The following is a 72089-nucleotide window of genomic DNA, read 5'->3' on the forward strand; positions in this document are numbered from 1 at the left end:
GTCCATCACCAGAAAAAAGGGTATTGAAAATACAGCACATACACACCATGGAATTTTATTGAACAGTGTAGAAAAATGATATATAAAATATTCAGGAAAATAGATGTATCTGAAAAAAGTATCTTGAGGTTTTTCTAGGCATCTTAAAAGCATTATGTCCAAAAGCAGACTCGGGGGCTTTCTTAAGCCAATGTGCCTTACACATCTCAATTAGTGAATTAACGGTAACTGCATTTGTTCTGTGGCTGAAGCCAAAACGTTGGGTTTTTCTTTTTCCTTCTTTACTTTATTTTCACTCTTTGTGCAGTGCAATCACATGTTATCCAGTCATCACACGTACATGAACACACATATAAACATGCACACGGTGCACACACTCACACACACAGACATACACACACATGTGCACATACACACATACATACGCACACGTACACACACACACACACTCAATCTGGCGGAAGCCACTACTATTTCTCTCACTGAAAGCACCACTACTCAACAAGCATATAGTAATTATAATATCTGGATTTTACCTCTCCCTCTCAGTAAAAGATTCTTTACGAAATCAGAGTAGGCTTGAGGAACCAAAGAGAGACATACAAAGATGTAATCTACATGGGAAGTAGAAAAAGACAAGATCTCCTGAGTAAATTGGGAGCATGGGGACCTTGGGAGAGGGTTGAGGGGAGGGGAGAAGCAGGGAGGGGAGCAAAAAAAATGTAGAGCTCAATAAAAATCAATCAATAAAATAAAATAGAAAAGAAAAAGAAATCAGACTAGGCAACTACTCTGTTCAAGACGGTAATGCCAAGTGGGGAGGGAGGGCAACTAGGGAGATGATGGTGCAGGACCGGGGTGGGGGAGGCTTGACAAGAAGCCCTCTGAAAGTTGGCATTACACCCAGCTGTGTGAGTGCAGGGCTTCACCTGGGGAGACAACTAGCTGCTCTCTGTTGAAGACCCACTCCATGGTAGCGGGTGGGGGTTGGGGATGGTAACAGGTGGGTGCCAGTTCCCTGCTAACAACTCCCACTCCACGGTAGCGGGTGGGTACCAGTGCCCGGCTAACAACTCCGATCTGGAAGGGTAGCGGGTGGGTACCAGTGCCCGGCTAACAACTCCCACCTGGAAGGGTAGCAGGCCCATGCAGGAAGTGCATTCAGATGGTTAACAATGTGGCCCAACAGCCAACTAAATACCTCTGCTGTCCCACAGACAAAAGCAGCTCCCAGCTTCAGTCTGAGAGGCCTCCGTCCAATACCAAGGGTGAAGGCAGAGACTCATGGCTGCCCAGACACAGAATAATGACCTTGAGGAATCCGTCCTAAACAAGTCACTGACACCACCCCCTCTAAAGCTTAGGGAACATTCCAAAAGAGGTGGCGGGAAGTATGTAAGATCCAGAATACGGGGTGATGGGTTGAAAAATGTCATTCTCTTCGTACAACCATTGCAGTCAATACTCACAAAAATTACATTCACCTGCACTGAGCCCAAGCACTAATCAGTCAAAGATGGGAGGAGTTCATGTGACCCTATCTTTTAACCCCAAACTGTTGGTTATTGGTGGATTCTGAGAGAAGGGGAAATTATAACTTTAGCTGTGGACTCCTGGATGAACTCACCTCACCAGCACACAGATCCACGTCCATGGTGACAATATGTCCCTGGTTAACCACAGTGGAACACAAAACAAAACCAATAGATATGAACATGAGAAAGATTTGTGTGGGGAGCACAAGGTGGAGGGGAGGAGAGAAGGAAGGTGGCGGGTGAGAGTGGTTAGTACGTATTGCGTGCATGCACAAAATTGTAAAATAAATAAATGCAAACTGAAATTAGAAGGAGACAGCCACGTCTAACATGAAAACAATAACTACTTCAAAGATGTTCACAATAAGAGAAATGTAAACTGAAATGGCAAAAAGATATATCTTAAACAGCTGGGCAGTGGTGGTGCACACCTTTAATCCCAGCGCTCCTGAGACAGAGGCAGCAGATCTACGTGAGGCACAGGCAGGCAGATCTATGTGAGTCCAAGGCCAGCCTGGTCTACAAGAGCTAGTTCCAGGACAGTCTCCAAAGCTACAGAGAAACCCTGTCTCGAAAATCAAAACAAAAACAAACAAATATATATATATATATTAGCAGAAATTTTAGAATAAAAAAAACTTGAACTTGTATTAACATTACTTAGAATGACTCAAACATTTATGAGACAATAAAACAATAGATAATTCTGGTATAAAATAAATGGTGTAAAGATATTATTGGTAATTTTCTGTATTTATCCTACATATGAACTTGAAACCAATCATCATTCAGAGATGAATATTCCAGTGTTTGTCTCTGAATGATGACTGGTTCCAAGTTCATGAGGTTGTCTCCAATTGGCTTCCACTTGCAAAGGAAAATTAGTTTTCTTCAATAAGTCTCACTATGCAGATTAACCACACATAAAGCAGGTCCCATGCCCAACAGCTGATAGAAAACACAAGATGAACTCACGGTGTTTTTGTAGACTTTAGTCTCGTATTGTTTTGTTTGGGCATTTTTGTCTTTCTGATCTTTTGCTTGTGCACTGTAGTTTCCAATTTTCTGTTTTTGTGAGTTTGTTATGTGTGTTTGTGTGTTTCTTTTGTTTCCTCTTAGTTTTTTCATTATTATTAGCATTATAGTTTTTGTTTGTTTTGTTTTGTTTGCTGTTTTGTTTGTTTAAAAAAAAAGAAAGAGAGAGTATGGAATTGGGTGGATGGGAGAATCTAGGAGTGGTGGGAAAAGAAGTATCTATGATCAGAATATATTGTATGAAAAACATTTTTATTAAAAATAATATTAACAATTCTTATGTGAGATTTGCTTCAAAATATTAATAAATAATAATTTTCTTCTTCCATGGTGCACATGGCTACTTTGTTCATTACTTTCAAGCTTTTGTTCTAATGATGATTTTTTTTGTGGGAGGGGATGTTTTACGAACACTCTGAAATTGTATAAAATGCATAGTTTTTATTATCTTTTCCTGCTTTATTTTGTTCTATATCACCAGTTACCATACTTTTGTACCTTACTTACAATTTATTTTTATTTTTCTGATATCCCTTCTTTATTATGTTCAGCTCCTAATTTCCCTTTATTAAGCTATTGCTCTTGCCTAAGTTCCTAGGATAGCAGCATAACATGACGCTCAATAAGTATTCATTTATATTTTAATTGCTTTAACTACATTCTCATAATGTACTCTCTCTACTATGAGTTTGCAATAAATTTCTGTGAGCAAGTCAAGACACTTTGAGATTAATAATTAGGGTGGAAACCCACAACTAATTAATAACTGCCCTGCCCAATAGCAGGAGATTGCCATGTAAGTCCGTGGTACAGCACGCTAGAGACCTTAGATTCCATCCCAGTGCAGAAAAAAATTGATTTATTCATTCACGCATGCACATATTCATTTCAATAATGTAGCCATCCACCAAAAGTCATCAGCCTTGTAATTTCTAACACAAGGAGGTCACCTTATCTGTAAAGGCTACATCATGAGAAGCTCAGAGGTGAAGTGTTGTCCTTGGTTCTTCTTTGGGTCATGATGAAAGCTGAACTCCTGACCAACCTTCATTAATCAGATGACATTTCAATTTTCTTTCCCTCAGCTTTGTATTCTCAACATAAATTACTTGGGAGAAAGAGGGTATCAGGCATGGCAGTGGACAGAAGGGTCCACCTTCTTGACCACACAACCAGACTGCAATTTAGTTTTCATTAACAATGATTCCACACATCTCCAGGTCTTCCTAGCCTCTATGTGGTTCTTCCTGTAATATCTACTACTACTACTAGCATGACCAGAAAAGGGGCCTTGACAGCATAGGAGATTCTCAGCATCCCACCTACCCTAAGATCAAATCACCAGCTAGAGAGTACAGTAGTGGGAAACACAAGAAGCTTGAAAATATGGCCATCACAGAAACCAGGGAAACCAGAGGATTCATGTGAATCCAAAAGACAACTCCCAACTTTTTCCAAAAAGCCCTTCAACTCTCTTTCTCAGTATGTCTAGAGAAACACTTTGGAAAGACAAAGAAGTATCAGAAGCCCAGGATGTCACCAGAAGATCACCAGTTAAGTTGCATTTAACAAACTCTCAAGGCCCTTGCTCCACATCAGCAGGATCATACAGGATCATAATGAATAAAATTTATACAACAGCAAAAGTGAAATAGAGACTACTTGTACATCTGAATAAAATATGAACAGAATCATTTGGAATTTGTCACCTGACATTTGCAACCTGGATTCATCAAGGAGATCTGGATGGCTCTTCTGCCTAGGTCCACGTTGCCAAAGAACCTCGGCTTACCTTGAAGCATGGAGCATAGGCCTGGCTTTCTCCCCATTCCTCATCCACCCATGTATGCATGCATTCTTCTTCCAGTCCTACAACGAATGAGAACATCTGAAAAAAAGAATCTGTTTAGAGACAGAAAAGCTGGCATCAAACCTCAGAGCCATTCATTGACACCTGCTTTGTGGCTTTGAGCTGCTCCTTAACCTCTTTAAATCTGTTTCTTCCTCGGTGAGGCAAGCAGGATAATAAGCCTTGAAATACATGCATTTGGATTAGTAAGAAAATGGATATGAAAAAGACCATGGCCATTTTTTTTAAGGTTTGAAGAATCGAACCCAAGACTTCATGTGTGTTATGTAAGAACTTAAGCATTTAACTACCCATCTATCCTAAACTTTAGAAATTCATTTATTTCATGCTGAGAAAGAATGTCTTCCCTGAGGACAATTGCAAGGTTACTCTCCGATGCCTTCTCTTGAAATGAGTCACTGCATCATTTAGGATCCCCTGATCCTTGGCAGAAGCACCTGCATAGAGAGACATTTCCTTACCCACCAAGCATGTGGGGGATACAACCAGGAAATGGTTGGACACTATTAGGCAGAGTTAGGGGCTCACATGAATGCTCAAAGAGTGTTTCTTTCCCCAGACTCTCAACTGGAAGATCTCAGTCATGCCCCAGTGTGTAAGGAAAATTTTTTTAAAGATTCCCTTATCAGTTATTTGTAGTATTCTACATATATCTCCCAGCTTGCTTGCCTCATCATTTTAATCTGTATATGTATCTAGTGAGAAATTGAAGCAATCAACCAGAAAATGGACACCTAATGTTTGTTATTGAGAGACCCGAAATTAGCCAGGAAGCTACTGACATTAGGGAAAAAAATGGGGAAACAGCTCATCTCTCCACCTCATTTTGCTAGAATTAGACACGTGAGTATATATACTTTTACCTCATTATAAGATGAAAGTTTGTTTTGCAAATTAAGCATGAGAATGAGGAGTCTGTAGGTCTCTAAGGTTGGAAGTGGAATCAGTGAGCTCAAAGACATGATAAGTGAACTGAGAGATTTATACATACACTTCAGTGTACATAAAAAGTCTCAACCTCCCTTGTGCCAATCTAAGCATTTATCTATAAACTCAGGAAATCAGAATTTAAAAATTCATTGGCATAAAAGTTGGATGTGTGTATACAAATGTGCATGGGTGTTTTCCTCCAAGGTGAAATCAAGTTCAAAAACACGACTCTTCTTGGGAAGCAAAGAAGAAAGCAGGCCTAAAAGCTCCTCTCTGGGTGCTTGTCTGGGGAGAAGATAATTAGACTTTTCTCTCTGATAAGATATGCAAATCATTAGGAGCAATTATCCAATGTCGAGGCAGTGCAGCTGTAGGTCCCCTTTCGCTCAGAGCCTGCACCTTAGGGAGGGCAGGGTTCTCGAGGACTGATGAAACAGGAGGAGGTAGAGACATAAACATCCGAGGGCAAATTTAATACAGAAAATGTTGACAAATTCTATGACGGTGGGAGGTCTTCTTAACTGACATTTTCTTAATTTTGGAGATGGGAAACTAGAAGCTCATCGAGTTCAAACAACGTCTTCAAAGTTGCTTTGTGAGTACATGGCACTGAGGAACTTTATTTAACTTTATTTTTTACTTTTTGATTGGGTACAATTAAATCAGAGCAGTGTGTGGTGGTTGTAATTGGCTCCCATAATCCCATCGGGAGTGGTACTAGCAGGAGGTGTGGCTTTGTTGGATAGGATATGGCCTTGTTGGAGGAAGTGTGCCACTGTGGGGGTGGGCTCTGAGTGGGCTTCCTGTGTTCAGGATACTGGGGAGTGTGCCAGTCGACTTCCAGTTGCCTGTGAGATGTAAGACTCTCAGCTATTTCTCCAGCACCATGTCTGCCTGCACGCTGCCATGCTCCCTGCCATGCCAATAATGGACTGAAGCTCTGAAACCGTAAGGGAGCCACCCCAATAAATGATTTCCTTTATTAGAGTTGCCGTGGGCATGTTATCTCTTCACAGCAATAGAAACTCTAATGAAGACACAGTGTAATAAGGTATTTATTGGGTAGTTTCCCACTGCTTCACTGGTCCATTCCATGGATAAGATTCAGTCTCTGGAGTTAATTTTAAGTAGTTTCCAGGGTTGACAAGATGGCTCAGTGGGTAAAGGTGCTACCACATAATCTTGGTGACCTGATTTCAAGTACAGGAATCCAGGTAAACATGGAAAAAGGAAAACATTCCACGAAAGATGTTCCATGACCTCCACACGTCTGTGCACACACACACACACACACACACACACAATCATGCTAACAAATACACACACGTACTGATTAATTTAAATTGTATGCATAATGTACCCTAAATGTTTTATTTATTATGTAATACAGGAAAATAGAATTTGATATTCTTGCCCGCCTTCCATATTCAAATATAACATACAATGTAAAGATGTTCTTGTTTCATTGACAAATGTGTATTGGAGAGATTTCCATTGGACAGCTACGTGGTATCTCATTCTGCCATTGGCCACACCTCCATAAAGGTGAGCAGAAGTTCATGTACTCAACCGCTAATGAAGAAAATGTAAGTCATTTCCAGGTCTTTGCTAATACAATGGGCATTCTTACTGATAAACAAAGAGTTATGTGGAATTCAGTCTTCACTTAAATGCTGCACATTTGGGAAAAGTGGACAAGCTTTTAAATTCTCTAGGCCTTTATGATATCAATTCCAGAGGGAAAAGGTGAGATATTCCCTGCTTTCCTAGTCTTTGTGTGAGTTAAGTTACTTACAGTCTTCAATAGTCCAACCAGATATAAAACTACCTCACGTGAACACACCTCTCACAACAATGCTGAGAGGTGGATGAGATTTTATTTTCTCATTTTGTGGGTGACGAATGTGAGACACAAAGCTTTCAGGGGTCACCCAACCCAAGAGAAGCATGACAATGCAAGAAGGGAGAGTCATCATGGTGGGTTTTGACAGAAGTATCTTCAAAATTCACAAAAGCACAGAGTTGTTTGAGCATATTGCTGGAGCTCCTCCTGGCTCCTCAGAAGAGCTTGTAAGCAAGTTCTTTCTGAAGGAAGGACTTTGGGATGTTGTTTCTGTCTGAAGATGTTGGTGATGAGAAAACAGTAAATCGTGCAAAATAGGAAAAGACAGACATGTAGAAGACTGGACCACCTGTGAGAGGCTCAAGGCAAGAACAGATCTGAGCTGCTTGACTGAAGAACAAGCTAGTAAAGAATGAAGCTTCTTTCTGGTTTGGGGTACCTCACTCAATATGATGTTTTCTAGATCCATCCATTTGTCTGCAAATTTCAGGATGTCATCACTTTTTTCTACTGTGTACTGCTCCATTGTGTAAATGTACCACATTTTCCTTATCCATTCTTTGGTCGAGGGGCATTAGGTTGTTTCCAGGTTCTGTCTATGACAAACAATGCTGCTATGAACATAGTTGAGCACACATCCTTATGGTACAATTGAGCATCCTTTGGATATATCCCAAAATGTACTCATTCATAAGTGGCTTTTAGACATAAAGCAAAGAAAGCCAGCCTACAATTTACAATACTCTTTCTGATGTTATTTCTGGAAAGGCAGGCAGAACTCTGGGCAAGATATCCTGGAGATTTTTACATACCAACAAGGTTAAATTTTGCCTTTTTACCTTTCGTTCCTGGTCATCAAATTCGATAATTTCCTCAATCTTTTCAAATCTGCTTACCACTGCCTTTTGTAATATCTGGATCTCCTGTCCATTGTTCTGCTCTAATGCCCTCATTGAGGATTCCAAGGTATGAAGTCTGTCCAGTAGAGATAATGTCTCATCCTTGCACATAATCTTTATAGCATACATATTACCTTCCTGTAGAGATATTCTATCAGTCAATCTGTCATACCCCTTTGACAGAGTCCAATTAATACATTCAACAGTGAGAATTCTCCCAAATAATGTTTCATCACCCACTGTCATTGATTGGGTTTTATGTGCCAAGTCGGCTGTATCCTTCTCCAGAATGCTAGATCTTCCTTTAAATAAATTACCATCAGCCTGTACCATTTCTAAAAGTACCTCAGTTGACTAAATTTTGTTAATTAAATTGGTAGTATCCTTCTTCAGATTTATAACCTCTTTTCTGAGAAGCCTGGCATCAATCTGTAAGGACTATACGATTTCTAAAAATGTCTCATTCTTAGCCCTATTGTTAAACCATATTTTTAAGAAAAAAATATTGAGGACAAGACTAATACCCAGAATCAAAAATAGTGATGTAGAAGGGACATCATATAAGTCTTGTAAAACCTCATACATGGTGTCAGTAAAGAGGCTATTGAAACTTTGGATGGTTAGGTTGTCTGACATATTGCTCTTTTAAATTATCAAGTTATAAATCTTACCTATGGTTGATTTTGGACTGCAGTAGGTGCAATAACTGTTACCTGCCAGTAGGTGTCACGAGCCACCTACAAAACAAACCTAGCTGGGTTTAGCAGGACACCTGGAGTCACGTGACTGGTCTGAATCTGATTTCAGCATGAAATGCTGAAAGATATTCTTAGATCAAAAAATAATTATTTAATAGAACCACAGACCGTGTACACCTCAGTGAGCCATGCACAGGAATAACAACATAATGGAAGTCACTTGGGTAAATCCATATCTTGTCTGAGTTTCCACGCAGTGCAGGCTGGTGAGGCACAAGCAATGGTGTAAGCTCATGTGAACTTGAAGCTGCTCCAAGGTGTGTAATGGGATAATATAAAGAACTGTGGCTGATCCATAGCAAGAAAAACCGCTATGTGAGGATTCTATATAAACTCCAGGCTCCACACACAGGCCGTGGCCTGCTGAGGAAGGGCTTGCACCAAGCAGGGCACACCCCAAGCCAGTAGTGTGCATCAGAGCTGGGGGGTTCTAAAACCAAATGTTCAGGCACCAGATGAAAATGGAAATCATAAAACAATCCCACACCAGTTCAGAATTATGAATGATAAAAGGCTTATTAATTTAAGGGAAAAACTTTGAAATCACTGTCCTAGATAACAGTCCTCTGCATGAACAGGAACAAAGGCTAGCAGCTGGAAGCAAGAGCCAGAAGCAAGAGAGCAGGCTCACGTTTAAAGTTGCTGTTACAGTATAAGGGACCATGTCCAAGTGGGCTGGTATCTTAAAGGCTATTGGCTGAAGGAGCAGAATGTGTTCCCACAGCACTTCCAGTCTTTCTGAGATGCTTCATGAATAAAAGCCTACAACTTTAAATGTGTATCTGCAAATTATAAAGTCTTTATAGATATGATCTGCCTGTGTCAGTGTACAACAGAGCTACCATTTGCCTTATTCAGATTATTACTATTTTAGTCACCATGTCAATACTACTATAGACCAATACTTGAATATTTTGCAGCAGTTAAAGCATGGGATGAGGAAATGATAGGCTGCAAATCTACAATGTCCAGGGTTTTAAACTTAAGAGTTTAGCATCCTTTTGGTGGACAGAGGTGGTGCATGTCTTTAATCCCAGCATTAAGGAAGCAAAGACTATAGATCTCTCAGTTTAAGGCCAGCCTGGTTTACAGAGTGAGTCCCAGGACAGTCATGACTTCAGAGTGAAACACTGCTTATAAAACCAAAAAAGAAAGAAAACCTCTTTTTTCCTGGATCCTAATTGAAGAGTTACTAATACAAGATGTCTTGATCGTGCAGATCTAGTTTAAATACTAGAGAAGGAGAAAAGATTACTTTCCCTAGGCATATTACTGAGAATGGCCTGAAATTGAGTCCTTTTGTAGGGGTACACACAGAACTCAGAGGTATTTGTTGGTACCATGTGCACTGGGCTGGCTAGGAAAATGGGAGGACCCCTGTTTTGTCTCCAGAGGCTAGGGCGGCTCAAAGGCTGTGTGCTCACATTGCCTTGGTATACGTCACAGGAAATTCAGACAAAGTGCTCCACTGGGGTAGTTTCCTCCTAGAGTTTGGGTTCTTGTTTTGCTTTTGGCCCTCACCTTTCCCTTCATCCTTGTAGAGCTGGTTCAGGTTCACCCATGTGACTACTAATTGTTTTCCCACCTTTTTTTCAATTTGTAGTTCTCATTTTTTTTCAAGGCTTTCTTTCATTTCTGTCTTCTCCAGCAGGCTTAAATTAGTTATTTCACTCATGGTGTCCTGGTGAAAGGGGGATGGGTGCATGGGGGCTTTGGAATGTTAGGTATTTTTTCTTGGATGGTCTGTTCTTGGGTGGTATGTGAGTGATCTTTCCGAGAACCAGGTGTTGCCTTAGGGTAAAATAAAATTTAGGTCTCTATTGAACTTGTCAAGGCTGGGTCCTACAGTGACTATTTTGTTGATCTTGTATTGGTTGGTGAGAATGTAAAGTAGTATAGGTATTATGGAAAACAACAGAGAGATTTCTCAAGAATTAAAAATAGGAGGACAGGAGAGATGGCTCAGGGCAAAGAGTGAATGCATAGTGTTCTTACCAACTTCAATGCCCAGCACCCACACTGGGTGACTCACAAACAGCTGTAACTCTAGCTACAGAGTGACTGACATCCTTGTTGGACTGTAATTTGCACTCATATGCACAGACACACATATGCACACATTATTTTAAAAATATGTAAGCAAATCTTTAAAAAATAGTACTACTAGATGATCTAGCAATCTCACAATTTGTATGTATATTCAAAGAAAGTAAAACTGGGATGTTAAGTAAGTCTGCACTTCATATTCATCCAAGAGTCAAACTATGGAAGCAGCATAAGTATCAGGTGAGTAAAGACACTGTCATCTATGAGAATTTCATTTACTCATTAAATAAAAATGAGAAAGCAATTCCTAGGCATATCTCACTCAGTCCCTCTAAAATGCATGATAAATAACTCATCTACTCCTTTAGCCTGCAAGACTGTGTGTCTATTTCAAAATAGCCAGTTTGGTTCCTCTTTCAGCACAATACAGTCACACCCCTTATACAAAATAAGATATACCAGACTAGAACCTTGTATCTGCAGATTAGCACCCGGAATCTTGCCAGCACAAACACTGAACTGAGAAAGCTCCTTGGCTCTCAACATGCTTGACCTGGACTCCTGGCCTCACACTCCTCACAGTGTCCTGCTGCTGGCCCTACTGCTGGGACTCTCAGGTGAGCATATCTTAGGAGTACAATCATATCTCCTGTGTGAAAGGGAAAATATTGACTCAGGACCCCCAAGTTCAAGTTCTCAGACCCAGTTCTCGGGACAAAGATTTATTACTACAGAGGGACAAATAAAGAGCAGAAGGAGGGAGAACATGAGCAAGGAAGTCAGGACTGAGAGGGGTATGTCCACCCACTGAGACAATGGGACTGATCTAATGGGAGTTCACCAAGGCCAGCTGGACTGGGTCTGATGGAGCATGTGATCAAACCAGACTCTCTGAATGTGGCTGACAATGAGGGCTGACTGAGAAGCCAAGGACAATGGCACTAGGTTTTGATTCTACTGCATGGACTGGCTTTGTGGGAGCCTAGTCTGTTTGAATGTTCACCTTCCTAGACCTAGATGGAGGGGGGAGGACCTTGGACTTCCCACAGGGCAGGGAACCCTGACTGCTCTTAGGACTGGAGAGGGAGGAGGAGTGGGAGGGAAATGGGAGGAGGTGGAAATTTTTAATAAATAAATATAGATAGATAGATAGATAGATAGATAGATAGATAGATAATGACAGAAGACAGAGGAAGAGGGATAAGGGGAAGAGAACCAGAGAAGGGGAACTGGGATATTTGTCCTGGAAAGAGAGGAGACAAATTTGGCACACAGGAAAATGTAATTTTATAAAGGAAAAATGGGAAAACCCATGTTAGAAAGAGGTGCTTAAGTTTAATTGGGCATGTTAATTATGTGAGCTCAAGAAGGGTTTTGATTGCTGGATTTTAATACATTGATAGCAGAACATTGGCAGTCAGCCTCAGGAAAAGGGATTGTCCAAATACTGGAACAGACCTTAGGGGACTAGCTTCAGAAATGTAATCTGATGGTTTTTAGCAAGGCAGAAAGAACTGGGGAGAAAGTCAATGTCTGTTAGAGCCACATGCTCCAGTGGGCTAGTGTCCCCTTCACTATGAATAGAACTGAAGGGTTCTAGGTAAACAACAGACTGCCACAGGAGAGAAGCTCAGAACATTGTTCATTTTCTAGAGGCAGTGTCTGGAGTACTGCTCTGTGAGTTCATGGGTTGCCACGGGTGACCAGAAACATTTAATCTGGAAATCATTAAAAATTAATGATTAAATTTTTCTTTTCTTTTTCTTTTTTTTTATTATTTTTATTATTGAGAAAAGGAGAAAAAAAAACAAGTTTCCACCTCCTCCCAGCCTCCCATTTCCCTCCCCCTCCTCCCCCCCTACGCCCCCTCCTCCCACCCTTCTCCCCCTCCCCCCACTCCTTTCCCCCTCCCTCTCCAGTCCAAAGAGCAGTCAGGGTTTTCTGCCCTGTGGTAAGACCTAGGACCTCCCACCTCCGTCCATATCTAGGAAGGTGAACATCCAAACTGGCTGGGCTCCCACAAAGCCATCACATTACGTAGGATCAAACCCCCGTGCCATTGTCCTTTGCGTCTCATCAGCCCTCATAGTTCGCCATGTTCAGAGAGTCCAGTTTTATCCCATGCTTTTTCAGTCACAGTCCAGCTGGTCTTGGTGAGCTCTCAATAGATCAGCTCCACTGTCTCAGTGGGTGGGTGCATCCCTCGTGGTCCCGACTTCTTTGCTCATGTTCTCCCTCCTTCTGCTCCTCATTGGGACTTTGGGAGCTCAGTCCAGTGCTCCAGTGTGGGTCTCTGTCTCTATCTCCATCCATCACCAGATGAAGGTTCTATGATGATATGCAAGATATTCGTCAGTATTGCTCAAGGATAGGGTCATTTCAGGTTCCCTATTCTCAACTGCCCAAGGAACTAACTGGGGACCTCAGCTTGGGCACCTGGGAGCCCCTCTAGGGTCAGGTCTCTTGCCAACCCTAAAGTGGTTCCCTTAACTAAGAATTGTGGTTCCGTGCTCCCCTGTCCAACCTTCCTTTATCCCAATCCTCCTGCTTTCCCAAGGCCCGACCTCCTTCCCTTCTAACTTTTCTCTCCCCATCTCCCCTTACCCCCAACCCACCGCACCCCAAGATCCCAATTTTCTCCCCGGCAATTTTGTCTACTTCCCTTAGCCAAGAGGATAACTATATGTTTTTCCTTGGGTTCCCCTTCTTACTTAGCTTCTTTAGATTCACCTATTGTAGACTCCGTGACCCTTATTTATGGCTAGAAACCAATTATGAGTGAGTACATCCCATGTTCATCTTTTTGGGTCTGGGATACCTCACTCAGGATAGTGTTTTCTATTTCCATCAATTTACATGCAAAATTCGAGAAGTCATTGTTTTTTACCGCTGAGTAGTACTCTAATGTGTAGATATTCCATACTTTCTTCATCCATTCTTCCATTGAAGGGCATCTAGGTTGTTTCCAGGTTCTGGCTATTACAAATAATACTGCTATGAACATAGTTGAACAAATGCTTTTGTCATATGATAGGGCATTTCTTGGGTATATACCCAAGAGTGGTATTGCTGGGTCCAGGGGTAGGTTGATCCCGAATTTCCTAAGAAACCGAAACACTGACTTCCATAGTGGTTGCACAAGATTGCATTCCCACCAGCAATGGATGAGGGTACCCCTTCCTCCACAACCTCTCCAGCAAAGGTTATCGTTGGTGTTTTTGACTTTTGCCATTCTGACAGGTGTAAGATGATATCTCAAAGTTGTTTTGATTTGCATTTCCCTGATTGCTAAGGAAGTTGAGCATGACCTTAAGTGTCTTTTGGCCATTTGAACTTCTTCTGTTGAGAATTCTCTGTTCAGATCAGTGCCCCATTTTTTAATTGGGTTAATTAGCATTTTAAAGTCTAGTTTCTTGAGTTCTCCATAAATTTTGGAGATCAGACCTTTGTCTGTTGCGGGGTTGGTGAAGATCTTCTCCCAGTCAGTAGGTTGCCTTTGTGTCTTAGTGACAGTGTCCTTTGCTTTGCAGAAGCTTCTCAGTTTTAGTAGGTCCCATTTATTCAATGTTGCCCTTAATGTCTGTGCTTCTGGGGTTATACATAGGAAGCGATCTCCTGTGCCCATCTGTTGTAGGGTATTTCCCACTTTCTCTTCTATCCTTTTCAGTGTGTTCGGGCTGATATTGAGGTCTTTAATCCATTTGGACTTGAGTTTTGTGCACGGTGAAAGATGTGGGTCTATTTTCATTCTTCTACAGGTTGACATCCAGTTGTGCCAGCACCATTTGTTGAAGATGCTTTCTTTCTTCCATTGTATACTTTTAGCTCCTTTATCAAAAATGAGGTGTTCATAGGTTTGTGGGTTAAAATCCGGGTCTTCTATACGATTCCATTGGTCGACTTCTCTGTTTTTATGCCAGTACCACACTGTTTTCATTACTGTAACTCTGTAATAGAGTTCGAAGTCAGGGATGGTAATGCCTCCAGAAGATCCTTTATTGTATAGGATTGTTTTGGCTATCCTGGGTTTTTTGTTTTTCCATATAAAGTTGATTATTGTCCTCTCCAGATCTGTGAAGAATTTTGATGGGATCTTGATGGGGATTGCATTGAATCTATAAATTGCCTTAGGTAGAATTGCCATTTTTACTATGTTGATCCTCCCAATCCAAGAGCAAGGTAGATCCATCCATTTTTTGGTATCCTCTTTAATTTCTTTCTTCAATGCCTTAAAGTTCTTGTCAAATAGATCTTTCACTTCCTTGGTTAGATTTACCCCAAGATATTTAGTGCTGTTTGTGGCTATCGTGAATGGTGAAGCTTCTCTGATTTCCCTCTCTGCTTCCCTATCCTTTGTGTATAAGAGGGCGACTGATTTTTTGGAGTTGATCTTGTATCCTGCCACATTACTAAAGCTGTTTATCAGCTGTAAAAGTTCTTTGGTGGAGTTTTGGGGGTTGCTTAAGTACACTATCATATCATCTGCGAATAACGAAAGTTTAACTTCTTCCTTTCCAATTCAAATCCCCTTGATCCCATTATGTTGTCTTATTGCTATTGCTAGAACTTCAAGCACTATATTGAAGAGGTATGGCGAGAGTGGACATCCTTGTCGTGTTCCTGAGTTAAGCGGAATGGCTTTGAGTTTCTCTCCGTTTAATTTGATGTTAGCTGTCGGCTTGCTGTATATAGCTTTTATTATATTTAGGTATGACGCTTGTATCCCTAATCTCTCCAAGACTTTTAACATAAATGGATGTTGAATTTTGTCGAATGCTTTTTCAGCATCTAATGAGATGATCATATGGTTATTTTCCTTCAGTTTATTTATATGCTGGATTACATTGATAGATTTTCGTATGTTGAACCAGCCCTGCATCTCAGGAATGAAGCCTACTTGATCATAATGGATAATTTTCCTGATGTGTTCTTGGATTCGGTTTGCCAGTATTTTGTTGAGGATTTTTGCGTCGATGTTCATGAGTGAGATTGGCCTGTAATTCTCTTTCCTGGTTGAGTCTTTGTGTGGTTTTGGTATCAGAGTACCTGTAGCTTCATAAAAGGAATTAGGTAATGACCCGTCTGTTTCTATATTGTGTAATACATTAAGGAGTATAGGTATTAGCTCTTCTTGGAAGTTCTGGTAGAATTCCGCATTGAAACCATCTGGTCCTGGGCTTTTTTTGGTAGGGAGGTTTTTGATAACAGCTTCTAATTCTTCGCGACCAACAGGTCTGTTTAGATTGTTCACCTGGTCCTGGTGTAACTTTGGTATATGGTATTTAATTAAAAAAGTGTCCATTTCTTTTACATTTTCCAGTTTCGTGTTATACAGGCTTTTGTAATAAGATCTGATGATTCTCTGAATTTCCTCTGTGTCTGTGGTTATGTCCCCCTTTTCATTTCTGATCTTATTAATTTGCGTATTCTCTCTCTGCCGTTTGATTAGTTTGGATAGGGGTTTATCAATCTTGTTGATTTTCTCCAGGAACCAGCTTTTTGTTTCATTGATTCTTTGGATTGTTTTCTGTGTTTCTATTTTGTTGATTTCAGCCCTCAGTTTGATTATTTCTAATCTTCTACTCCTTCTAGGTGAGTCTGCTTCTTTTTTTTTCTAGAGCTTTCAGGTGGGCTGTTAAGTCTTCAATATGAGCTTTCTCTGTTTTCTTTAAGTGGGCACTTAGTGCTATGAACTTTCCTCTTAGGACTGCTTTCATAGTGTCCCATAAGTTCGAGTATGTTGTTTCTTTATTTTCATTGAATTCAAGGAAGACTTTAATTTCTTTCTTTATTTCTTCCTTAATCCAGGTATGGTTCAGTAGTTGACTGTTCAGTTTCCATGAGTTTGTAGGCTTTCTGGGGGTAGCATTGTTGTTGAATTCTAACTTTAATCCATGGTGATCTGATAAGACGCAGGTGGTTACTAATATTTTTTTGTAACTGTGTAAGTTAGCTTTGCTACCGAGTATGTGGTCAATTTTCGAGAAGGTTCCATGAGCTGCAGAGAAGAAGGTATATTCTTTCCTCTTTGGGTGGAATAATCTATAGATGTCTGTTAAGTCCATTTGCTTCATTACCTCCATTAATTCTCTAATTTCTCTGTTAGGTTTCTGTTTGATTGACCTGTCCATTGGTGAGAGAGGAGTGTTGAAGTCTCCTACTATTAGTGTGTGTGGTTTGATGGCCGCCTTGAGTTTTAGTAATGTTTCTTTTACATACGTGGGCGCTTTTATATTAGATATTCAGGATTGAGACTTCTTCCTGATGAATTGTTCCTGTTATGAGTATAAAATGTCCCTCTCCATCTCTTCTGATTGATTTAAGTTTGAAGTCAACTTTGTTAGAAATTAGTATGGCCACACCTGCTTGTTTCTTAGGTCCATTTGCTTGATAAGCCTTTTCCCAGCCCTTTACTCTGAGTAGGTGCCTGTCTTTCTGGTTGAGGTGTGTTTCTTGTAGACAGCAGAACGTTGGATCCTGTTTTCATATCCAATCCCTTAGCCTGTGCCTTTTTATAGGTGAGTTGAGCCCATTGACATTAAGTGATATTAATGACCAGTGGTTGTTAACTCCGGTCACTTTTTTAGTAGTAGGGTTTGTGTGTTTCCCTTCTTTGAGTTGCGCTGGTGAAAGGTCTCTAGATGACTGAGTTATTGTGGGCATTGTTGGACTCCTTGGTTAGTGATTTTCCTTCTATAATTTTCTGTAAGGCTGGATTTGTGGCTACGTATTGTTTGAATTTGTTTTTATCCTGGAAAATTTTGTTTTCTCCATTTATAGTGAACGAAAGCTTGGCTGGATATAGTAGTCTGGGCTTGCATCCATGATCTCTTAGTTTTTGCAGTACATCTATCCAGGACCTTCTGGCTTTCATGGTTTCCATAGAGAAGTCAGGTGTAAGTCTGATAGGTTTACCTTTATAAGTAACTTGGCCTTTTTCCTTTGCGGCTCTTAATATTCTTTCTTTATTCTGTGTATTTTGTGTTTTGATTATTATATGGCAAGGGGATGTTTTTTTTTTGATCCAGCCTATTTGGTGTTCTGTATGCTTCTTGAACCTTCATAGGTACCTCTTTCTTCAGGTTGGGAAAGTTTTCTTCTATAATTTTATTAAGTATATTTTCTGTACCGTTGAGCTGCACTTCTTCTCCTTCTTCTACTCCAATTATTCTTAGGTTTGGTCTTTTTATTGTGTCCCAAATTTCCTGAATGTTTTGTGATGAGAATTTGTTGGCTTTGCTGTTTTCTTTGATCAGTGTGTTTATTTTTTCTATGGTATCTTCAGTGTCTGATATTCTCTCTTCTATCTCTTGTAATCTGTTGTTAGTACTTGTTTCTGCCATTCCTGTTCGTTTACCCAGATTTTCCATCTCCATTCTTCCCTCAGTTTGTGCTTTCTTCATTGCTTCCATTTCATTCTTCATGTCTTGAACCGCTTCCCTAACCTGTTTGATTGCTTTTTCTTGTTTCTCTTGGTTTTCTTGCGTGTCTTTGAGCGATTTATTCATTTCCTCTACCTTTTTGTTTGTAATCTCTAATTGTTTATGGCAGTTTTTCACCTCCTGTTTAAGGTCCTCTATTATTTTCATATAGTTCACTTTTGAGTCGATTTCTTCTATTTCTTCAGGAGTAGGGTGTACAATTCTTCTTATTTCGGGATCCCTGGTTTCTGGTGGTGTCATGTTGCCTTTCAGATTGTTGGAGGAATTCTTGTATTGGCGCCTTCCCATCTCTTCCTTCAAATGGAGCCAGGAGAGGCCTGGTCTCTTGGTCCAGACTTTGCTGTGATTGACTCTCAGGGTATATCTCTTCAGTGTAGAAGCAGGAACCGTTCCCGTCCAGATGGGATTCCTCCTCAACCGTCCTGATGGGATTCCTCAGCAACTAAACAGGGCCGCTGGTAGCCCAATGATCCAGGGCCAACAGGATGAATGGAGCAAGGGGGGGGGGATGGTATCCAGGAGCGCGCAGGAAGCCTGGCGCCTGAGCTGAAGGTGCCCGGCTCCCTTACAGGGGACCCTGAGGCCTGCCCGGCTGGCAGGCACTCACCGCTCTGGGTGGGTCGCCTTAGTTTTGATTAAATTTTTCTAATATTAGAGCTGACAAATTTATTTTAGTAGAATCCCATTTAAATCCATGTAACTCTGAGTCCCATCAGAGACAGCATGTCAGTTCCAAAGCAGTGGATGGCCTGTCTCCACACTCAGCACTCTCCGCTCCCTTCCTGAGTCAAGGGCAGTGACATGGCTAGAGGGAAGTGTCTCTGGCAGTACTCAGCCATCATCATCCTTCTCACTAAGTTTCCTCATTCTGTCTTCCAGTTCCTTCCTCATCTAGAGGGAAGTGTCTCTGGCAGTGCTCAGCCATCATCCTTCTCACTAAGTTTCCTTATTCTGTCCCCCAGTTCCTTCCTCATGTGACCACAAACTTCTCACTGAGTGCTCCTGTCTTACTAGTGCCAGGGCATTGTACCACAGACTGGTAATCAATACAATAGTCATTCATTTTCTCATAGTTCTGGAGGCTGGAAACGCAGGGTCAAGATGCCCACTAAGATACTTTCTTCCATGATGCCTCTCCTATTGTGAATCGTACCTTCTCCTTCTCTCCACACAGGATCTCACTTCATACTGTCTCTGTGGATCTTTTGTTTCTTGAAATGAAAGCAGTCGCATTGGGTTAAGATCCACCTTAATTGACTTTTATTCCTTCAAAGACCCTGGTTAAAATACAGTCACATTATGAGGTACTGGGCTATGGCTTTGATATGTAGAGTGTAAGCAATTCATCTATACCAGGTACTCACACATCCCTGATCTTGTTGATATTCTCCAGAGAGCTTTGTTTCCCTTCTTCATCTCATGGTAAGGATTATTGACACTGTGAGTGGTCCCTGCTGATGATTCTCAAAGATTGTTTGTCCTCAGTTCCTTCTTTGTCTGTTAGAAAAACCTGATGACTTCAGGTCAGGGCTTATCAGCCCTCAGGCTCCCCACTTTGGTTAGGGGAGCTATTGTGTCATCTGATAATAGAAGTCAAACTTTTAATCTGTCCTCACTGTACTCTCGCTGCAGCTGATACTAGCAATGATTGATGAGACCTTCTGGAGATGTTAGCACTTTCTGAAACTTTTGTTTTTTATTTTCTCAAATTAATATATAATTACATCTTTTTTCCTAGTCCCATTCTCTAATTCATTGACTGTTTCTTTAACTGTTCTCTCTCTCCCTCACTCTCTTTATATGCATATCTCCTCTGTATCTCTGTTTTTGTCTCTCTTTCAAACACACACACACACACACAAACACACATTTTCCCAAATATATAAAAACAATTTGCTCAGTCCATATACTGTTACTGGAACAAGGACAACACCAATACACACGATAACATTAAAGGAGAATATTTTTCTCTGACAGACATTGTGTGCCCTTGCTCTGTATTTATATTCACATTTCGGCCTTGCTTGCATTATTGCTGTCTCTATACCATGATCATCTGTTTTCCTACAGTCTTCAATGCAACAGAAAAGCTAGTAGATTGAAATTTCTAAACTGGGATATTTAGTGCGACTTTGGCTTTTATTGGCTAATTTATCTTAGGAATTTACTTAAGTATTGTGAAGTTGTCTAGTACAAATGTCATACTTGGAGTATGAAATATACCCAAAAATTTGTGTATTAAAGCCTTTGTTCCCAGCTGATGGAACTACTGTGAGAGATGATTGGGTGTTAGAAGGTAAGGTGGACATGAGCAATATTGTCCCATTACACACTATCTTCATGAGGAGGTTCTGCTTCCCCTGAGACCACAGCAATGGAGCCAGTCAGCACTGTGATCCCTGAACTCTCTGAACATGGAGTCTGATGTGATATTATTTCTTTGCACCCTCCAGTATTTTTCAAATCAATAGAAATATAATTTAGCAAGCCATAACTATCACCTACCTAGAGGTAGATGCAGCTCCGTAATCTGGACCAAACTCTGTTGAGGGAGATGCGGGTCTTTTCCCACAGCCCGGCTCCTGGCTGCCTGGCTAGCTTATACCCCGAAATAACAACACACAAACTGTATTCATTTAAACACTGCTTGGCCCATTTCTATTAATGTGTGTAGCACCCCAAGGTGTGCTTACCGGGAAGATTCTAGCCTACGTCCATCCTGGGTTGGAGCTTCATCGCATCTGCCCGGGAGAGGGGAGCATGGCATCTGAGCTCACTTCCTCTTCCTCCTAGCATTCTGTTCTGTTTACTCCACCCACCTATGTTCTAACCTATCAGGGCCAAGCAGTTTCTTCATTAGCCAATGACCTTCCTCCATCAAAACTCCATGACACTATGCAGATACCCAGTATCAGTGAACAATCCATGACCCAGAAAATCAGCTGAGGAATTACCTTTCAATATCATGAGCGTAAGCACTCACCATGTAGAATGTACTCCACTGTTCTGCCTCATGTGGGCCTACATGTCAGGTTAAGGCTCTTGTCACACTGCCACAGCACAGAAGAAGCAGCAGAGGCACAAACAACCCTGATGGCAATGTCTAGAGCTGTGGTTTGAATTCAAGCTGATTGACTGAGGTCATAGGATTAGCAATCACTCCTCCCAGAGACTTTCTTCTATCCCATAAGCTTTAGCTGGTGAAATGAGGACAGGGTCTATGGGTCTCTGCTCCTGTGCTCTTCAGCTTTCTCCTTACATGCAAACAGTTTTTATTTGAAAATGTCATTCACATGGGAAAGGTTTCTATTTCTACATAAATTAGCAATTTCAAATGGGTGTGAGTCACATGGGAAGATGCTCATTGAGCAAATCACACATACGGGAGAATTTGTTGAGTCCTGACTATGAAGTAGAGACTGTTGACAAAACGGATTCACTATCCTTCACTTTTACTATTGTGTAAAGTGCTCTTTTCTCTTCTTTGCTGAAACGATTTTCTTCTGCGTCCCATGGCACTTGAGAGGCTTGAGTGAAGCTGTTGTTGCTGTTCCCCTGGATATATTGAATACTGAGGCTGCACCCCCTATGGTAGTGTTCTGGGATTTCTGTGGACTCATGGATGAGGGTGTAAAGGACTGTCTACCTTCCACGACTCTAACTGGATGAAGTCAGAAACTCTTCCCTTGCTTAGATAGTACACAGTTACTGCAGCCTGGACTCTAGAGATGGGACAGAGAAGAAGGATGGAGTTTCTCCCAAGCAAACCTGTTATGCAGACTCCAGTTCCCCCTAAATCAGCTAAAGCCAAGAAGGACGGATGCTTCTACTAGATGTGATCATCTTCATCCATGCAAACAAAATTTGATGAAATTCTCAAATCCACTCTTCAAAGCAGATCTCACAGATGTCAGGATAATTAGTTCAGTTTTCTGTTCTCTCCTCCCAGAAACACAAGGTCCTAATCACTCACTTGATGACTTGCTTCTCTCTCTCTCTCTCTCTCTCTCTCTCTCTCTCTCTCTTATTGGTTGCCTCAAGGAGCAGTTGGCTACTGCTTTAGTTCTTTGTGAAAGATGAGGTGGGTCCTAGGCACATGATATTGAGTTTTAAATCTCCCCATATTTACCATTTTATTTTTATAGAATCAAATTACTTTGTAAGCATCAAAGACATTATTTCATCTTAGTTTCTATTAATTATGTTAGAGCATCACTGCTAATAAGAAATGTTACAGAGGAATGGCTACTACTCGTGTGTCATGTTTAAGTAAGTAAGTCTATTGGAAAAGCAAGCCATACATACTGCTTCTATACTTTTTGTTTAATCTCTGTCTCTATATTATAGGTCCAATTCCTCAATAAAATTTGAAGTTACAACTTTGTTTTTAAATACAATATTAAATCAGTCCACAAAGTTTTGAGAGTTGCTACATTTTCAAATTCTGGACTTAACCTTATCTTAATACAAAAACTAATTAGGTCTTTTTAATCTTTATGATTTTTCTAAATTTTTTCTTAAAAAATTTGGTCTAGGGATTTAGGATTTCCAGTTCAACAAATTATGGAACTTTGAGAAAATTATTTATATAATTTTACACATAGCTATGCCAAAATGTAAATTATTATATAGGCTCACATGGTCTACCCCATTCCCATTATTTTTTCTCATATTTCACTTTTAATCAGTAAGTATTCTAAGACTATCAACATGCTTGCTAGATTTGTTATTACTCATTATACAACTTTTAATTTCACAAAGTTGCCCTTTGCTTTTGGCTTCATTTATCAAGGGAAGCAGATTTTCCAAATCAGACATTCTTGTTTGAGACCTAGCAGTGCCTCCCATCCTTCTTAGCAGCTCCAGGTGTATGTCTTTCCCTAAGGCTATTAATGAGAACCACAAGGTAGAAGATTAGTCACCATCGTCAAAAAGCCTAGTATAAGTTGGGAGCTTGGGATGCTTTATGAAATTTTAAAATTCAGAGTACAGTCAGAGTTGTATGGTCTTCTGAACTAGGCCTTATTCTCTGGGATTCTTTATTTCAACACAAGGGAAACCCATTAGCATTTCCTGAAGGACAGGTATTGATATCTCCAATCAGGTATCATTGTATAATCTCAAATTTTTAACTACAAAGCCTGTTTTCTCTCTTGTGTTGGTCCCATAGTTTTGCATTGTGTGGAATCCTGGGTTTTATTTAAATTCTGGATGTGTTTTCTCTTTTAGAACTGTGACTACACACACTGTCTCATGGCCACCTGGATGCTAACACTTCTGATAAGAGCTGTGATCCTATCATTTAGCAGAACGAGATGAGTCACGCTCCATCCAGGCAGCACTCAGCATTCTCTTTCTACTCTGCTTTTGTCTGTTGGATTCTTGTGTCTGCTGTGTGTGTCTCTGAGTTTCTCTCACACTGAATTAGATCAGTTGTTGGAGTTATAGGTCTTATATTTTAATAAACCAGGAAAGTTTTAGACAACAGTTGTTTTCCAATAATCTTGTCACTGCACTCCAAATTCTTCAACTTCTTCTCTTTATTGTACCTCTGCCACTGCAGCGCTGCCTGAGTAATGTTATAGTACACATTTTCATGGTTTTAGATATTTTTTGTAACCTGCTAAATCCTCTGTGGACTCTGTCCATTGGACTAATAAATTTTATACCCCTCATGAGTTGACTCCTCAATATCATTTGGTTCCTTCTCATAGTTTCTCTCAGTTTGGTGTTATATTTTGCTATTCAGACTCTTCACTTTCTTCAGTACTTTTCCTTACTTCCCTTTTGCTCTTTTCATATCTCAAATGAATGTTGCACAGTCTTGGTCCAGTAGTATAAGACAGTGTAGTACAATGCAGTTCTACAAGATCACCAAAGTCCAGGCAAGAAGGGGCAGAAGTGTCAGCTATGGGACTTAGAGTAACTGGGTAAATAGGGTGTTGTGATGGGAAAACAGGCGACAAGAGAGAGTGTCTCCAGGTGACAACATCATCTGCAAGGGAACAAACACGGCCTCCTGGAGGGTGGGACACTGTGACCCCTTGGTAGCTGCCATGTCACACCAAACTAGAACTTCTGACCTCCAAAGCGTGAAATAAAACGTTTCTGTTGTGTCAAAGCATTACCTTTGTAGGAATCTGTTATGTCATCCTTGAAGTTAATATAATGTTGGGACCAAAGGGAGATGGTTTGGGGGTTATGACCACTTGCTATTCTTCCATGGGACCCAGATTTAAGTCTGAGCACCCACATGGTGACTTATAACTATGTATAACTTCAGTTCCCTCTTCTAGATTCCTTGACCACTAGACATGTGTTTGGTGCATAGACAAACGTGGAAGAAAAATACCAATACACATAAGATTGATTAATTAATGTGATAATAATACATATTTTAAAACTGGTAACTTAAACCGGGGTTTTCTTTCTCTAATTAATGTGCATGTTATTACATTTTGGGAAATATCTATGACATTATCTCTCCACCTGGTAAAGCAACACCCCTGACTTGGGGCCTGACCTAAAATCTGGTAATCAAATGTACATCTCACTAACTATACCTCACACTTAACATTTACGTCCCACTGGTCTCAAAGAGTCATGTAATCACATCCAATGCTATTATATAAGAAGTGCAACATGCCATGTGCACAGAAAATGAAAACCAAGCTGATACTGGCATGAAAATCTCAAACAGAATTGGGGCTTTATGAAAATACTGCCAAAGACTCTGTTTCTGTGACTCATTTCCTCATCTGTTACATTTGTTTGCTAAGAGACCCAAGTGAGGGGAACTGTGATCACCTCATGCTGAGGTCTAGTTTATGACAGTATTTGATGACAAACTAGAGGAACCTGTGGGTTCCCATCATCACTAACTGACGTTTCCTGCAGGAGCAGCTACAGAGGACCTGAAGGTGATTCAGCCCGAGAAAGCAGTTTCGGTCAGTGCTGGAGAGTCAGCCACTCTGAACTGCACTGTGACCACTCTGCATCCTCTGGGGCCCATGAAGTGGTTCAGGGGCACAGGACAGAGTCGACAACTAATGTATAGTTTCACAGGAGAGAAGTTTCCCAGAGTCACAAGTGTTACAGATACTTCAAAGAGAAACAACCTAGACTTTTCCATCCACATCAGTAATGTCACAACTGATGATGCTGGTACCTACTACTGTGTGAAGTTCCAGAAAGCAGACTCTGACAAGGAGTTTCTGTCTGGGGGAGGCACAGTGCTGTATGTCCTTGGTAAGTACTGCATTGTCCTTGTCCCTCTGTAACGGCGTAAATGAATGCAGACAGAGTGTAAAAATATATATATAGCTTTAATGTAGAAATAGACTTACAGAACCACCGTTCCCGCGGAGACCAGGAAAGCAGAAGCCAGAAGCGACAAGCTTGGAGCTTGCTCGCCAAATTTATAGGCAGACATTAGCCCGAGGCGAACACGCCCCTTAAGGGGCGGGACTTATCCCTACATCTCCCCTTTTTGTCTAAATAAGACAGAACTAAACCAAATACAACTACATACAATAACAACAAATAATAAATACAACAAACAATATTGAGAACAAAAGCTTTGCTAAACATTCTATCTCAAGAAGTCCAAATAATGTAAAGAGTAACTACAATTATATAATCTTCAACTCAGTCAAAGATCTGAGAAGGGAATAAACACTACTCAACAAACAAGATATATCCAAAATGTGCAACAATTGACAGAGACAACTGACTACCTGGGCAATCACCCAAAGTCTCGTTTGCAACGTTGAGTCAACCAATTTTGGCTAAGGCCTAACATAACTGACATACCATTATTAAAGGCAAGGAACTTTGCAAAACTATCTTACCCTGTCTTGGCAAGATATGACAGTCCTGTTTTATCCATTGATGCACACTCTGTATCTGTGTCAGTGGTTGAGGTATGGGCATTTCTTTGCCCAAAGGCCAGTTCTGCCAAATAGAAAGGCTCCAGGTGGAGTGTTTTTGGTGCTCAACATTCTCTCGGGAATAGAGTGGTGTTGCCAGGAGCAATTGTGTCTCACTATCACGATACTCTGGGTTAGATTAAAGGCCATTTTCTACAGCTCTTTGAAGAGGTTGAAGATTATCTATCTATACTGAGTATAATCTCTATATATCTAAAGAACCTGATTAGTCTAATTATAAATGACAAACTTAGATGACAATTAGTCTATATAATTCTCAATATCTATCTAACTTAAAGAATAAGACAATAAATGACTGTGAAACAAATGAGGACAATGGCCTCCAAATATAAACAATGTACAAATATACATTGCAGTAGGTAAATATATATCAATACACAAATATTATATAAGTATCTTAATCAGAGGTAGAAATGTAAACTGCAATATGGTAAATATATACAATATATATATCAATACAATATATGTCAATACATAAAAATGTTTTAAACAGAGGTAGAAACATGCATGCGTACAATAGTCAATCTATACCAATATATTTGTCTATTATCCCATCATCCCTCTTTTTTTTTTTTCAAAATGATCCCTGAGCTTATAAAATTCCTCCCCCAACCCTCAATCATATACTAATTATAATCAACCCCTAAATGATGTCCCTAAACCCAAGGGCAAACTTTACTGGGAGAGGGGACGTCGTTCTCTAGAATTACTTCCAGCTGTCATAGGGGCGACGTTCTTTCTGGGGGATCCTGTGAAAGTAAAATGATGGTTAAATTTCAAGATAATGTCTTTTAAAATTGCAAATAGTCTCTGAGTATTTTGTGCAGGTCTGGCCAAAATGTTGTATAAGATGTGCACCATTTCAGCTAACCAAGTTGGAACTGTCTTGTGCAGCTGGTACCAAAAGCAGGTCTTGTAGTAGCACTATCAGTATCATGACGTCATATCAACCAGGTGGAGTTGTTGTTATGGGGCCCCATCTTCTTCCTGGAAACTTCAAATGTCACTTCAGGAAAAACTCATTGTTCATTATGAAAAACTTAAACATTAATCATATAGACATATATAGACATATATATATTCAATGAAAGACATGATAGATATATTCAATGAAAAGTATGATAGATATGAAGAAAAGCAAAGATGTTTTCTAAACTCATATTTCTTTCTGTCCCATATCATGGCTCTTGACATGAGACAGAAACTCCAGAAACTCTGGGTTTTTCTCTTACTAACAGGCTTGGAATTGGAGAGGGACTGAGCCAGAGTCCAACTTCAAAACCAGCTTTATAAATTTAGAAATATGGTTTAATATTACTTACACAACCCATTCAGTTGTCTTGATATTTCCTATTGGGCAGGTATTTTTCCATCTGTCAGTATCCAAACATCCAGGGTCCCTTGAATTTCTCAAAGATGAGTGTTTTCCTGTGGAGATAAGAACAGAACCCTGCCCCCATTCTATATGTTTTTCTTACCACCTGTATGAATATCATCGTTGTGGATGAGTTGTCATTTCTCCTTTCCAAGAGGTTTCTCCTCTTCAAATCGAAACTTTATTAATTTTGATGGTATCCACAATTTTTCTTCTCCTGTGGAAACAAGAGCAAAACCCCTTCCCCAACGTAGCACATCTCCTGGCTTCCACTGAGAGGTCAGCACATCTTTGAAATAAATCGGTTGATTTAGTTCAGCAGACTTTTCCATTATCCAATGTCTTTCTGCTGCTGTCGTTCCTTTCTCATTAGCGTTAAGAAAATTCAAGGTTAATAAAGCATTATGTAATCTATTTCTGGGGGTATTTTCAGTCCCTTTCTGTTTGTTCAGCATATCCTTTATAGTACGATTTGATCTTTCTATAACTGCCTGACCTGTAGGATTATTTGGTATACCTGTAATGTGTTTTATATTATAATAATCAAAAAAGCGTTTCATTTTCTTAGATACATATGCTGGACCATTATCTGTCTTTATTTGCGCAGGTATACCCATGATGGCCATAACTTCCAATAAATGTGTGATTACTGAATCAGCCTTTTCTGAGCTCAGGGCAGTAGCCCATTGAAAACCTGAATACGTGTCTATGGTGTGGTGTACATATTTTAATTTGCCAAATTCTGCAAAGTGGAACACATCCATCTGCCAGATTTCATTCCTTTGGGTGCCCTTTGGATTAGCCCCTGCAGGCAGTGGCGTTTGGTTATAGAAAGAGCAAGTAGGGCATTTCTTTACAATCTCCTTAGCTTGTTGCCATGTAATTGAAAACTCTTTCTTCAATCCTTTGCTATTAACATGATGTTTTTTATGAAATTCAGAGGCTTGTAGCACACTACCAATCAATAATTGATCAATTTCTGCATTACCTTGTGCTAGAGGACCTGGCAGACCCGTATGGGATCGGATGTGTGTTATATACATAGGGCAAAGCCTGTTCCTGATCAAATCTTGAACCTGGAGGAACAATGAGGTTAGTTCAGTATCATCAGGTATAAATTCAGCAGTTTCAATATGTAAAATAACTCTTTCTGCATATTGTGAATCTGTAACTATATTAATAGGTTCTTTAAAATCCCTGAGCACCATAAGAATGGCATATAATTCTGCCTTCTGGACAGAAGTATACGGACTTTGTTCCACCTTATCCAAGTCTTCTGATTTGTAACCTGCCTTCCCTGATTTATTGGCATCAGTATAGAATGTACGGGCTCCAGTTATTGGAGCATCACGGACGATTCGAGGAAGAATCCAAGAAGTTCTCTTTATGAAGTTAAGCCGCTTGCTTTTTGGATAGTTGTTATTAATGTCTCCCAAAAAATTAGCACAAGCTCTTTGCCATGGTTCATTATCTTCCCATAATTTCTTTAGTTCATCAGCAGTGAAAGGCACTATAATTTCTGCTGGGTCTATGCCTGCTAGTTGACGAAGTCTCAGCTTGCCTTTTATAATTAACTCAGAGACTTTTTCCACATAAGTTTTCAGTTTCTTACTTGGTTTATGTGGTAAAAAGATCCATTCCAAAATAATATCATCTCTCTGCATTAAAATTCCTGTAGGAGAAATTTTTGATGGTAGTATGACGAGAATACAATCGAGCTCTGGATTCACCCTGTCCACATGTGCCTGTTGTAATTTTTCCTCAATCATTGTCAGTTCCTTTTCTGCTTCAGCTGTTAATTCTCTGGGACTGTTTAAATCTTTATCACCATCCAAGGTTTTGTTCAAATGAATTATTAGATCAGGTGTTATTCCAATAGCTGGTCGTAGACTGGAAATATCTCCTAACAGTCTTTGAAAGTCATTAAGAGTCCGTAGGCGATCTCTCCTAATTTGTGCTTTTTGTGTCTTAATTTTTTGCAGACCTATTTTATAACCTAAATAATTAACAGAATCTCCCTTCTGAATCTTTTCAGGAGCGATTTGCAATCCCCATTTAGGTAAAAGTATCTTTATTTCTTCAAACAGTCTGTTCAAGGTATCCATGTTTGAATCGGATAACAAGATGTCGTCCATGTAATGGTATACTATAGATTTGGGAAATTTCTTGCGTATTATTTGCAATGGTTGGTTCACAAAATATTGGCACAGGGAGGGGCTATTTAACATACCCTGGGGGAGGACGGTCCAGTGGTACCTCCTCGAAGGTTGAGAATTGTTATAAGTAGGCACTGTGAAGGCAAATTTTTCTCTATCTTCTTTTTGCAAAGGTATAGTGAAAAAACAATCCTTTAAATCAATAACTATGAGAGGCCATCCTTTTGGTAATAAAGAGGGCAAAGGAATTCCAGATTGCAGAGGGCCCATAGGTTGAATAACCTTGTTGATGGCCCTGAGATCTGTCACCATTCTCCATTTACCTGTTTTTTTCTTAACCACAAATACAGGAGAATTCCAAGGGCTGGTAGATTCTTCTATATGTCCAGCATCTAATTGTTCTTGTACCAGCTGTTCTAAAGCCTGTAACTTTTCCTCAGCTAAAGGCCATTGCTTTGTCCATATTGGTTTCTCAGTCAACCATTTTAGAGGCAAGGCTGTTGGTATCTCTGAAGGGACATCAATTGCTTGTTCTTGTACAGCCCGAATGGCCGGTTTTCTCCGTTTGTAATATCTTTTAATATTATTCTCAGAAATATAGGCTCTAGATTTAGCAGGAATGTTAATTTCGGTATTCCATTGTTGTAATAGGTCACGACCCCATAAATTCATTGCGATATTGGCTACATATGGCTTTAATTTTCCTATTTGTCCCTCTGGCCCTATACATTCAACCCATCTCGTGCTCTGCCTTACTCGAGATAGGGTTCCAATTCCCAGGAGCTGAACATTTACATTCTGAAGAGGCCAACACGGATGCCAAGATTCTGGGGTAATGATACTTACATCAGCACCTGTGTCCAGTAGGCCAGTAATAAAAATGCCATTTACACACACTCTCAGTTTAGGTCTTTGATCATTTATAGAAGTTTGCCAAAACACACGTAACTTATCTTTCTGATCATTATTGCTTGTAACAGTAGGCATGGGGCTTCCTAATTGTCCTGATGAGGCACGTTCTCTGCAGAAACTGGATATGACTGAACCATGTTTGCCATGGGGGCCTGTGAGGCCCCCCCTCTCACGTTTCCCGACTGTATCAGGTTGCCTTGTCTATCTCTTGTAGACCTGCATTCATTCGTCCAATGTCTGCCCTTTCCACATCTTCTACATAAACCTGAAGGCTGAGTCCTCCTATTTCTGTTATTTCTAGAAGTTGCATTATTATTATTATTATTATTTCTGAAAGATGCATTATTGTTATTATTATTATTATTATTATTTCTGTAAATCCGTTGTCTACAATTCCTTTTCATATGACCCATTTTGCCACAATTAAAACATTTGGTATTCTGGTGTCTCCTTTTACCATTGGAAATTTCTTCTTCTACCCATGCTTCAGTGCCATAATCAAATGTATCAACATTGAGTGTATGCAAGACCCATTCTTCCAACGGCGCTGATCTGAGCTTTAAAGGACCCAAAATCCTTTTGCATTCCACATTTGCATTTTCATAAGCCAAAGACTCAATCATTATACGTCTTGCTTCTGGGTCAGATATCCCTATTTGTACAGCCTTAGTTAATCTTTGTAAAAAGTCACTAAAGGGTTCTCTCTGACCCTGTTTAACTCTGACAAATGATTCCATTCTCTGTCCTGGGTCTTGTACCCTGTCCCAAGCCCTTAAGGCTGCTGTAGTACACATGGAGAGTGTGTTTTCATCCAAATTAGCTTGTTCCTGAGGATCGGAAAAGGGCCCTTCACCTAGAATTTGATCTAGGGAAATGTCAATTCCCTTCGCTTTTTCCTGCTGTTCTAAGAGTCTAGCCTCTTGCCTGAATAAGCATTTCCATTTCAATTGCGGTCCACTCTCGAGTACCGCAGAGCTCAGCTGGAGCCAGTCTGAGGGGGTTGCTCTGCTTGTTGTGGCCCAAGATTTTAGCATCTCTTTAACAAAAGAGGCTTGCATCCCAAAAGTCATGACAGCCTGTTTTATTTCCTTGAGATCATTCATACGCACAGGCTCCCATGTATCCTCCTTGATGACCCTAGGGTTTTTGGAACCAATCACCTTCTCTGTTGTTATTACTGGAAAGGCAGGTAGAGCTGTAGGTAGAGCTTTGTGGAAATTGTCCCGGAGAGACTTACCCACAGATGTAGTTAAAATTTTCCTTTCTACCCTTTGCTCTTCTTCATCAGAATTTAGAAATTCCTCAATCTTTTCAATTCTATTCACCATTGCCTTCTGCAATGTCTGAATCTCCTGTCCAGAATTATGTTCCAAAGCCTTCATTGAGGATTCTAATGTATGAAGTTTGTCCGTTAGAGATAACATCTCATCTTTGGACATAATTTTTATGGCATAAACCGTGCCTTCTTGTATTGACAATCTTTCCGTCAATCTGTCATAAGCTTTAGACAAAATCCGATTGTCACATTCAGCAGTTTTGATTCTCTCAGTTAATGTTTCATTTCCTACAGAAAGGGACTGAATCTTATGGTCCAGATCAGCTGTTCCCTCTTCCATAGTAATGAATTTCTCCTTAACATCAGCCTGAAGAACTTCAACCTGATTCTTGAGAAGATTGTTATCAGCCTGGAGAACTTCAAACCGATTCTCGAAAAGATTGTTATCAGTCTGGAGAACTTCAACCTGATTCTTGAGAAGATTGTTATCAGCCTGGAGAACTTCAGACTGATTCTTGAGAAGATTGTTGTCATTCTCAATTGTTTTTAAGCGTTCAATCTCTACCTTAAGAATCCTGGATTCGTCTCGTAAAGACTTTATCATATTTCTATTATCAAACCATTTGGTGCCAATGAAAACTACGAATCCCAGAAGGATCCATATATGTGGGGTGATAGACACCTCTTGTAAAATCTCCCACATGGTACAATTAAAAAAATCATTAAATTCTTGAACAGTAATGTGTTCAGACATTTTATTTATAAAAGAAAATTTTTTTTACCTGCAATGATCGGTTCCTGCCAGTGGTGGTCTCTGTGTTTTTGGAGCCTGTCCTAGAACTAGCTCTTGTAGACCAGGCTGGCCTTGAACTCACAGAGATCCGCCTGTCTCTGCCTCCCAAGTGCTGGGATTGAAGGCGTGCACTACCAAGGCCTGGCAGGCCTCAAACTCACAGAGATCTGCCTGCCTCTGCTTCCCAAGTGCTGGGATTAAAGGCGTGCTCTACCACTGCCTGGCCGGCCTCAAACTTGTGATCCTCCTGCCTCTGCCTCCTTCAGCAAATCCTACCGGTGTGGGCCACCACAACCGGCCAAGTCACTTTGTAACAGACCAAATCTGACGCTGTGGCAGCTTTTGTTGCAAAACCACAATTACTTGAGCTTCTGCTAATTCAGGCAGTGGGGTTCCGCTGCAAAACTTAGCCAAGGCAGGCAGAATGGGCCTGTGTTGCTGAGTGTGTCTCGGACTCGGCACTGGGGCCGGAGTCACGAACTGAAAAACAGCACCGGGGAGGGTGCTGTGTTAGCTAGCGGGCTACCCGCTTGAGTCGAGGGCAAAATAGCCCGATGTTGGACGCCAAAATGTAACGGCGTAAATGAATGCAGACAGAGTGTAAAAATATATATATAGCTTTAATGTAGAAATAGACTTACAGAACCACCGTTCCCGCGGAGACCAGGAAAGCAGAAGCCAGAAGCGACAAGCTCGGAGCTTGCTCGCCAAATTTATAGGCAGACATTAGCCCGAGGCGAATACGCCCCTTAAGGGGCAGGACTTATCCCTACATCCCTCATATCTCCAACAGGTCAAAATGTGTCCAAGATGCTGTGATCACAATGAAGAATCAAGCCTGTGACCCTAATGCTCATAGGGTGACTTTACCCAACTGTAGGCCAAGGAAACTGAGGAGAGGACATGCTATGGGCTAGCAGTGCCATTTCTGGTAAATTGGGGTAAACCCATACCCTTGTCTGCCTCACAATACCTACGCTTCTCGATCTGTCCCTATCTAGTGGCTACATAAAGACAGCTGGTGCCTGTTCAGGGACAGCGACAAACCTGGCCTACTGCCTCCAGAGTGTCTTACCTCACCCAATTAAGTCTTCTCTTTCTGCCAGACAACCTGGACTTAGTGTATGCTAGGTTCCATTCTAGATGTCAAACAGATAGCAAGAAGCAGGCAAGCATGAGCTCTTTCCCCAAGAGGAAAATAAAATCAAGGCAAAAAGGGACACACCCAGGGCACAGTATGGTTGTCTTACTTGTTCTTTGTCCACAGCACACTGAGTTTGGTATGTGCCCACATTCACTGTGGAATTTCTCACCCCTGGTTTACATCTTTGTCTTGGGTCTCTCTGGAAACATTTTGAATCCTACTTGCACAGGCACTGAAGGTTCTAGGCAATGTAGAGTTAAGTCCTGGAGTTGATCTCCATGTAGACGATCTCCAATCACCAGCATAGGCATCAGGGCATTCACTTTGAACTTCCTGACAGAAGCCTGAAGTCTTATTTCTTAGTCTTGATTCTGGCAATTTTATAGCATGAAGATCATTCAGTCCATCCCTGTTGGAGATGTGAACCCAGTTTTCCAGTGCCCTGTCCATGATTACATAGCCAGCTGATGCTGGGATCTGTCCTTGAACGTACATCTGACTCCAGGCCAGATTCTTACAGTCTAAACAAGGAATGCCATCTCCATATAGCAGCCTGGTACATATGAGAGGCTGAGTCAGAATATTTCAAACTCAACTATAATTTCCATTTATCATCGGTTCCCCAAGATTTCAAGATGTTCCTCACATCAGATGCTAATAGTAGTGGTAGAAAAGTTACACCAATGTGGCCATACTATCACTCCATATTAAAGTGAGAACTGTTCCCTGTGTAAACAAAGCTTCACAGTCCAGCAGCTAGAGACAAACTAATAAAGATCCCAGATCATGAATGCTTCATTTGTCTCAATTCATTGCCACTAAAGCAGTGCTACAGTGAAGGAACTTATATACCAACAGTCCAGGCAACAAGGTCATGCCCTCTGAAGGAGACCTGCTGCATTTGAAGGTGAATTAGTTCATAAGGATGCTACCATTTTCCTACCTGGGTATGGTATAGGAAGTGTTCCCACAACCCGCCAATAGAGAGAGACAAGAGGAATGACTATCCTGAAACTATAGATGCCATAAATAAAGACACTAATGTTCTAGGTAATGCAATGCCTGGACAACCACAACCAGCAAGTGGCTCAGTCAATGTACAATCCACAGGCTTCCACTGAGACTAGACTTATCTGACATGTCATTGTCCCTCAGGACTCCCTTGATGAGAAAGTGGATGAAAAGAGGGAAATGAAATAGCAGAGTGTGCTATGTGTTGCATGTCTGTTATGTCGTTTTCTACCTAAACATGTACTATAGGGGACAGGTCACTTCTTCCCGAGGTTCAAAGAGGTCTCATGAGTGTTGAGCAGGTGAGAAAGAGTCAAGTTTGACTAAATTACCCTGCCTCATAGAGTAACACAGCACACATGGCATTCCTCCTACATAGCTTATTCTTTCTGAACAGCAGAAGCATAGTACATACCTGCCTCTTGTGTCCAGTCTTGAAAATGTGGTCTATCCATGAAATAAGGAGAAAAGCAGGTTGTATAGGAGTCACTTGGAAAAGAGCCTCCTTTCTGGAGTTATCTGGAACCGGGATTTTGGCTAGAATTCCTCATGTAGGATTCTTAGAGATGAAGAATTCCTCAAGTAGGATTTTTAGAGACGAAGAGGTAGAGACAGAATTACAGAAATGGGAACAGTTACTTTGTTGTGGTAAATGAAAGTGAGACACAGAAATGACCTCTGAGACACAGCAGGTCCTCATCTGTGGCATGGTGATGATCACAGATCCTTTAGAGGGAGATGCCGGGCCCACTGTATATCACACGGCAAAGCAGCACCCCAGAATCCAAGTGGCATCATCATTGTACAACTTGGATAACTTACTGGATTTGAATGGCAGTTTACCCTTCTGTAGAACATGGATACCTACACCCACTTTTCCAGGGTTCTATGACTACCCCGAAACTTACTGAGAAACTAGCATCAGGAGGAAATGTCATCACTTTCTGGATGACAACAGCCATGTTCCCTGGTCAATGTTATGGACACATTCTAGATGGTGATATCAGTGACATCCCAAGGCAGCTAGAGTGCATTGGTCTGCAAGGGAGAGGACTGAGACAGTGTCTGCATAGGCATCCCAATATGCATCCCAGCACTCTCCTCTCTCATGTGTGCCCAGGGCAACTCTCCATGGGGCGGGGGGGGGGGGGCTCACTTAACAGACTCTCCCAACTAGCACAGTATAGAGACTTGCTATACTGAAGGAGTGAAGTCAACACTCCACAGACGGGACTCACTTGGCAGACTCTCCCAACTAGCACAGTATATAGGCCTGCTATACTGAAGGAGTGAAGTCATATAACACACTAAGAGAAACTCCTGACTTGTAGGAAATGTTTTGTCAATGTGAGCTTTATTACTCAGAAGTCATGTGACCTTGAATTCTTACTTTCCCTCTCCAGGCCTTAGTTACCAATTAATTTGGGGGTAGGAGGTTAGTGATTCTCAACTTGGCTTCACTTTTCTTGTTGGGAGCTGTGAATTCCCAGCTCCTGAAACAACTTGTTTTCCCCTGATCTGAGTGCCTACAGCTGCTCTAGGCACCAGACCCTCAGGAGTTCCTGATGGCAGGAAAATGGTTTCTGGTGCGTTTGGCTGGGGAGTGGCTATCTCTATATAAGCTGCCCCTGAACACAATAAAGGGGGCATTCTTGGGGCATTCTGGCCTCAAGGATGACCCGTGTCTCTGTCTCTCATCTCTCTGTCTGTCTTTGTGTGTCTCAATCTCCAGCCCCTTGTCCGGCTCGGGAATGGTATGGCGGCGCATAGAGAGTAGACAGGCATGGTGCATCACAATTTGTCTTTGGAATAATGTGGGAAACAGATAAATCTAAGATCCACGTTTCTTTATTTAGCCCGATATGGGACCATCTGAAATATTAAGTGTCTCCAGAATGTTCTAATATGCAGCTTGGGTTTAAAATTTCCTCAGATACATTTTTAAAAACAACAGGAGATATTTGTGATTAGTCCCTTAATGGACCTGTTACATCACCAAGCTGAGGCAGAACCATCCCTCATGCTTCAGAATAGCAGTACCCACCACACTGCTCACAATACCCTAAAGCCCACGTAACGTGCCTGGGATATTTCTCAGGGAGGAGATCCAACCAGGGAAGAATGCTGTTCAACTCTAATCTCAGGGCACAACTCTCATATATTGCACAGGACTACAGAAGAACAATTTCTGAGGTCTGACATTTCTCTCTTTCACTGAGAACTCTACCTTAATGACACAGTATGTTGCTGAGTTGTGTCCTTCAACTATCTCATGGCCGTCTGCTCTATATAACTAATCCTTCTGGAGGAAGTACTTGCAGTCCTGAATGTGCTGTAAAAGCCACTGGCCAACTTAGTAAGAAGATCCCTAAGAAAGAGGAGGATGTCAGGGTACAGAACAGTGTTTCTCAGCCTATGGTTCACAAACCATCTGCTGGTTAAAAAGAACTTTTACAACATTCTCATATCAGATATTTGCATTATGATTTACAAAAGTAGTAAAATTACAGTTATGAAGCAGTAACAAAAATAATTTTATGGTTGATGGTCACCACCGCATGAGGAACTGTGTTAAAAGTTGCAGGGTTAGAAAGGTTGAGAATTACTAGTATAGAGGCTCTGCTCCTTACATAGGTTTTTCAGAGTAGAGGCAGGAACAATCTAGAGGCATGCCATTTTATGTCTTTATGGATTTTGCTACAGCTTACAGTGTCAAAGAGTAAATATATGATCTCACATCTAGTAACAGCTGCCTTGATACGTAGGATTTGCAAACATATACTTACGCAAAGGATTCTATTTTCATTTTCATTTTTATGGTGATATTTTTGTTCAGTTTTTATGGAAGGGGACATTGATGCTCATTAGATAAAGATTGAGATTCAAATTAATCACCTATTGGGGTGAGATGAGTTTTGTCATTTGGCCTGTGTAAATTGTCCACCCATATGCAATTTGGTATTAATCCCACCAAAGGGTTGGTCACTGGAAACTGAACAATGTCAAGATGGGCAGAAACTCATGATAAATAGTGACTGGTCCCTCAAACCTAGAGGGACATCAGGCATGCTCATGCTTAGGTAGATTGACTTTAAAGACACTTGATTACATTCCTGGTTTGATGCACATTTGAGGAACCACATATGTAGAAATACAAATGTGTATGATATTTCCAAATGCAGCCTGTTACGCATACTAACCTCAGCACAGGACATCTGCACAGCACACTGCCTTCCTTCCACTAGTTCACTCAAATGTATGTTTTCAACCAGGGAGTGTTACTGTCTGTTCAACAAGCTTCTGTTTGTCTGTGTCTTTTATGATTAACAATGAGGACATGAACCACCTTTAGCTTTTTCTGCAGATGGTAATCACTGTTTTCAACCTCAAACTAAGTCTGACTGAAGCCCATTTAGAGATACAGACTAGTGAGCTCTCAATGTTAAATTCAGGCTTGGCACAGATGAGATCTATTAGTGTGTAGATAAAAGAAGTAAAAAACAAATGACTGGGAGAAGTAGGAAGGGTTCCAGCTTTGTGGCCCCTCTGTCATGTTATTTCCTCAGTTACTACAAATATAAATCTAAAAATATTTTCCCTAAATTTCCAGAGTAAGCCGGCAGAACAGATGATGGAGAATATAAAATACATTGATAATTGCCTTCCTTTGTCCAGACTGAGAATTCCATCAGGCTTTGCCCTTCCTCATTTACTGGTGGGGATCTTTGCTAAACTATGGAGACCAAAGAACACAGGACACAACAGAAGGACAAATCCTGTCCAAAAAACAAACAAACAAAAAAAAACAAAGAAAAAAGGATAAATAGTTAATGTCTGTGTCTACATCACCATGGAGTAGAGCAGGTTCTTAGTATGGCTGAAGCTCTGGTATTGATCCCAGGCACCACAACAAACAATGACAATGGGGATAATGTATATGAAGGTTCCTCACAATGTTATGTCAACAGTGGTGGCCATCACAATCACACCCTCGTCTATATGCTCCTTTGCAGCTAAACCGTCTCCTCCTGTGGTCTTGGGCCCTGCAGCCAGAGTTGCTCCTGGGCAGACAGTAAACTACACATGCAAGTCCCATGGTTTCTACCCTCGGAACATCACATTGAAGTGGTTCAAAGACAGAAACGAGCTCTCTCACTTCCAAACTACTGTGGACCCCAAAGGAGAAAGCATCTCCTACAGTATCTCCAGCACAACCCATGTCGTGCTGAGTGCTGGGGATGCCCACTCTCAGATCACCTGTGAGGTGGCCCATGTCACCTTGCAAGGAGACCAGCTTCGTGAAACTGCCAAATTATCTGACATCGTTCTAGGTAAATGACTCTGAAACGAGCTCACGCTCTCATTCTTTTAGAATAGTTTGGTCCATAGTTCCCAGGAAGCATTCATGCATACCACACAGGAGAATCATAGACTGCAACCATCACATAACAGAAACTGTATTTATTTTAATTTCGGTTGTACTGATTAGGAGCCACATACTAATTCCTGGCATTTTCATCCATTTTACTTTTGTTACTGCTTTCTCAGTGCACCTGGGAGTTGTGCTAATTTACTTCACTTATTGTGACACCCTGTGCACCTGTGTGACAGGAGCTATGTTTGGGGGCTCTCCTCTGGCACAAATAATCAACCTGTCCCCATGATGAACTTGCAATGAGAATGGTTCCTCCATACTTCAGCTTCTCTTCTAGGGTCTTTCTCTACTTAGGCTTTGAAGTTTCAGCTTTTGATTATATTGTTTCAGTTTCACCCACCCTGGAGATCGGTGAGCAGCCATCAGTGATATGGAATATGATAGGTGTCACCTGCCAGGTGAATAAGTTCTATCCTTCGAAGCTTCGGTTGACCTGGATAGAGAATGGAAATATATCCCAGATAGAAGACCCTTCTACATTCACTGTAAACAAGGATGGAACCAACAGCTGGACCAGCTGGCACATAGTGAATGTGTCTGCTTATGAAGAGGACATAATACTCACCTGCCAAGTTCAGCATGATCAACAGCCACAGGAAATAACAACTCACACTGTGATGGTCAGTGCACATCAGAGGGAACAAGGTATTAGCATCATGTCTGGTAAGGTCTCTACCCAAACTTCTTGGCTGTTTGTAAATTTTTCCTGTTTTTTGAATATCAAAGGTAGCATTTTGATTATTGCATGATAATCCTAATATCTACAAACTAAGTAGAAATTAAAGTGAGTTATCATTGCCAACTTCTCATGGGTCTCATGCATTTTTCCATTTATGTGCTAACATTCACAGATATTAAATAAGTGAGACAGGAAGGCATCATCTTACTCTAGAATCTTACCTGTTGACTTTTTTCCCTAACATTTGTTATATCATGTTCATCTTTTTCTTCCTTTTCAGTACCTTCCCTGTCTCCATTCCATTTTACACCTTCCTATGAATATCTGGCTCCTCGCTCAGTGTCCTATGCTATCTCTTGAATGTAATTCCAACAGATCTCCTGTCAGAATTCCAAGGAAATATTCTATGGTGAATGTAGGAAGGCAGACATTTCCAGAACACTGTGGATATCAAACCAGGTATGAAACGGGAGGTGTAGCTGAGAAATCCACGAGATCATAGAGCAGGTGTAACAGGAGCAATGGGCTGCTTGTCATCCCTGCTGCCCTGCTAGCTTACACCTGAAATAATCACACAGAAAGTATATTAATTTAAACACTGCCTGGCCCATTATCTCTAGCCTCTTATTGACTAACTCTCACATCTTGATTTAACCCATTTCTAGTAATCTGTATATTACCATGAGGTCGTGACTTACCAGGAAAGATTCAGCATGTCTGATTCTGGCAGTTCCATGGCGGTTCTCTCGCTCTGCTTTCTTTCTCCCAGAATTCAGTTCTGTCTTCACCTTCCTAAATTCTGCCCTATCAAAAGGCCAAGGCACTTTCTTTATTCAACCAATGAAAGCAACACATAGACAGAAGGACCTCCTACACCATGCATAGACAAGAAAAGACACAGCAACTCCTCAGAGAGCTGAGTCATGGGATGGCCACTGAGAATTCTTTCAGGATGAAGAGGAGGGAAGAGGCAATAGAATTCATAATTAAAATCTGCTGCATTAAGTTGGGTATCTGCTTCTTCCTACGGCCCCATCAAAACCATTTCATTCTTGTTTGTGTTATCTTTGTTATTGTTTGTTTGTTTGTGTTTTCAGGAAATGTTATAGTTTTATTTTAAACTCAGGTAAAAAAATGTGTTGTTTATTTTGTAATTCCAGGATACATAAGGAAACTCAATTCAAGAACTCAAACATCATACCCACAGTCAAAAGCAGAAAAACAAATGTAACCATAATTATCTGCTGTGTGATACTCACCTACCTTTCTTCACTCTTCTTACATGGTGTAGAACCCTATGTCTAATGAAATGGTGCCACACACACACACACACACACACACACACTCATAGTGGTCTTTACCATCTCAACTAACAATCAAGATAATCTGCCACAGATAACACTAACAGGTCAGCCATATCTATACAATTCCTTAGCAGAAATGTTCTTCCTAAGAAAGTTTAGCTTGAGGTAGTAGACATTTACAACTACCTATTATAGAGAGTGTCACAGGAAACCTGGGCTAGTAATACTCACACATATGATTCTTTTATTTACATCTTGCTAGTATTAATATTATAGGCAATGGTTACTAAAGTGTTTGTTGTTGCTGTTGTTGTTATTGTTGTTGTTGTAGTAGCTGTTGTGCTAGGTATTGAACCTAGGAACCCAACTAACCTTACATGTTAGGCAATTACTATAACCAATGTACAACCCAGTCAGCCTATTTCTATTCCTAAAACTAAATTTTAACCTTTGATTAATTTCTAAATTACAAACACCACTTCCTGAACAAGAGAAAAAATTTAGAAGGCATCTACACTGGGGTGGATATGGGTTGTATAATGGCTGAGGCACCAAACCATGACATCTATTCTCATAGACTCATTTATAGAGTCTTGATCCTTCATCTGCATGTTTTCAGCAAGTGCTTTGATCAGGCTGTTTGCCAATTCACCAGGCTCCATTATGACACAAATCTGGATTTCTTTCAGGATGTTTTTATATAAACAAGGTATTGTGTCAACTATCTTTCTTCCAATGGACCATCTTTGTGTGCATGTACTGTCAAAGCTATTGCTGAGCAACTGAGAGACTGAGCCTGTTTTGTCCAAGGACAGTGTTCCAGGGATCATCCTAAATACCAGCAGTGAAAAGCTTCTCTGAATCCCACTAACCTTGTGAGCCTACCTACAGATCAGCTTCCACAATGAAGAGTAAATAGTAATCCTTAAACCACAATAGTTCATTCTAGATCAAAATATGAGTGATCAAGGCCCAGGAACACAGATTTAGGTCACCTTAAAAGTCACTGTAAAAGAACTTTTAAGCAATTTTTGCAGGAACAAAACAAAGAAAGCCATAAGTTAATACACCTTTGCATTGCATTGATGGAAACACGGAAGAGGTGGGTTACAATAAAGCAGAGAACCCTGGTAGAGGTTTCAGACGTCATCTAATGACACCCTTGGAATCTTGGCTGGTGGAATTTGCTAAGTTAACACATTATAAAGGAAAACTAATATTCTGCTTATACATTCAAATTAATTGAATTCTCACAAAGCTGTTATGTCAAGTACAGAGGAAAGAAAGATATGGCTATTAAGAGGGTTGAATATGACCCCAGATAATTTGGCTCTGGACTTGCAACATGCCAAACTCTCCAATTCATTAAATTCCAAACAGTTAATAATAATTACAAAAGGTATAGTTTGAAGTTCAGCTTCTTTTTTGGAAACTTTTGTTCATAAAAAATAAGTGATATGTGGCATTGAGTACAAATTCTTACCCAATCTTTCTAGAAGGGCAACTTGGTGACTTGTGGTAGAACCATTGGAAAACTAGAAATCTCTTTACTGCATCTTTTTCTTTGAAGTATTGAAGCTGGGATAGGGCAGAGATTCAAACTCCTCAGAATTTTGATGGGCTTGGGAGTGCACAAATGTCTCAGGTAAAGGTCTCTGATGATAAACTCCTTGTGCCCTCTCTGTTCCTCCTACCACTTGATTTCCAGAACTGAAGACATCAGATACTGCTGAAATCCTTGTAGCGGTGCTCCTTGGACCCAAGCTGCTACTGGCAATTGGTGCCTCTGCCATCTACATACACAAGAAGCAGAAGGCCTAAGTGTAAGTTAGGAGGGATGGAGTGGTATTAGTTACTATCTGTTAACATGACAACAAAGCACGATGAAAACAATATATAGAAAAAAGGGGGTAATATGGTCTTACTGTTCCAGCAGCATATGAGTCCATCAAGTCTGAGAAGCTTGGAAGGCAGATCAGGGAGCTAAGAGCTCACATCCTTGGTGGAGAGCATGAAATATAGAAAATAAACTGGAAGTGTGACAAGTCTTTTTAATATCAAAGCTCACTTTCTTGACATACTTTCTCTGAAAGGGCTGTACTACCTAAACCTCACCAAAAAGTAACACCGACTGGAAAAGAAGTATTAAGATATCCTAGAATATAGAGAGTATTTATTTTTTTGAGGAAAAGAAAATTTTAATAACATACTTACTAACAGTACATTTTAAGCTCCCCCTGTGTACTAGATTATAGTAAAAGGAGCGGTTGGCTGCTTCCCGCCGCCCAGCTCCCTGGCTAGCTTATACCCCAAAATAACAACACACAAATTGTATTCATTTAAACACTGCCTGGCCCATTAGTTCTAGCCTGGCTAACTCTCACATCTTGATTCAACCCATTTCTAATAATCTGTATGTCACCACGAGCTCATGGCTTACTGGGAAAGATTCACCATGTCTGACATGGCAGCTTCATGGCAGACGGCTCTCTGCCTCTGCCTCCTTTCTCCAGGCATTCTGTTCTGTCTACTCCACCTAAGCTGCTGTCCTATCCAAAGGCCAAGGCAATCTTTTTATTTAACCAATGAAGAAGACCCTCCTACACCATTTCTCCTTTTTCTGTTAAAAGAAAGGATTTCACTAAAACATAATAAAATTACATATAATAAAAGTTATCAAGCAAAAATTACAATTACAATATTTAGATTTATTTTACCTTTTATCATAACAATGGAAAACTATATCCATCTATTTATTCTTCAACTCCATCAAAGACTCCAGAAAGATATAATATTACCTAAGTAAACAAGAAGTGAGCAATTTCCAAAACTCTAGAAATGACAGAGACATCTCGCTGTCTGGACAGTCACCCAAAATTCTTTTGTACCATTGAGGCATCCATCTTCAGCCTTCAGGCCCGTAGTATCCAGCAGACTCTTCCATGAAGCAGGACATTTCAAAGACAGTTCAGTCACTTTCTTTTGTATCCTGCAGAATGTCTTTGCAGACTCTTTCATGAATCAGGAACCCCGAAAGATCATCTCACCTTTAGGCAAGTTTAGCAGTCCTCTCTCTGCAGGTTCTTTGTGTCCAGTTTATGCAACAGTCCAGGCAAGAGCAGTTTCTTGCCAAAATGGCTAACCAACTCCATAAGGAGCCTCTTCCACGCCCATCTTCCTCTTGAAATAGATTGGTGCTGCCAGGAGCAGACATGTCTCATTGTCATGAAAAGCCCTAAGTTATTAAAACATTAAATGCCATATTCTATAGTCTTTGAAAGATATGAAGAATGCCTATCTGAAATATATCTATGCACATCTAGAAAATCTAACATGACTACAAACTTGACTATTATAGATGATTATCCATTAACAACCTATATTTTCTAATTATACATTACACTTTTAAGTGAACTACTCAATCACAATACCTTAATCAAGATTAGAAATATGCATATAACAAGATTGACCTTAAATTTATATCAACAAAGCAAACTTTATACCAATGTAAATTATTCATATCTATATCATATCCCCCTTTAAATGTAAAAGAACATTTATAAACAATATTTGGGAATATTGGCATTATTTTTTCTCTCCAAACTGCTTTGTGCTGTATGGAGTCACTGTTATTTAGGTCTTTCATGGTATAACCTGTGTGCTAGGTTCATCTCAGCTGGCAGTTGAGTGCAGTAATTTTCTGAAGGTGTTCACAGTGACCTTTCAGAAGGGCATGGTATACCATACCATATTGGTCTAGAAGGAATCCACAGGGAATCCACGGGCATGGTCTCAGCTACTTTCCTCCCAATCCCGAGTGGACACACAAACACCCAGGCCCACAAATACAACATAGCCAGAGTTTGCACCAGTGCCAGGGCTCAGGCAGGGCCCAGGAAACAGTGTTTTAAAACTGCATGGATTTTTTTTGGTACAGTTGATGAGTTAGGAAATCTCTCTGCAGCACACCCTAGCAAGCAGCAAAAAGCTGTGTTAAACTCTGTGTGTGTGTGTGTGTGTGTGTGTGTGTGTGTGTGTGTGTGTGTTTAGAATTTCTTTTCAAGCCCTCTCAGGCTTTACATGGAGTTCGTTACCACTCTGTAGTAAAAGGAGCGGTGGGTTACTTCCCACCACCCAGCTCCCTGGCTAGCTTATACCCCAAAATAACAACACACAAATTGTATTCATTTAAACACTGACTGGCCCATTAGTTCTAGCCTCTTACTGGCTAACTCTCACATCTTGATTCAACCCATTTCTAATACTCTGTATGTCACCACGAGCTCGTGGCTTACTGTGAAAGATTCAGCATGTCTTACCTGGCAGCTTCATAGCAGACAGCTCTCTGCCTCTGCCTTCTTTCTCCCAGCATTCTGTTTTGTCTACTCTGCCTATCTAAGTTGCTGTCCTATCAAAAAGCCAAGGCAGTCTTTTCATTTAACCAATGAAAGAAACACATAGGAAGAAGACCCTCCTACACCACTAGATCATATTCCAATAGATTTTTTTTACATGAACTCTTTTAATTTGTATCATTCTACCATTTTTCCTAATAGTAACCTTGGAGTTATCTGTTCCTTTACTATCTATCTCAGGCTCATAGGCACTTGACTTTGAAATATTTTTATATCTTATTGCTTTTAATTGATACACACACACACACACACACACACATATATATATATATTCCCCACGCCCCTTCCTTCCTCCTTTCTCCCCTTTCACTCTCACCCTCTGCCCATACCCATGCTCCCAGTTGACTTAGGAAATCTTGTCTTTTTCTCCATTCTAGGCAGATTCATGTATTTCTCTCTTAGAGTTTTCTTTGTTGTCTAGGTTTACTGAGGTTATAGACTGTAGGCTGGTTATTCTTTGCTTTATATCTAAAAGCCACTTATGAGTGAGTACATATTATATTTGTCTTTCTGGGTCTGGATTATCTCACTCAGTATGTCTTTTTATAATTCTATCCATGTGTCTGCAAATTTCAAAATGCCATTTTTTTAACTACTGAGTAGTACTCCATTGTGTAAATGTACCACATTTTCCTTATCCATTCTTCAGTTGAGAAGCATCAAGATTGTTTCCAGGTCTGGCTATTACAAATAATATTACAAATTATGCAATGAACATGGTTAAGAAAATGTCATTGTAGTATGATTGAGCATCCTTTGGGTATATGCCTAAGAGTGGTATTTCTGGGTCTTGAAATAGAACAATTCCTAATTTTCTGGGAGATTGCCATACTGATTTCCAAAGCAATTGTACAAGCTTGCACTCCCACCAGCAATGAGGTAGTATTGCCCTTACTCCACATCCTCTCCAGCACAAGTTTTTATCAGTCATTTTGGATCTTGGCCATTCTGACAGGTCTAAGATGGTATATCGGAGTTGTTTTGATGTGCATTTCTCTGATGGCTAAGGATATTGAGCATTTCCTTAAGTGGCTTATGGCTTTTTGAGATTCTTCTGTTAAGAGTTCTCTATTTAGGTATGTAGTCTAATTTTTTAATTGAATTTTTTTGTTCTTTTAACATCTAGTTTCTTGAGTTCTTTGTATATTTTGGAGATCAATCCTCCATCAGATGTGAGGTTGGAAAAGATCCTTTTCCATTCTGTAGGCTGCCATTTTTTCTTATTGACCATGTCCTTTGCAGTACAGAAGCTTCTCAGTTTCAAGAGGTCCCATTAATTAATTATTTCTCTCAGTATCTGTGCTACTGGAGTTATATTTAGGAAGTGGTCTCCTGTGTCTATGTGTTCCAGGTTACTTCCCACTTTCTCTTCTGTGAGGTTCAGTGTGGTTGGTTTAACATTGAGTTTTTTTATCATTTGGACTTGAGTTTTGTGCATGGAGATAAATATGGGTCTACTTTTATTCTTCTACATGTCGCTATCCAGTCATGCCAGTATCATTTGTTGAAGATGCTTTCTTTTTTTTCATTTTATAATTTTAGCTTCTTTGTCAAAAAATCAGGTGTTTATACATGTGAATTTACAGAGATCTGCTTGCATTTTTCTCTGAATATTTTGTTGTTGTAGTGATTATTCTCAACTTTAAGTTTGTTTTCATAATAGTCAAAGAGGTACATGATATTATTTCAGTGACTCTGAATGTCTAAAGCTTGCTTGTGATTTTATAATGTCTAAGCTACAGGGGTAAATATGTAGCTAAGTATAAGGACATGTGCTTCTAAATCTTATCACTAGCAGAGTTAAAACAGGGGATGACTAGTTCAAGACTAGGCTGGACAAAAGAGTTAGATATTATTTCCAAAAGAAATGAAATATTGGGTAGATTCTTCAGTGAATGAACTATTTGCCATGCAAAAATGAAACCAGAATTTTGTTCTCCAAAATTTATATAAATGCTGTATGTGTTTGGTGACCAGCCTGCTGTGGCAGCTCATAAGAGGTAGGGACAAGTAATCCATGGGCAAATTGGCTAGCTAGACTAGCCTAATTATGAGCCCTGGGCTTATCAAGAGACTGTGGCTCAGTAAATAATGTAGAGTGTGATTGAGGAAAATGCCAATGTCTATCTCTAGCTTCTACACGCACATGTATATATGTGCACATGCAATCCCATACATACAATGTCTATCTCTAGCTTCTACACGCACATGTATATATGTGCACATGCAATCCCATACATACAATGTCTATCTCTAGCTTCTACACGCACATGTATATATGTGCACACGCAATCCCATACATACAATGTCTATCTCTAGCTTCTACACACACATGTATATATGTGCACACGCAATCCCATACATACAATGTCTATCTCTGGCTTCTACATGCACATGTATATATGTACACATGCAATCCCACACGTGCAAGCAAAATGTAAATACATCACAAACATATATATGTAAAAAAAGAATTCTGCTGTCTGTTCTGCAGCTGTAGTAAAAAAGTGTTCTTTAAATTAGTAAAATCTTTTCTTAAATCTGATGCTTCTCTTACATCTGAAGTTTTTGTTCTGAATGAATGCACTATTGAAGAAAAAAGATATTAAAGTCTTCTTTAATTAATATTCATTTTCAACTTGAGTAGATTTAGAATCACCGTAGAAATACAAATAAGGATATGTTAGTGTTTTGCCAGAAGGATTTTAAATACAGAGGAAAATTACAACCTTCAGTTGAGCAAAGCCATTGGAGAGGTACAGTCACAGGCTGGAAAAAGGAAAGAAAATTGAGCACCAGTCTTTATCTCTCATCTTCCTGACTGCACAAACAATGTGGCCTACTGCCCCCAAACTCTTACAGTACAGCATAACATAGCATAGTATAGGCCCCACACCTAACAAGGATCTGGATAAAAAGGAGGTAGAAGAGCGAGAGTAGGGAAAAGTGTGTAATAGATAAAGTTCAGGGCTGGAGTGATGAGTTGATAGAAAAAAATGGGAATGAATGCCAGGCAAGCTCTCAAAAATATAAGAAAAGACAGAAGGCTCCTGAGCAGCAAACCTCTATGATTCCTATATGGTTGCCTAGTTGTCTTAGCTAGGGTTCCTATTGCTGTAAAGAGACACTATGACCACGGCAACTCTTATAAAAAAAAACATTTAATGTCTGGCTTACAGTTTCAGAGGCTGAGTCAATCAGCATCATGTTGGGAAATGGCAGTGTGAAGGCAAACATGGTGCTGGAGAATGAGCAGACAGTGGAGAAGGAGCTATTTATTGATCCTGCAGTCATAAGAAAGAGAACTGAGACACTGGGTGTGACCTGAGCATATATGAGACCTCAAATTCTGCCTCCACACTGACACACTTCCTTTAACAAGGCCACACTGACTCCAACAAAGCCACATCTGCTAAAAATGCCACTCCCTGTGAGCTTATGGGGGTCAGTTATATACAGTTTGCCATACTAGTGAAACAGAATTTGGATTCTTGATCTTCAAAACTAAACTATAATGGATTTCTGTTATGACAAGCCAGCGAATTCAAGGTGATTTAGCATCATTAACATTAGAAAGTTAGAGTTTTGGCCCTTCCCTCTAGGTAAACACAGATCCATACTTTAGTAGAAAGATTATTACAATAAGGTCTTTGATAGGAAATACACCATTTGTTTCCATTTTAGCTGCTGAAACAGTGCTAGAGTCAATGACTTTGTATAACCATCACCTGGTCCAGAAGTCACAAGCACTCTGGAGAACAGCTGGGTCAGAGGGTGGATTATTTCATTTTAGAGAGATTTATAGGTTTTTTTTTTAATCCTGATTGTAGAAGAGTCCTTCCTTGCCTTTAACTGAGACAGGGAGAATGACTTCATTCTAACTTTGAAGTATCAACTCTAAGGACACTAAGGTTCCCAGGTTGACAGTGCATTCTCGGGAACCCCTGGTGGATCAGGAGATGGGAAAGGAGGGACAGAGAAGGAGGATATTTCATATGTTTAACTTATGATTGTGGGGAAATGGGTCCCTTGGTGCCCCTCCTTTTACTGTTACTATACAGAAAATGATATTGAGTGCTTGTATGTCAGATTATGAGAGATATCAAGAATAGAAACAAAATAAAACAAAAATAATACCTGATTATTCAATCACCATTTAAGAGAAGATATGTAAGTAAATATTTCCAAATCACAATGGGTAAGTATTGTCCTAGAGGCAGGCTTCAAGTTCTAATTGTGCTTCAAATACACATTTATTTAAAAAGGTGAATGTTCATGTCCATCTAACAGTTTTGAACATTTTAAATGTATTTTTGATATCCTTTAAGAGATATAAGGCAGGAAATAAATTTCAATTGATTCTGACATTATACAATTTATGCATTTATTCAGTAAAAACAAACAGTAATCATTGTAAATTCTAGGAGAAATATTTTGAATGATAAAAGAAAAGATTAAGGACAAATATGTATTTTTTAAATTGATCATAGTAATCTGTCAATTAGAATGCCGAGAATTGGATGCTGGATAACATTATCTAATATTTGGGTTGCATGAGAGGATCTGCTGTGCTAGTATTCTAAAAATATTAATACTTTCCTGCAGTAGGAGGCTGTTTGCTCATTTCCTGGCCACCCAGACTCCAGAAATAACCACACAGAAACTGTATTAATTTGCTGCTTGGCCTATTAGTTCTAGCTTCTTATTGGCTAGCTCTTACATCCTAATTTAATCCATTTCTATTCATCCACATGGCTATGGCTTACCGGCAAGGTTCCAACTGGTCTGTCCTGGGTGACTACGCGGCATCTCGCACCTCTGCCTTCTTTCTCCCAGCATTCAGTTTAGTTTTCCCCACCTAGCTGTACTCTGCCCTACCATAGGCCAAGCCAGCTTCTTTACTCATTAACCAATAAAAGCAACACATATACAGAAGGACTTACCACACCACTTTCCAACTTTAGTTATGTCCAGAATACCTGACGTTAAATTTGAGGCACACAGAGAGGAAAGCAGTGTTTAACCACTAAGTGTTTGAGGTTGTTCCAAAGATGAATGGCAGTAACCACAGCATCAAGGTAATCAGCACTGACACCATCAGCACCCACTACATGATGCCTTCTACAGTGAATGACACTGGTGCTCAAAGAGATGCTGATTTGTGAGCAGTTCAACCCCAGCTGTGGGACTCACAGTCCTACTCTCTGTCCCTCACACCATTCTTGTCAAAATGTAGGCATGCTCAGCCCTCTCCTGACACCTCGTGCTGTGTATACTCCAGTAATATGCATGGAAAACACAATAGACTGGTCAAAGTCTTTTGTGGAGCTTTACACCAAATTAAAACATTTCTGTGACTGTCACAGAATGTCTCTCTGCAACTCCCAAGGGACCTGCCTCAATACTCAGTGGCCTATAGGCTGTTTTCCCAGCATTATGGTGAGTCACTGAGATCAGCCATAAAGCAGTTCTGCCATGCACTCATCTGTCCATGCAGGAGGAGTTCTGCAGCTCCTGGAGAGAACCTGAGACCTCTAAAAACAGGAACATCTTTCTGTCTTCTGGGCTCCAAAGAGTTTTTATTCCTGTAAAATTCTTAAAGTCGGGTTCACTGAATGTATGGGAGTGATAAGAGGTGGTGCTTCAGAAATGGGGAGACTCTATGTTGAAGGGAAAGGAAGCTCAAGGACTCAGAAAATGAACACTAGAAAACAATGTTGGAGGAAGGGAGCCACATTTCGCTCAACCTCAGTTTCCTTTTCTTTGAAAGGAGAATACTCACCAATCCTTATGGGAGTGGGAAATAGCTGCAAATGACCGTTCTTCCTTCTATGCTCAAAGGTTTGATAAATGTTTAGGAGGAAGTCACATATTCACAATTACAGTATGTGTGATCTGTGTGCTGCCCAGTGTCTGTCACACAGGTGCTCACTAATAATTAGCAGCCACACAAGACAAATGGTGAACTATGCACAATGGACATTTGCCTTCCTTCCTCTAATCTGTCTATCTGCATAACTTCAGGACCAACAAGCACTTCTGCCTGCACAGGACGCCTGTGTCTGTGCCTCTTATGATTAGTTAACAACTGGGAAATTAATTATCTCTGGCTTTCTCAACACAGGACTGTCCATGTTTTCAACATCAAACTAAAGGCCTAGTTCAGAGAAACAGCCCTGCAAGGCTAGGAGAGAAAAAAAAAACAAAGTTTGAGGAGGATGGCTGACCTGTGCTAATCTTCAGCTCACACTCTTGGTAGATCAAAACATTCATTTATTCTCTCTCTCTCTCTCTCTCTCTCTCTCTCTCTCTCTCTCACACACACACACACACACACACACACACACACACATTCCCTTTGTACACAAGGGAGATGAATAGATGCTTTCCATGCTGAACAGAGGTGGTCATCAATGTGATGGTATCTTCCATGCCCAACAAACTGTCTACCTTATTCCTCCTTCAGTATAACCAACAAAATACAACCCCCACAGTTGAGCAGATGTTTATTAAAGTTCACTGAACTGCTCTCCTAGGGAAATCAGGAAATTATTTTTTGTTAGGTACAGATAAATTTACTACTAAGTGTTCCATTAAATAGTATTTGTACTGTTTACTACTATATCAGTAGAAGATAGCAGTAAGAATCATTTCAAGATCAGAGATTATCCCACTCCAGTGTTAGGTTGACCTCAGAGCACTACTCTGGAATCAGCTGAGGATTTAACAGAGATGGAAGAAGTCAGAAATCTGCTTCATCTTGGATTTCAGAGTTGAGGGTTTGAAGCACATCTTACTAAACTTAGGTCCCAGATGGTGAGTCACTAAAACCTCAAGATGTAATGAGGAACCCTGTAGGACTAAGGTAAGCTCCAAAGAGAAAGACCTTTTCTTACTGCGTTCATCTGAGTCCAGCTGAAAACGCACCATGAGGAGTTCCTCCCTCGAGCTGACTTCACTGTCTAGTTTCTGTTGCACAACCATGTATCCTGTGTGGTTTTCCTCTTACATAGCCTCTCTATGAAGTGGGAATCATTTTTTCTCTCCACGGAGCAGATTATAGGATCTAACCTATAGCAGTATTTCTCATTGGGATCACCAGCCTGCAAATAATGACATGGAGGCTTATTATTAATTAGGAAAGCTTTGCCTTAGCTTAGGCCCAACTTGTTCTTATAACTTAAAGTATAAACCTAAGTAGCTCTTGTAACTTGAATTAACCAGTTTCTATTAACCTACATTCTGCCATGTGGCTTTTACCTTTTCTCAGTGTGGCATATTCAACTTTTGAGTTTACTGTCAAAATTCCCACACCTAGATTTCTCCTCCTCCTCTCCCCCTCCCACCCCTGAAATCCCATTTAACCTCTTCCTGCCTTGTTATTGGCCTTTCAGCTCTTTATTAATTCAATCAGAAGTTGCTTTGGCAAAGATGCATCTTTACAGTATACAAATACTCTGCAATACTCACCAGCATAGACACTTTACAGAGAAGATGCCCTCAGTCACCTTAATACCAGACCCTTTCTTCTGGATCCAGACTCCTCACAGTATCCTGTTGCTGCCCTTCCTGTTGGATCTCACAGGTGTGCATGTCCAGGGAATAGAATCCTCTCTCCCTATCTTTAGCCAACCTTGCTCACAGAATTCATGGGCTCCAGGTAAACACAGGAGATTAGACAGGAAGGAAGAGGCCTGTTATATCACCTAGAGGGTTAGGGTCACACTTTTAGCATTCAAATCATACTTACACAGCACCCAGTGCCAGCAACACAAGATGAGCCATCCACCCGCCCCACCACACACACACACACACACACACACACACACACACACACACAAAGCTCTTAGCACTTACAGCTTTTAACTTGGTGAATTTTCTCCCAAAATAATATTATAGATGTGGTATGGTTTTTTGGCTATGTGTTGCTTTTCTTGGTTAATGAACAAAGAAACTGTCTTGGCCTGTTGATAGGGCAAAACTTAGATAGGTGGGAAGGATTGGATTGAATGCTGGGAGAGAGAAAGTCAGAGTCAGAGAGACATGCTGAATTTTTGCTGGTAAACCACTGCCACATGGTGATACACGGATTAGTAGAAATGGATTAAATTAAGATATAAGAGTTAGTCAATAAGATGTTAAAGATAATGAGCCAAGCAGTGATTTAATCAATACAGTTTCTGTGTGGTTATTTCAGTTCTGAGTAGCTAGGACAAGCAAGCGACTGCCCCCTGCATCATAGATGCTCTTACTAATCTGATCCAGAGGAAAAACTGAGGCAAAGAGAATAATTTCTTGTTATCACTCACCTTAGTATAAAAGATAAGATTTAAATATAAACCAGCTACCTTGAGGCTTGTGCTTTCCTTCCTATTTTTCCCTCCTTCCTTTATATTTTACCTCCTTTCTGGAGCTGGGATTGAATTCACTACCTCGTAAATACTAAATTTATACTTATCATTGAGTTAATACCACCAGTGCAACTCCAATTTCTTTTTCTTCTTTTTTTTTATCTTTAAAAAAAACACATTTTATCATCAAGCTTTCAACTATAGAATAATCTCAAAAAGATGCAGAAAATTTAGTGAAGGACACACTCCCTCAGGCTTCTCAATCTATGAGGAACACCCCCTTCCCAAATAAAACTTCTTCAAGGAGGAAAGTCGAATGCTGCCTCACATTTGCTACCCAACATGTCAATGATCTCTGGAACAGTCCTCAGAGATCTGGGCTTCACTAATCTTCAATGCGAATTTTCAGCTCTATCTAATGGACAACCAAGATATTCAGACACTGTCAATGGTATATCTGATACTCTCATTTTGCCCAGTATTTTCCTGAGATGTTTGTTTTAAAATGGCAATGAATCCTTAAAATAACTTTCTCTATTACAAAGACAGAACCTACTTCTGCTCATCTTGATTGTACATACCCATATCTGTGTTTATGTATGAATATTGGTGCATACACAGAGATATGTTTTAAAATGTCTTTCTCTATTATACAAAATAATGTTTTAAACTACATAACATTCACATAGGACAGCACTTACTTTTCCTTATAACCCAGCATCATCTCACTGCTTCATTATTTGCAGTCTCTTATAGGAAGCAAACTTCTCTCTTGACACAATAAAATTTGAGAACCCTTTCTGTCCACGTGTGCCTTGGAGTTCCCTCTTGTCCAGGAGATGAAATAAAGAAATAAACACTAAGAATAGCCATGTTATAGTTGGTGTCCGGGGTGTTACTCAATGGTCATGAGATGGAGGCTTGGTCCCTAGAGTAGAATGTTGTCAAATCTTGAAAGGGGAAAGTGAGTGGTCTTAGTTGGAGGCAGACTCTTAAGGGAGATTGTGAGCCCCTGCTCTCTCCTTTCTCTTGTTTATGACCCAGTGTGCTTTGTTTTACCACTCTCTCTGATGAACACCCTCACACAGACCCAAAGCTATTAGACTGCCAAGGGATTGAAGCCTCTAAAGTGGAGAACTGTAATAAAGCTTCTCCCTTCGCTAGTTGATTTATCTCAGAGATTTGCTTCTGTACTGGGGAGTTGTTCAACACAAAGGTTATACTTCAAGTCTAGCATATCCCAAAACTCATGTGTAAAGGTCTGGTCCTGAGGTGGTGGCATGATTTTAGGAGGTGATCCAAAGTTTAGGGGAAAGGGCCTTAGTAGAAAAACTGTGCCTCTTTGGACATGTCTTTGAAGATTCTGTGGGTTTCTCATCCATTCCTTATTTTTTTCTGTTACCATGGGATGAGCAACATCAGTCCCTCACATGTTCTTACTGCAAGAAGCTCTGCTTCAGCATGCGTTCACTGCAGTGAGGCCAAGTGACTGTGGACAGAATCTTCTGGAACCACAAGCCTAAAGAGTCAGTTCTTTTTCAAATGTTTTCTCCCAAGTATTTACAGCAGCAACAGAAATCTGGCACAATAACCTATCATTACTCCGACATTTGTATCCTATCCATATCCATCTAAAGCTATACATCTACATCTAAATCCAGTTCCACATCCTGTACCCATCTTCTTGTTTCTACAGATTATCCAGTGTTCATGGAAGCCACTGTGTTCTAGGAAATATGCTAAGAAACATGTTTTAAATATCATAAACTCTTGTCCTCTCAGAGAGTGTTGGAAATACTCCTGGCTTTACCTCATGTGAGCATACATCCCAGTTACTCCTGTCACGGATAAAGAAACAGAAGCACAAAGATCTCCAAGGTCCCTTAAGGGCAAGTGAAAGAGTTGTGCATGGGATTCACCATCACTCAGAGAGTTTGAGCTCTCCCATGAGCTTCCTGCAGTGACAGCCAATGATTGTGGGAAAGGGTGGAACAGGAACAGTGGTTTTGACCTTCCTCTCCTGGCTGTTCCACTTCCTCTTTACAGGCAAATAGCTTCCCTTTTACAATGCTATTTACTTGAGAAACTCGGCTTTTTGTTGATTTCCACATAAATCTTCAGTTTAAAATGGACATCAGAAGCGGGGCTGTGGTGGCGCACACCTTTAATCCCAGCACTTGGGAGGCAGAGGCAGGCGGATCCCTGTGAGTTCGAGGCCAGCCTGGTCTACAAGAGCTAGTTCCAGGACAGGAACCAAAAGCTTCAGAGAAACCCTGTCTCGAAAATAAAAAAAAAAAAAAAAGGACATCAGAGGCCTAGAATGGCTGAAGATATTCACCAGTCTATCTGGCCCTGCCCTACCTGAGCAGGCAGAAGACATCCACAGGCCATTAAGGCACAGGGTGAGCAGGCACCATTATAATGAGCAACTATATGGTGGACAAATGGGGGAGAAAGAGAACCAGAGTGGTTAATGTGCTGTGGAGAGAAGTGTAACTGAATAAGCAAAGGCAGTGAGGAAGACTCTGATTTGAGTGGCCTGTGCAGTCACCTTGGGCTATGATGACATCCTGGACCAAGCTGATGCCAAGGGCCACAGCGCCACAGCTAAGATCTGTGAGCATGTCCATGACTCCGGTTACTAGCTAATGCTGTGTGCATGGGGCCATGTTGGTGTCCAAGAGCCATACCACCACTGTGGCCGTACTGATCTCAGTGGCCTGTGCTGCTACCCAACTCCATGGTGAATTCCAGGCTGAACTGCTGCCAAGGGTCATGTCTGGGTCCATGATCTTGCTACGGCTGGGATCTGTGTTAATATCTATGACCCTGAGTTACCACCAGGGGCCTTTCAAACCATGCCATTTAAATTTCATTGGAGAAATTAAAATCCAAGGACCATGATGAACCAGCACCACCTAGCTCTGGCTCTGGAAGATCTGGCCCTGCACCTCACTGGCTGCTGCAGTGGGAGAGGTGGTCCCAGCCCATTCGAGAGAGCTGGTTCCAATGACCCAGGCTCTGAGAAAGCTAGTCCTAGACCTCACCACAAGGACTGGAGAGACAACTCCAATGGTGTGGTCACAGAAGAACTGACTCAGTCCCTCTCCTGAGAGGGGCCATCCTAGTAGAGGCCCAAACTGACCAACTCAGTTACCACCCAGGCACACATTCAGTGTTTTGAATTGGCCTGCCCTAACTTCTATGACCTGCTGAAGCTCAGGAAGGGACAGGACCTACGGAACCAAAGCTTCAGAATCTCCATGACTTGAGACAATAGCAGGATACCTGAAAGGAGTTTCAGTGAGGGTTCAGTATTGATTGTGTAACAAAAGCCAGAGGTCTTGAATCAGACCAACAACTCATTATAATGAATTACTGACAGTAAAGCTATTTGGACAAAAGGTTATAGTAACAAATGTATATGACAAATATAGAGGTATATGACAAATGGAGAGGTGATGGAGACTCAGAAAAGATAGAGGAACTAAGTGGGTTTTGTTTGTTGTTGTTTTGTTTTAGACTTTTTTATTGATTCATTGTGGATTTCCCATCATGCATCCTGATCCCATTTATCTCACCATATCTTCATATCTGCCCTCTGGCTTGCAATCTCCCCCCAAAAAAATAAAATTTAAAAGAAAGACAAACAATTTAACAAACAAAACAACAAAAAGTCTGTAGTGTGACACAGTGAGTCACACAGTATATCCTGTAGTTCATCTTTACTTGTAAATGTTCACTGCAATGAGTCATTGGTCTGGTTCAAGACCTCTGGTTTCTGCTACACCCTCAACCCTAAGCCCTCATGGGACTCCTCTTGGATATCCTACTGTTGCCTTGTGTCATGAAGATCCTGCAGTTTTAAATTTCCAGGTTCAGCTCCTTCACATGCTCTAACAGTTCATAGACGAGATGGATGTTGGGGTGGGCCAACTCATAGCCCTGGTTCTTGCCCTAGGTGGTAGCTGGGTTGGTCAGCCCACCAGTTATCCCTCATGGATATCACCAGGGCAAGCGCTCCAGGATTGCCAGGACTAGCTCACCCACTGCAGCAGATAGTGAGGAGCAGGGACAGCTATTCTGCACTCATGCCCTAAAGGCTACCTCACCCACTCTCCCACCACCAGGGCCAGCTGTACTGTTTTGCCCAGGTGAGATGTGGGGACTACTCTCCCCAGTGCTGTAGCTGGTGAGGTGCATGGCCAGCTCTCCTGATCTCATACCCCCGTGGCCAACTCTCCCACCACCACAGATAACAAGGGGAGGGGAGACGACACCTTTCCCTCACCTATGCCACCACATGGCAGATGAGGGAGAGTAGAAATCACTCTCCCATATGCTGCAGCTCGTGAGGAGAAGGACCAGCTCTCCCTCTCTTGTGACCTCAGGGCCAGCTCACTCAACCTCCAAAGGCAGCAAGAGGTGGATGATGGAGGAGGGCATCTCTCCCTTGCCCACTGCATATATGGCAGATGAGGGGTGGAGCCTGATCTCTAACATACATTCACAGGGCCAGCTCACCTGTGTACCCCCGCTAATAAGGTCAGCTCTATTGTGTCGCCCAGACAAACACTCCTGAGTGCTGCGGTTGGTGAGAGACAGAGTCAACTCTCTCACTCTCATGACTCAGGGACCAACTCTCCCACCTGTAGTATGTGGCAAGGAAGGGGGGGGGGGCATCATCACTGAATAACAGACAGATAGTGAAGTTAGCTCTCTCACTCTTGTGCCTTCAGGGCTGATTCACTGCTCCCCCCCCACACATCAACAGGTCAGCTCTGCTGTGCTGCCCAGGTGAGGCACAGGACCCACTCTCCCAAGTGCTGAAAGTTGGTGTGAAACAGGGCTATTTCTCTCTAATGCTACATCCAATGAGGGACAGGGCCACCAAAATGGCCTTAGGTGGCACTCCAGATCCTGGGCATCCCCATGGCCCTTGATGTTGTGATGTCTTTTCAACTAATATTTTTGTCAATATTAATTTTTAATTAATCAATAAAATAATATTTAATTAATCGATAAAGTTAATATTTAATTAATTGATAAAATTAATGTTTAATTAATTAATAAAATTAATATTTTATTTGGGTATGTTGTCTCTTCTTTTTTGTTGAATTCAAGGAAGACTTTAATTTCTTTATTTCTTCCTTGACCCAGGGGTGGTTAAGTAGTTGACTGTTCAGTTTCCATGAGTTTGTAGGCTTTCTGGGGGTAGTATTGTTGTTAAATTCTAACTTTACTCCACAGTGATCCAATAAGACAAGGGGATTACTCCAATTTTTTTTGTATCTGTGAATGTTTGCTTTGTTACCGAGTATGTGATCCATTTTTGAGAAGGTTCCATGAGTTGCTGAGAAGAAGGTGCATTCTTTCCTGTTTGGATGGAATGTTCTATAGGTATCTGTTAAGTCTGTTTGATTCATTACATCTGTTAGTTCTATTATTTCTTTGGAATTCTTTGGTTTCTCAATTAGCCATTTTAAAGGTAGGGCCATTGGTACCTCTAAAGATTTGCTAGTTGCTTTGTGTTCTTGTATATCCTGTATGGCTGGTGACCATTTTTTATAGTACCTTATAATATCCTTCCCAAAATTTGAGTTTTGAGGACTGCAGGAATGTTAATCTGGGTATTCCATTGCTGCCACAGGTCATGACCCCATAAATTCACTGTGATATTAGCCACATATGGCCTCAGGCTTCATCTCTGTCCTTTTAGTCCTATGCATTCAACCCATCTCATGCTTTGTTTCACTTGACATAGGGTTCCTGTTTGTAGGAATTGAACATCTGCCTCTTGAAGAGGCCAATTCAGATGCCAAGATTCTGGAGTAATGATACTCACATCTGTTCCCGTGTCTATCAAACCCACAATTACAAGGCCATTTATATATATTCTTAGCTTTGGTCTTTGATAATTTATAGAAGTCTGCCAAAATATACTTTTCTTATTTTCTATTGGAATTTTTTATCCATTCTCCATGTTTATTCCTTCATTCAGAACAGTATGGTCTTCTATAGCAGGTACTGAATTTTTTAGATGTCCTCCAGAGTGACTGGGAATGACTGGACCATTTTTGACTTGGGTGCCTGTGAAAGGCCCTCAAGGAGTTTCCTGATGGTATTGGTTTGCCTTGTCTGTCTTTTGTTGATCTGCATTCAGTGGTCCAATGTCACCATTTGCCATACCTCCTACATAATCCAGAAGGCTGATACCTTTTGTTTTTGCCATTCCCAAAGGAGACACTATTTCTAGAAATTACTTGTCTACAATCCCTTCTCAGGTGCCCTATTCTACAACCATTAAAACATTTGGCATTTTGCTGTCTCCTCATTCCTTTGGAAATTGATTCTCCTAAAATTCAGTATTGTAGTCAAATGTCTCAATGTTCACTGTATGCAGGATTCATTCATCCACTGGTGCTGATCTAACCTTTAAAAGCACAAGTATCTTTTTGCATTCTAAGTTGGCATTTTTAAAAGCCAGATAGTCAATAAGTACTCATCTAGCATCTGGGTCTGTTACTCCTATTTGTACAGCCTTAGTTAATCTTTATAAAAAGTCACTAAAGAGTTCTCTCAGGCCCTGTTTAACGCTGGTATATGATTCAATGCATTTTCCTAGTTCTTGAATCCCATCCCAATCATTTAAGGCTGTTTGTGGCATAGGAACAAAATTTGTTCATTGTAAAGAGCTTGAGCCTGTTGGCCAGCATAAGTGCCCTCACCAAGAAATTGATCTTAGGAAGTCTCAAGTCATTTTACTTTTCTTTGTTGTTCTAAAATTTTTGCCTTTTCTCGCAAATAACATTTCCACAGTAATTGTGGCCCATCTTCTAGGACTGCTAAAACTAATTGAAGCAAGTCATGTAGGATAGCTGTATTGCTAGAAGCCCATGTCTTTACCATCTCCCTAACAAATGCTGAATGCTAGCTATAAGATACTACTGCTTGCTTAATTTCTTTTAGCTCATTCATTTCTATAGGTATCCATCTACCTTCTTTGGATCCCTTTGGACACTTAAAACTTGATGCTTTTTCAGAGTTACTTGGTAGTAAGCTAAAACCCTGGGTATGTCATCTCTGATGAGTACTGGTGATATTAATTCCTGTCCATCAGCTCCAATAATTTCTTCAGTTGTTTCAAAACTTTTTACTACTGTCATTAATAAAGGCTGGATTTCCTGGCCTGTATATATTTCTAGTGATGTTATTGAGGCCCATAGCCTCTGGTCCTCATCCTGCACATGTGATTCTGAAGTTTTTCCTTTAAAGATAACATCTTATCCTTGGACATTGAGTAGTGTGCAGATTGCCTTCCTGGAGAGATACTCTATCTGCTAACCTATCATAACTTTTTAACAGATTTTGATTGTCAAATTCAACAGATGAATTCTTTCTGATAATTTCTCAGTACACTTTGACATAGATTAAATTTTATCTGTGAAATTAATGTCATCCTTTTCAATAATATTAATTTTTCAGGTAAATTTTGATTTTCTATGGTATTAATCCTGCCAGATAGCTGTTCATTATTAGTCTGTAAAGATTATATCATTTCTAAAAGTGCCTCATTCTTGGCTCTGTTATCAAACCATTTTCTTAAGGATATAATATGCAGAAGAAAACTGAATCCCAATATCCAATAAATGTATCACAATAACCATATAAGCCTTAAAGAATACAAACCATAGTATCAGCAAAAAGGTTATTAAAATTCTGCATGGTAATATTGTCTGCAATTATATAACTTTCAAGTTTATTGATTTGTTTCTTAATCAAATAGTTACCTTTGTTACATTTTGGTAAATTGTTTAGGTGTAATAATCTTTATTGTCCAGCAGGTGTCAGAGTTGTAGCACATGGTGAAGAGTCACAACTGGCAGTGCCATAACCAGTGGTGGCATGAATCGCTTTGGTTTTCTGCCTTGGTGCCTTGTTAAATACTGACAAATATGTCTTGCTTGACAAATTAAAAGCAATCAATTCCATACACAGAGCAAGGAGCCCAGAATTCAGCAGCAAGAAGCACAAACTGGAAGCTGTGCGACAGGGAAAGGATATGCTAAACAAACAGAAAAGAATGATAAGTACTCCCACAAATAGACTGCATAATGCTTTATTAACTTTGAATTATCTAAATACTAATGAGAAAGAAACAATAGCTGTGGAGAGACATTGGATAGTAGAAAAAAATTGCAGAATCAAATCAGCTTTAAAGATGTACTGACATCAGAATGGAAACCAGGACATATGCTATACTGGGGAAGGGGTTTTACTTTTGTTTCCACAGGAGAAGAAAAGCTATGGATACCATCAAAACTGAAAGAAATCAATTTGAACAAGAGATACCTCTTAATTACAAGAGATGATAGTTCATCAAGCAGCATGGCTGCTTAAGCTAAACTAACCTAGAAAAACTAATAAACACTTTTCGTTTGATCAGATATAACTTTCCAAAGAGAATCCCCCAAAAACTAGGGTTGGAGAAGGGGTTTGTTCTGCCTTTTTGGATGTTCGCCTTCCTAGACCAGGATGGAGGGGGGAGGATTTTGGACTTTCCACAGGGCAGGAAACAGGGAACCCTGACTGCTCTCGGGACTGGAGAAGGACGGAGAGAGGAGTGGGGAGGGGGGGAAGTGGGAGGAGGGGGAGGGAAATGGGAGGCTGGGAGGAGGCAGAAATATTTTTTTCAATAAAAAAATAAATAAATAAACAAAAATTAAACTAACAGCTAATATTCTTGTAGGAATGCATTCTATAAATTAATAAAAACTGAATATGTTCAAATTACTGAACCACTAGTTCTATAAGACCACACAAATTACAGGACTACTTACTCAATCAAGTTTCTACTTGGAACCAACAATAACCTGCAGACATCAACATCACTGCAGCCATCAGTATTCCATCTATTCTGCGTCAGGTGTAGCTTTCCCATTGATGTACTGTGACTGTGAAATGTACACCCCCAGGCTCAGTGTTTGAACACTTGGCTCATGTAATGATGTGGTGAGCCATTAAGAAGAGAATCTTTCAGAGGTGAGGGCTGGTTCATGGGAGTATGGCACTAGGAGCAGATCTTGGGGGGTAATGCCAGCTTCTGGCACTAGTCTGCCTGAACCCTTGACTTTCTAGATAGACAAGAAGCCACCTGAGAATCTCCCACAGCCACAGGTTTTAGCTGCTCTAGCTTCCATGCCATCCCTGCCACAAGGGATTGGTTCTCCTGAGACAGTGAGCCAAAATAAACTTTTTCTGCCAAGTTGTATTTTGTACAGAATGAGAAAAGGAACTAGCACACCTATAGTTTCTCTTCCCTGTCTCAGTGGTGCCCACCTTTGCTTCAAAATTTGCCCCCATTTTTTTTTCTCAGCAGTTTCAGGAAACACTGCCTTTGGCCAGCATGTTTACAAGTCATAAAAGGGTTGGACTGAGATGAGTAGATCTGGACTGCACAGTGAGTCTAGACACACACACAACTCTGAAACCTTAGGGATACTCAAATTGCTATTCAGACCAAATCAAGTCAAATACTGTAGGATTGTTTTGAAAGGATAAAACTTTATACAGAGTTTCATTATTACTGTTTTATTACTCTGAAATCCTCAGTTTAATTCCCTCCCCAGTCTTCTGTGGGCAAATTGACTGACTTGATTTAGAAAAATGGAGTGTAATAAGATGATTAAAGAAGTTGTGGATGCAGCACAGTGGTAGAACGCACACTAAGTGTGCTCTGGTCCCTAGTTTTGATCATTTGCACCAAAAAAAAAAAGCAGAGCAACAGAGAAGTGGGTAATTATCCAACAGTTCTCAAATCAATTGAATTTATACATGATAAGTTCATGTCCTAAAAACAAAGCAAGTTCTCAATTCAAGTGCTTAAGTGGTTACATAAAAAATATTAAAAGTATAAAATAAAAGTCAGTACAGAAACAATCTAGATGGTCTCAAATATTCTCGATGCAAGCTGTGACTTGGTGCATTGTAATTAATAGTATAATTTGCTAATACAGAGTTATTGATATATGGTAATTGTTGGTAATATTTGAGTTTTTAGGAAAGTTCAAATATCTATTCTTTCAAATAGATATTTTAAATAAAGTATTTGAGTAGGAAGTAGAATTTTTCCTCAAAAATAATAAATTTTAATAATTAATCCTAGTAATCCCAACACAGAGGCAGGAGAAGCCCTAGGCATGAGTTTGAGACCAGTCCAAGACATGTAGACTCTGCCTCAAAATATTTCCCCTGATGCTGATCCTCTGGCTTGGATTTTCTTTCTTTTTTAAATGTACCTGCACAATTGTTACATACTATGACTTAAGCCTTACAGCTAAATTTTATGAAATATGCCCAAAGAGGTTAGCAGAGCACATCAGATCCCCTGGAGCTGTAGCGCACACTTTGGTGAGCCATGCAATGCAGACAGGTCTGGAAACCTAACCAGGGTCTCTCCAATGTCTTCCATTTCTTTATCAACCAGGAAAATGCTGTGACTTATTTATTTACTTATTTGAGGCAGGGTCATATTATGTAGTCCTGTCTGGCCTAGAACTCAGAAATCTGCCTACTTCTGAATCGTGAGTGCTATACCTGAACAAAATACTGTAATTTAAAGAAGTAGTGTTTACATTTTTTGAGTACTTACCATTTATTGAAGGACCAGGTATTTAAAAAGAGTTCTCCATTTTCTCCAGGTTCAAAAAGTGACCCAAATAAGCAGCTCAGCTTCTGAACTCCAAGTCAACAGTTTTGTCACTCTTCTATATGTAGCATACATTGAGAACTAGTTCCTTAACAGAAGTCTCAGATGCCTCAACCCGGACGCTTCTAGGCCTCTAAAGATGTCCTGCAGACAGTCCTCAACTCCATGAATTGCCCTGATAATAACAGGGAGTGCTTTGTTCAGGAAGTGGGCAGCACGGCTGTTTTTGTACTCCCATTATCAACATTTAAAGGCAACATCTACACCATCAAAATGAAGAATATTACCACCATTGTTTCCTATGAAAACACTTGGTGCTTGTGTCAGGGCTTAAGGATTTACATGGGCTCCATTTTAGCTCAGCCAGATGAGATGGAGAAAGTGACGGAACAGAAAATGAAGACCATTTCATGAGAGAATTTAAACCCATGAAAATACTTTCCATAAATGTCTTTTTAAATAAAGCATGTTATTAGAAACTACTGAGAATCTACTTTTAAGTGTTTAGGCACTGAACCACAGGAATATGAACCCAATTACAGGAACTATAGCTTAAGCATACCTAATTAACAATGCTATAATATTCATTAGCAGAATTCTACTCAGAATAGAAAGAGCAAGTAGGAATGAAAATACTGAATTTTCTGCTCTCCTTTTCTGGATGAAGAATAACTATGGCAAATGCAGGATGACAGAATTGATGATGATAAAAAAAACAGAAAGAAATTAGGCCATGGTTAATAAACATGAGCACTCTTTGTCAGACACATTAGAAGGATATACAATAAGCCTTTCCCTAATGGTATACAAACCATAGGTGAATTTAAACAGATGAAGAACATTTTCTATCAATGGCACTGAGTTGTAGGAAATGTGTATATTTGAAATTAAGGGAAATTTTTGCTTGTTTATGTACCACAGCACCAAGAGGTCAGAAGACAACCTTGTGGGATTGGTTCTCCATCTTAACCCTTGCCTTTTATATGACTTCTGGAGATCAATCTCAAGTCAGCAGGTTTGGGAGAATGGACTTTCCCTGCCTGCTTATCTTGCTGGTGTTTTTTCTCCCACTTTTTAAGGAACACCTTCGCATATCTGTCTGGTTGCCAGTGTCAGTGTGATGATAAAAAACATAAAAACTCATGGTGCTGACAGTAGGTGAAGAGTGCATCCTGCAGACAGCAACAACACATCCTGTGTATTCTCCATGCATTCCTCATGCCAGATGTTACACTCAGCTCTGGGGTCCCACATGGAAAATGCTCAGCATCCCTACTCTTAGAGGTTTAGTCTTCTTGACTGAGATGCCATATAATACAGTTGACCTCTAAGTGTGACTACTTTAGTAAATAAAGTTGGTTTCAGGTATAAACAAAGAATAAGTAATAAATATTTAATTAAAATAAGTAAACACACACACTACCACCACCACCATCAACAAAATAAAAGGAATTAACAATCATTGGTTATTAATATCTCTCAATATCAATGGATCCAATTTCCAAATTAAAAGATACAGGATAACAGAATGGAAACAAAAGCAGGATCCATCCTTCTGCTACATATAAGAAACATACCTCTCCATCAAAGGTAGACCCTCAAAGCAAAGGGTTGGAAAAATATATTCCAAGCAAATGGACCCAAAATGAAAGTTGAGGTATCTATTCTAATATCTACCAAAATAGACTTTAAATAAAATCAAAAGAGACAGAGGACATTTCATACTCATCAAAGGTAAAATGCACCAAGATGATGTTTCATTTCTTAACATCTATGCCCCAAATATAAGGGCACATACATTTATTTTTTAAAAAAGTTACTGAAGCCTAAATCACACATCAAACCTCAGATATTAATAGTGAGAAACTTCAAATTCCATACTCCTCAATTGACAGATCATCCAGACAGAAACTAAACAAATAAACAACGGAACTAACAGACATTATGGCTCAAGTGGACCCAACAGATATCTACAGAATATTTCATCCAAACACAAAAGAATATTCTTTCTTCTCAGCACCTTGCTGAGCTCTCCAATGCTGATGATATACTCCATCCTAAAGCAAGTCTAATCAGATACAAGGAAATTGAAATAGCCTCCTGTAGCCTATCAGGCCACCACTGATTAAAGCTGGATTTCAAAACAATAGAAGCAATAGAAAGCCTACAAACTCAAGGAAATTGAAAAACTCCATTGAATGACCAATGGGTCAAGGAAATTAAAGACTTCCTAGAATTCAATGAAAATGAATGTATAACACACCCAAACTTATGGGACACGTTGAAAGAGGTGCTAAGAAAAAAGTTAATAGTACTAAGAGCCAAAATAAAGAAATTGGGAAATCTCATAATAGCAACTTAATAACATATTTAAAAGCTCTAGGGGGGAAAAAAAGCAAATACACTCAAGGAGATTAGATGGCAGGGAATAATCAAACTCAGGGCTGAAATCAATAAAATTAAAAACAAAGTGAACTAAGCTCTTTGAATGTGGGTGACAGTTATGTGGCTTGATCTATTGAGGGGGTGCTAGCAGTGGGGCCAGGACTTATCCTGGGTGCATGAACTGTTTTTGGAGCTCATTCCATATGGTGGGATACCTTTCTCAACCTTGATGCAGGGGCAATGAATTTGGTGTTGCCTCAAGTTTGTATACCAGACTTGTTGACTCCCCAAGGGAGGCCTTGGATAGGGGAAGGTGGAGGTGGGAGAAGGAGAAGGAGGGAGAACTGGGGCTAGTATGTAATTTTTTTTAATTAAATTAAAAAAGAAAAGATCTTAAAATCTCAGTCCGGTGCTCCAATTTGGGTCTCTGTCTCTATCTCGATCCATCGCCAAATGAAGGCTCTAAGGTGATATGCAAGATATTCATCAGTATGGCTATAAGATAGGGTCATTTCAGGATCCCTCTCCTCAGTTGCCCAAGGTACTAGCTGGGGACATCTCCCTGGACACCTGCGAGCCCCTCTAGAGTCAAGTCTCTTGCCAACCCTAAGATGGCTCCCTTAATTAGGATATATATTTCTCTGCTCCCGTGTCCACCCTTCCTATATCCCAACCATCCCATTCCTCCAAGCTCCCCCCATCCTCCCCTTCTCATGTTTCTCACCCCATTTCCCCTTAGCTCCATGCCACCTCACCCCCAAGTTTCCAGTTTTTGCCTGGTCAATCGTGTCTACTTCCCATAACCAGGCAGATGACTATATGTTTTTCTTTGGGTTCACCTTCTTATTCAGCTTCTCTAGGATCACAAATTATATGCTCAATGTCCTTTTTTTATGGCTAGAAACCAATTATGAGTGAGTACATCCCATGTTCATCTTTTTGGGCCTGGGATAGCTCACTCAGGATAGTGTTTTCTATTTCCATCCATTTGCATGCAAAATTCACGAAGTCATTGTTTTTTACCGCTGAGTAGTACTCTAATATGTATATATTCCACACTTTCTTCATCCATTCTTCCATTGAAGGGCATCTAGGTTGTTTCCAGGTTCTGGCTATTACAAATAATGCTGCTATGAGCATAGTTGAAGAAAAGCTTTTGTCATATGACAGGACATTTCTTGGGTATATTCCCAAGAGTGGTATACTGAATCTTGCGGTAGGTTGATCCCGAATTTCCTGAGAAACCGCCGCACTGCTTTCCAAAGTGGTTGCACAAGTTTGCATTCCCACCAGCAATGGATGAGTGTTCCCCTTACTCCACAACCTCTCCAGCAAAGGCTATCATTGGTGTTTTTGATTTTAGTCATTCTGACAGGTGTAAGATGGTATCTCAAAGTAGTTTTAATTTGCATTTCCCTGATGGCCAAGGAGGTTGAGCATGACCTTAAGTGTCTTTTGGCCATTTGAATTTCTTCTGTTGAGAATTCTCTGTTCAGATCAGTGCCCCATTTTTTAATTGGGTTAATTAAGAAAACAAAGAATCAATGAAACAAAGAGTTCTATGCAAAAAATCAACAAGATAGACAAACCCTTATCCAAACTTACTAGGAGATAGAGAAAAAAGATCAAAATTAACAAAATAAGAAATGAAAGGGGGCTGCAGTGCACTGCGCCCCCATCTGCGCTCTATGCACTACAATACAGTTCACGAGCTTTGGGCAAGGGGATGGAGGTTGAGAAACACAAACACACACAGAGACAGACAGACACATGGACATCTAATCACTGGTAAAAAAAAAAAAGCCCTTTCTTTAATAGCACCATGGAGGCTTAAATACCCAGCAGTCAATGGCCAACAGGTGAAAATCCCATCCTGTGGATCCTCTAGGTAAGGCACAGCTTTTAGTAACTCCAATCAGAAGACTCTAGCAGGGAAGAGCAGCTGAAGGCCAGGAGTCCAATTGGTCCCAACAGGGGGCATCACAAGTAACACCAAGGAAATCCAAAAAAAAAAAATCATTAGGCCATACATCAAAAATGTGTACTCCACAAAACTGGAAAATCTAAAGAAAGTGGACTGGGACTGGATTTGCTCCCAGCTTCTGCTCCCAGTGGAGCTTGTTTCCTCAGGCCCTTTCTGTCCTAGGTAGCTTGTTCAGAGCCAGTTCTGTGGAATTTGTTGCCCAAGGTGGAGTTCCTTGCCTCAGAGCAAATGTGGTCTAGGTTACTGGCTTTGACCTGTATCTGTAAATCCTCTTCTGGATTCCCTCCCTGGGTTGGAGTTGGACTTGGAAAGGTTTCTGGTTCCAGTCTACTGCCTCGGAGGTCCCAGGCTCAGGTGCGCCCGGACCCACAGAAGACCTGCTTACTCCCTCAGAGGTCCCAGACTCACGTTCAGACCCATAGATATTCCAGGCTCCTGCCTATTTCCTTTGATGTCCCAGACCAATACCTGGACCCACAGAGTCCTGGTTCTGGCCTAATCCCTCTGAGGACCCAGACTCATGCCTGGCCCCGCCAAAACCTATTCCCTCAGAGTTCCAAGGTTCACTCATGCCCAGGCTGTCAGAAGTCCTGGCTCAGGCCTAGCTCCTGGGAGGTCTTAGACTCACCCTAACTGCCATCTCTTTAACAAAAATCCATTCAGTTTGGTTTTGAGTTCTGCTTAGAAAAGCCACAGGTTACCAACATTGGAACAAGTAAGATCAGAACTCCAGCATCTCTAACTGCTTTAGCGATATAGCTGCAACACCTACTGGACCACATCATTATTACACCTTAAAACTCTCATCTGAAATAGGATTTTAACAAGGTAAGTCATCTGATAATAGATAATATCACCATCCAGGAGTTTAATAACCTTTTCATTTCTACTATGGAGGAAATTCTAAAAGAAGTATATGACCTACCTGGACTGTATACATTCCTAGCCATATCTGCTATTAGTTTGATATTTCATATTATATCCTTAAAGAAAAGGTTTGATAACAGAATCAAGAATGAGAAACTTTTAGAAATGATACAGACTTTATAGACTAGTAAGGAAAAGTTAATTTGACAGGAAAAATTTACTCCATGACAATGGGTTATGAAACCTTACAGAATGGTACTGAAAGATTATCTGAAAGAATTCATACTGCTGAAACTGATAATCAAAATCTGTTTAAAAGTTATGAGAAGCTAGCCAATAGAATATACCTCCTGGAAGGTATATGCCATCCAAATAATCTATATGCCATCCAAATAATCTATATGCCATCCAAATAATCTCTAAGGATAAGAAACTATCATTAATGGAAAAACTTAAAAACATGGAATCACATGTACATGATGAGAAGCAGAAATTGATTTGATGAAACTGTTAGAAATATTCACAGGTGAAGAAATTCAGCCTTTACAAAAGATAGTGATACATAGATTTGAAACCATTGAAGAACTGTTGGAACTGATAAACAAGGAGATGAGGTAAAGAAAAAAAGAAAATAATAAAGATTTAACATTGCTAGTACTTCTTAGAGACAGAGATGATTTATCAAGAGTTTTAGTTACTTAGCCTGTTAATGAAAGACCCTACCTAGAATTTCTAAGGCCACGAGGGAAGTCCCCAGACTTAATAACCCAGGCCAGCAGATGCAACACCAAGAGGTTTTGTTTCAATAGTGCCATCGGGTGTCTTCAGACTCTGGGGGGAGACTGAGCACACCAAGCAAAATTCCAGCAAGCTAATATAGGCAAAGTTAATTACATAATTGGCAGTTTTCAAGCATAAATATCACAAGTTATTTTAAACAGATCAGGTAGTGACAATGGACAAAGTTGTTTGTTTATTCCATTTCCCAGATTCTGGCCCTGACCTTCCCTATCTGGTTTTTATTAGATTACTCAAGGGGACAGACTGTTCCTTTTGTGAACTGCTGTCATTCTAAGTTTGGCACAAGTGCCAATCACAGGTATCCTGTTCTCTCTTTTAAAAAAAAAATATTTATTTATTTATTTATTTATTATGTATACAATATTCTGTCTGTGTGTATGCCTGCAGGCCAGAAGAGGGCACTAGACCTCATTACAGATGGTTATAAACCACCATGTGGTTGCTGGGAATTGAATTCAAGACCTTTGGAAGAGCAGGCAATGCTCTTAACTGCTGAGCCATCTCTCCTGTTCTCTTAAGCAAATGGGATGTTCTCATGAAAACAGGCCAGCTGCAGGTTCTGGGAAGGGGGGGGAGGGTCCTGTAGGTCTTTCAGGTAAACAGGATGTTCTCACAGGAGCAGCTGGCTGCAGGCCCTGAAGGTCTTTCAAACAGGATGTTCTCACTGAAGCAGGCCAGCTGCGGGTTCTGGGGGAGGGGGTCCTTGAGGGTTTTTCATTACTATTTCTGAAAAGCCAAAAAAATAGTAAATACGCAAAAGGATATACAGAACCTATATGTATAAAAGGTCTAAAATATATTAAGCAAGCAATAGTATCTTATGGCAGGAATTTACCATATGTGAGATAGTTGGTAAAGACATGGTCTTTAAGAAATAAGGTTGCTTCACATGATTGGTTTTAATTTAAAGATAGTTGTATTAGAAGATGGTTCACAGCTACAGTGGAAGTGTTATTGGAGAGAGGAAGCTAAGGTCCTTGAGCATCAAGGTAGAAACAGAGATTTTGAGGTCTTCCAAGATCAAATTCTTGGTGATGGCCATTTTGCTGATCTGAATAGTCAAGCTATATACATTGAACATATCTTGTCCCTATGCTATACCGTGGACTTGAATTCTTGGGACAAGATTCAAGAATAGGAAAAAGAATTGAATATATATTGCATACTAAGGTTATATAAATGGTCC

At 40.3% G+C, this 72089-nt stretch overlaps 1 protein-coding gene across 1 annotated transcript; it reads left to right on the forward strand.

Annotated features, from left to right (window-relative positions):
• The first annotated feature begins 11460 nt into the window (after positions 1-11460).
• Positions 11461-43213, forward strand: LOC121464512 (signal-regulatory protein beta-1-like). The gene is made up of 5 exons (XM_041677544.1): positions 11461-11533; positions 25256-25606; positions 38988-39305; positions 39740-40054; positions 43101-43213. The coding sequence occupies exons 1-5, from the start codon at positions 11461-11463 to the stop codon at positions 43211-43213; spliced, it is 1170 nt and encodes a 389-aa protein (XP_041533478.1).
• Positions 43214-72089: the final 28876 nt, after the last annotated feature.

Source organism: Microtus oregoni, unplaced genomic scaffold (genome assembly GCF_018167655.1).
Source record: "Microtus oregoni isolate MIOR12 unplaced genomic scaffold, Mior012 000028F_ref0000031, whole genome shotgun sequence".
NCBI lineage: Eukaryota > Metazoa > Chordata > Mammalia > Rodentia > Cricetidae > Microtus > Microtus oregoni.

Bases quoted from the DNA above. Each gene is read 5' to 3' on its own strand.
- LOC121464512 (XM_041677544.1), top strand. From the start codon at position 11,461: ATGCTTGACCTGGACTCCTGGCCTCACACTCCTCACAGTGTCCTGCTG. The intron at 11,534-25,255 runs GTGAGCATATCT...CGTTTCCTGCAG, and splicing joins CCTACTGCTGGGACTCTCAG to GAGCAGCTACAGAGGACCTG. The intron at 39,306-39,739 runs GTAAATGACTCT...ATATTGTTTCAG, and splicing joins ATTATCTGACATCGTTCTAG to TTTCACCCACCCTGGAGATC.